Source organism: Oxyura jamaicensis, chromosome 13, assembly GCF_011077185.1.
Source record: "Oxyura jamaicensis isolate SHBP4307 breed ruddy duck chromosome 13, BPBGC_Ojam_1.0, whole genome shotgun sequence".
Taxonomy (NCBI): domain Eukaryota; kingdom Metazoa; phylum Chordata; class Aves; order Anseriformes; family Anatidae; genus Oxyura; species Oxyura jamaicensis.
Window position 1 is genome coordinate 5,941,208 of NC_048905.1, and position 72,089 is coordinate 6,013,296.

The 72,089-nt window shown below is 46.8% G+C and overlaps 1 long non-coding RNA gene across 1 annotated transcript; it reads right to left on the reverse strand.

Annotated features, from left to right (window-relative positions):
- Nucleotides 1-6,102: 6,102 nt before the first annotated feature.
- Nucleotides 6,103-28,876, reverse strand: LOC118173643. The gene is made up of 7 exons (XR_004754325.1): nt 24,573-28,876; nt 22,336-24,097; nt 21,172-21,412; nt 13,646-15,808; nt 10,668-10,870; nt 9,196-9,370; nt 6,103-8,454 (listed from the first exon to the last, which is right to left on the reverse strand). It is a non-coding gene; the product is annotated as an uncharacterized LOC118173643 (long non-coding RNA).
- Between the last annotated feature and the right edge of the window lie 43,213 nt (nt 28,877-72,089).

The following is a 72,089-nucleotide window of genomic DNA, read 5'->3' on the forward strand; positions in this document are numbered from 1 at the left end:
TTACTGTCGCATGCTGGGGATGTACCAGCATCGTGGGGGTGGAGGTCCAGCTGAACTCTATGTGCATTTTACCTGGATTCCTTTGGGATAACATGGGGGTGACGTCTGTGGGGAAAAGCAAGAAGAGAGGGAAAATAGCAAGGTTTCTGTATAATGATAGAATTCATGTAGAGTAGGCTTACTTTAATCTCAAATGAGCACAGTCAGAGCATCAGAACACGTATGTATCTGTAAATACAGAATACATTGGCATAGTTCAGCATTCAGAAATCAGGATGCAGAAGGATTTGCTCCCGGGACAACACTCATCCCTTTCTCTTAGGCTTCAGCCCTCAGGACCTTCTAGCTCCCCCTGGCTCTATCCCCTGCTCTTACTCCAGGGAATGGAGTAAGTCAGCAATATTTTTGCAGAGGTGTTCCCCCATCTCTCAAGTCCCAAATCTTTCATTTTACTTTAAATATTGGTGAGAAATTAACCAATTAACATGCTCGTTACTCATTTCTGGTACAGCGCAATCTAGATACCTTAATCCATGCTTGTTGTGGGAAGTGAGGTACAAACGTACATTAAGAGCCCTGCAACAGTCATTGCAGCATCACACATTGTATTTGAGAGAGGAATGCAGTTCTGTGTCTTCCTGGTAAGCAAAAATTACATCATCACTTCTGCCAGGGAGCTTTGGATAAACCAAGATGCTCGTTTAAGGTTAGAGACCTGCAAACTCTTGCAAGGCTTGCATCGTGGTTTATAGTGCAGTATAATATTTGTGTGTGTCCTTATACTTTTACTGTTCAATCAGTGAGAAAAGAAAGAGGAAATAAGATTTGTTAGCAATAAAGCAGTATACAATAGCTATTAAAATGGGGTAATTACATAATTAGCACGGTAGTGGTAACTCGCCCAGCATGAACAACAGTAAAACAGGCCCCTGTTTCCCTTGGTCTGACTTGAGCCGGGACCCTAACAAAACCTCCAAAATGGTTATTTAGTTGAAACACACACGAAAAACTTAAAAGCCGTCGTAAAACTGAGAAGGGAGGCCCAAAAAACCACAGGGAAGCCAAACACTTTCAAAGAAACAATAGTAAATTAGGTGTTAAAGATATAAAAGCCTGTTCCCTAACAATTTAATTAGGTAGCATGTCTGTTACAGACATTATGCTGCTAGTTCTGGAGCCCACGGCAGGGCCTCACAGCTCTCAATTCACACTAGCCCCCAAGAGAGGAGTTTGTTATGAAGGACTGATGTTTTTGCTCTACAGAAAAGTGTGATGGTAATCAAGTGAAAATGGCAGGTAGCACAAGGAATTACTATTTTTCTTCCCCTTTGCAACTTTCCTTGACATATTTTTACAGTAATTAAAAGCCCAGTTTGAAGAATAGCCCTGTTTTTAATTAGCACCTGCTTCAGTTTCATCTGAGCTCATTCCCTCGAAGAAAGACCAAAACAACAGAACTGGCTGCGAACGGGCTTGAGTCGGACCGGCGGCAGAGAAGCCTGCCTGCAGCTCCTGTCCTGGGCGCAGGAGCACACAGCAGCCGCATGCGGGGCAGCTGCAAGCACTGCTTTTCCGAGCACTGCTTAGTTTTACGCCTCCTGCCACCACGGGGCATCTCTTCTGTGTGGAACTGAGCTTCTTCGTGCCCATCCGACCTCTGGTGGGCTTTGGGTGCCAAGAGGAAAGCCCTGGTGGCTCTGCCTGGGCTGTGAGTCTTTTAAGATCAAACCTGCAATGTGAAATGGGGCAAGGGTGCCTGTGGAGGCACTGTGTGTTAAGAGGCTGTCGTTAATTGAAGGGAGAGTTGAGGGGCCTCTCTGCTTCTCCAGGAGTCACGCCATCGCTAGCTACCAGGTTAATCCTCTCTGGAAAGGATGGCTTTCACTGCCCAAGCTATTTTTTCTCTTTGCAGCAAAGGTGGCTGCGGTCAGTGTCTGTAAGAAAGAAAAAAATATTGTGGGATGACCGCCTGACCTCAGAGGTAGGGCGCAGAGCTGTACTGAGCAGGGGCATTTCCAGGGTTAAGGTTTCCATCGGCGTGTCGCTTGGCAGTTTGTCCTTCCATCACACCCCACTGATATGTATAGCCAGGAGCTGGGAGTCCATCTTGAGCAGAGAGGTCGCTTTCTTGGTGGAATTTTGTTCTGCAAGAATGACGGCTCATCCCTGCTGGAGACAAAGCAAGTGGAGAGGTCCCGATATAATCTCTCTGTCGGTCTGCAGTCTCTGCCTGGTTTTACAGCACCTAATGGTCACTGTGCTGTGCAGAGCCACATTACTCTGCAAGTCACACAACGCTGCCCTGAATCGAAGCTGCCATGCAGGGTTGCCCCCACCTAGCAGATCCCAGCCCAGCGGCAAACACTCACCCTTGAAACAAAATCAAGCCCACTGGGGAACCAGCCCTGCTCCCTCCAGCAGTGTGGATCCTCTGAGACGTTTGTCCAAGCCTTAAGATGCAGGAGCATGCAGGTCCACTCCAGCATCGCCAGCTGGAGCAGGAACCAGAGCTTTTCACTTCCAGCGATGCACAGAGATGTGTCCAAAGTTTCCTCCCCAAGCCACCGAGATTCCACTTCTCCTCCCAAAGTAGCTGGCAGCAGCTCCTCTCCCCAGGGTGTGCAGGCTCCTGCATTTCCATGCTTGTGTGCATTGTTTGCGAAGGGCTTTGGAGTGAAATCTTTCTCACAAGGCATTTTTTTTTTTTTTTTATTAGCGCTTCATTGTTTTTTTCAGGGCTGGAAACATAAGCTCAGCCATCCCGATGCTATTTTGGACCTCACACCTCTACTTGACCTAAGAGAACTAAGGACAGCTGCAAAAATACAAACAAACAAATAACTTCGAGCACTGGATATGCTTTAACCGCTAATGAGCTAAGCCTAACAACCCCCCTAGGAGGCACATGCTAATTTATATGTTTTCATTAAGTCCAGCCTGCAGCCTCCCGAGCTGTCCATGCAGGCAGGATGGGCCCTGGCTGAGCTGGGGGACAGAGGTGGCACCATGGCTTTGGTGAGATTTCGCTGGTGAGCATGGTGCCATCAGGGCTTTTTTCTGGCATTGAACTTTTCCTGCTCCTGTGGGAGAACAAGGGCAGTGAAATGAGACATCCTAGTCACCATGCATGCAGATGCAGGGAGTGAGGCTGCAAAGGGCTGAAATAATTCACGAAATATTGACTAGCAGCAAGAGGAGGGCATGGATCTTCCTCAGTCCGCCCCAGCTTCGCCCCAGGGTTTCCACCACCCATCTCTTTGCAGGACTGCTGGCTAGGGGCTCCTTTTGCCAGACCTGTACCCCCTGCCCGTCCCACTGCACCCCTGTCCATCCCACCGCACCATCTGCGCTCAGATTCCCTACCCCCGGGCACTGAAACAGGAGGAAAAGAATGTGCTCGGGGACTGGACAACGTGATTCCCCGCTCTCGCTTTTCGGTGTTACTCGATGTCAGGCAGTTCTGGCATAAACAGCCCGTTCTCCCCTCGCAGCTCTGTTTTCCAGCTCGTTCCCGTGAAGCTGCAGCTTTTTGTGACTTCACTCCAGATCTGTTGCCCTGGGAGCAGGGAAGTGCCGCCACTCCCTGCCGGGGGCCGGGAGGGAGGGGGCCGGGAGCAACCGGCGCTATCACCTTGTGGTGGAGCCACGGCCCCTGGGGGGAGAGACGGGGCCTGAGGCCTGCCCATGCTGCGGGCAGGGGCTGCAGGAGCTGTAGGAAGCCCTGAGTATTAGCAGCACCACTAACCAGCCACAGAGCAAAGCTCTGGATGAGGCCACCCCTCCTCTGGAAGGACTTGAGGCTGAGGCTGTGCTCTGGGCCTCACGTGAGGAGCAGGGGAGCAGCCAGGCCATGCAGCAGGCTGCCTCCCACCCCGATCTGGCCTCTTGTTGTCACCACAGGGTGCTGGGCCCGTGGGAGCTCCTTCATCCCTGTGCACACACAGGGTGTTTTGGCCTGCTGAGGCCATGCTGATGACCAGAGCTTCCCCAGCTCCTTGCCCTGCCTGCAGCAGGACAGGGGACACCTCTGGGTGTTGGTGCTGGAGCGATGCACAGCAGAGCAGAGCCCACGGGCTTCAAGCGTCTCCTTGGTCAGAGAAGCGAAATGTGTAAAAATAGCAGCTTACTGTTGAGGAAAACTGCTTCCTGTCTGGGCCTTATTTCATCACCCAAGGCCAGAGCCATGCAGCTGTGAAACCACAGCCTGGATGCGGCTCTCTGCTCCCTGCCGCTGCATGGCCAATGTGCTGCTGGCTGCAGCACCTCGGGGTGACCGCGGGGCCTCAAGGCTCTGTTCGAGGGTAGCCGGCCTCAAATACTTAGGGCTCCACAACAGTCACATTTGAAATACATGGTTATTATTTATTTTCTTGCACTGAAATTACCCTAAGAGTCTTCCTCGCTCTGCTAGGAAGTCCCCACCCTGTTTTACTTATGATCTAACCTTGTCGTTCGTAACCTTTTGGCTGGGGGTGGGCATCTGTGGGCTGAGTAACTCAGTACCCCACTCTTGTGATGGGACGTGGTCATTCTGTTTCCATGCTGGATTTGTCTCCAGCTGGATGACAAGTGAGAGAGGACCCTCAGGAAAGTGGACCAAAAAGCAGCTCTCAGACTGGATAAATTCTTAAGTCTGATCCCAAGGCTGTAGCTGAGGTACAGCTGACTGAGTGGGCACAGCAGCAAAGGCTGATGGAAGCGGGACAATTTGGTCCAGATAAGCCGGGAATTACCTGATGTTGTAGGTTCTTTTACCAATGATCAACAAGGTTCTTCAGCTCCTGGGACCACAACACTACCCTTGGTTTGCATTGCAGAGGTGAAATCATTCTATGGGTGAGCTTAGAAACAACTCTATTCTCTAAAACAACTCCAAAGATGTATTTTATTTTATTGTTATTTTTTTCGAAGACAAACACTCCGAGTACTATTGGGCTTCTGAGTCCAACAGAGACTCCTGAGAAGCATGAAACCTGCAAAGAAAGCAAAGAGGAAAATAGTGGGTGATTTGACAACATGGTTTTGGATCAGATCTCATCCTGGCAACCTCTGTCCTTCTGCAGATGACTTTCACTCAGTGTTGTACCAACCTACATAGCCAACTACCCTCATCCTCACTATGTTCTCAGGTGATCACCAAATAAACAGGAGGGAGCTGCATCATGTGAAACCAGTAAACACTAGCAAATGCAGGTGAGTAAGTCCCAGCAGTCCAGAAGGTAGCTTCAGAAAGGAAGGAGCATCCCCATCCCCAGGAGCATGTCTCTGAAGGCACTGCAGACAGAAGAGGAGAGGCTGTCTGGAGCTCACTCAGCAGCACCGCGGTGCATGCAGGGCAGTCTCGCGTTTCACCAGCACTCGTAATGTGACTCACCCCAGGAAGGGATCCCTCTGCTTGTGGTGGGACCTGGCATGGGCTCTAGCTCCTCAACCAAAGCCTGTGGGGTGGGGTGGCCGCGTGTCTGTCATCATGTGGCATTATTACTGCAGTGGCCTGAATTTTGGAGCTTCACATTCTCTTGGTTTTGGTCAAGGTATATTCAGAATTTTTTGTGCCCATCTTAGCAGTAAACTAACTATGTGAATTTGTTCCACTACAATTCCTCTTCCCAGAAGAGCAGTAGATAAATATTTCAAGCTGCATCTGATTTGATTTAAGATCTTATTTCTGTTGCTGAGATACATTTTCCTTGTGAGGAGGGCAGTCTGCATCAAAGCCATGATGATTCACGGAGTTTTGCAAAGGGACAGTTTGCCAGTTGTGTTCTCCCAGACTGTTGCTAGGCATGTGAATCAGATCTACCTTATACATTCCCATAGAGCCAAGGATTTCAGCTGGAGCTGTGGCTGGGTGAGGACTGAGTGGTAATGAGAGCTGGTTAGGAGGTGGAATTTCCACTCCAGGAGAAGCCCTGACACTCCCCATCTCTTTTTGTTATGAATTGAGATGAAAAAGTGAAATTTGGAAATTTCTCATGAAATGTGTATTTAGAAACTACTCGGGGAAAAAAAAAGAAAGTCTTATTTAAATGATGTTGGTTTTGTTTCTACTTTCCTGTTGTATAAGAATGGAAAAACTAAGACACTAGGCAGTACAAAATATAAAATCTGTATAGCATTTGTGTTAATATTCAAATATGTGCATCCATGGAAGCAAAAAGACCATAATGAAATGGAACACGTCAATGCCATTGAAAAGAACCACTGTGGCGGTGATGAAACACCATGTTTTGACATTCTCCTGTTGTAAAATTTCATTGAAATTGACAAACTGCCGAGAAATATTTTGATTTTGAATAGACTGTACTGGATGAGAAATTGCTCTGTTGAAAATTTTTCAGCTGGCTCTATTGCAAACTGAGTAAACAGCTGACGAGCGGGCCATCGTCACTGCTGGAGACAGCGAGACAAACACACGAGGGTCAAATCCTGAGCAGTTTAGCAGTCAGTCATCAAAATGCCATTTGACTTGAGCAGGAAGCTGGACTAAATACGAACGACAGTGTTTGGCACTTTGTGGGTGTCCAGATGGCCTAGCATTAGGCACTGGCTTCTAAGGGTGGATACAACCCAAGTTATTATCAAGGCTTCTTGCAACAGCCAGGGGAGAGATTGACAAGTCAGAATGCCTTCATTAGGAGCCAAATTCAGGTCTGCTAAATCGTCCTCTAAATTTCAAGCAGATGAAAGATGCAGAAGGAGGAGGAAGATGGCAAGAAGAGTTGTTCACTGGAATGCATGTACTGGAACATGCACTCTTGTCTTCTGCTGGAGGGACCTCTGCCAAGGGAGAACATCAGTTCTGGGGAGCTGCTGGTTCAAATTGCCATTTAATCTCTTCAGACTGGCTCTCACATAGACCCATGGCACACGTATCTCAACTGTCTGGTAAGTCTGAAAGTCCACATTGTTCTGTTGTCCGCTTCAGAGAAAGACAAAAAAAAAATTATGAAGTCCACAGTTGCCTCATTTCCAGTAATTCCTTTTAAACTAGTTAAAGTATGTACTTGAAGTGCTAGAAAATAATATCCTTTTAACACTTGAAAGGAACTGTCAGTTAGAAAAATGTGTGCCCTGTTTTTGAAGATGTACTGAAGTGCTGCTTTGTCTATGTGCCGAGCCCAGCGCGGCGCAGCCTGAGGAGCTGCAGTGGCCACATACACTGTAACGCTGACCCAGCCGGCACCAAAACAGTGTGACAGATGCAGGATAATGCCTGACACCATGATTTCCTCAACTGTTGTGCATTAGGGCTGTTACAGGACAGGAGGATTTGTCTTAGGAGTCCAACAGTTGGAAGAAGTGAGTGATAGGTTTATGGGAGTAAATAAGGTTTCTGTATGCACACAGAAGGAAGGATACAACTCTGAAATTATTCAAGCCATATTTGATGTAGAACCCTAATGAGGAGTAATGCTGTGACCCGAGGGAAGGGGTGTATTTGTGCTGAAGCTTTGGGATGCCTCCTTTCATCGATGGAACCCAGCTTGGTTCATTGGGACTGGGAGGTGGACACTGCTGCATGCCAGTGTGCAGCCTGGCTGCTGCCTTCACTGTGCTGGTGGGACAAGGGACAGCTCATGGAGGTCCCTGTGAGGGCTGTATTTGTCTTCTATTATGATTTTGGCATTGACAATGAACAATGGTGTTCTAGTTAAATGCTAGCTGCCTGCAGATAACCTACATCTCAGGGAGGGAAATCCTACAAAGCCTTGCTCTGTTCTCCAGTGAAGTCCTATTGCTTTGCTTCCCCTGATCTACCCTCTGGAAGCTCTCAATAAATAAGTGTTTCGTCACCTGGTTTACTGCTATCTGTTCTTTCTCTTTTCCTTTCTATGACAATGTGCTTGGAGCATGTTGGATGGTTGCCCCTTCATGCAAACTGAAGGCTAGAGGTGGGAGGGCAAACCCCTTTTGGACAAAAGGGGAGACGTTTGATGCACAGCAGTGTGTTGTAGACCTACAAAATAAGGCATCTGTGTATGAACATTAAAAAAAAAAAAAAAAAAAAAAAAAAAAAACATAATTTAACACAGGATATCTTCCCATTTCTGCTGTGACTTCAGCAGCACTCTGTGCCTTCCCCATAAGCTCCTCCAGAGGCAGCAGATCAGTACCGTGAGCTCATGTTCTGCCAGTGGGAGCTGCTGGACAAGGGACCTTGGCAGAAGGGGCAGCGAGGATGTCCCCACCCTGGGTCCCAAAGATCATCTCTGTACCCCTGCAGCCCCAGCCTGTTGCTGCTCTGTGGCCATCCTGACAGTGCGATGTCGGTGAGGCATTTCGCCACGAACTTGTGCAATGCCTTTAGATCTTCCTTGCAGCCTGTGTTGTGAGTTTTGATTTATCGTTTGTTTCAATTGCACCTGCATGTCCCAAAGCAGATGGAAAGCTCAGAAGAAGCAGTACTGGCTCCCTGGTCTTGGAGTGAACTCTCCTGGGCTGCTGGGTTTTCTGGAGAAATTAGAACACATATTGCAAAAGATGGGCTTGCTGGTTTTATTAATGTTGCAAAATAGCTAGCTTCGAGAAGCAGCCAAGAGCGGAGCTAGTCCCTTTTCCAGCCGCAGGTTCTCTCATGTTGAACCCTTCTCTCACTACTTGGCAGTGCAGTGCAAATGTGAGAACTGTGCCTTCTGCCAGGGCTCTCACGTTACGCCTGGTCTCTACCAAGCCGTGCAGCCCAGCTTAGCTGAACGTGGAAGTTGCCTCCCTACTGTAGCCTGCTCTGCTTACCCAGGTGTGCCGGGAGGATGAGGGGCAAGGTGGACACCCAGCACCCTGGTGGCAAACAGGTCCCCACAGCAAACACCGTGTCGGTGTCAGGAGACCCCGCAAGCAGCTCATGCTGGCTGAGTGTCCCAAAGCTGGTTAAAACAACCTGTCCCCTCGCTCCAAAGGGACATAGCTTGGCCTTTCCACAGCTCCAGGTAAAGAACCACTGGCTGCGAGAACTGGGTGAGTAATTTGTAATGAATAATTTATGTCAGTAATGTTGCTTTTTTCTGGTATGTGAGCTGTCTGTAGGAAATGGCTGGATTTTTCCCAGAGAAACTTGTTATTTGGAAACGTTTATTGAATAATCTCTGAAAAAAGAAAATCTCGGTCTGCAGCTTATTAGTGAGTTGTTTGTTGTGAGTGTTTGATAGTCCAAATCCAGACTGCCTTGCATGCATGCACACAGCTCACATGGACCTGATTAAAGTCCGTCTAAAGTCAGAGGGAGCCTTTCCGCTGCCACCACTGGGCCCCGGGGTGGCCCGTGCATCGTGTGTCTGATCTGAAGGCTGTAAGCTATTTTCAGGAACAGGTTTCTCCCACACGTGCACCAGCTGTAGTTATCCATCCTGCTTCAAAATTGGCTCAGAATCTGTCAATTCAGAAAAAAAAATCCATTTATCAGCTCAGCTGCCAGCATCCTCTGGTACCAAGCACAAGCAAGCTTCAGGCAGCATCCTCATCAATTCAGAATTTAGCAAGAGAGTTTTAGATAGGTTTTGTGAAATCAACTTCTTGGGCAGAGGAGACAGGACAGGCAGGAAGGTACAGGACTATAATTAAGCGGAATAAATTTTTGAAAGCATTTTTCCAATTTCAAAGTACAATCCCCGCTGTCTTTCAATTCTCCTACATCAGTTCTGCCCATTCTCAATTTTATTGTACCTGTTGGCTTTCTTGTTGACTCCAAATCCTTGGAAGTGTCGTGCTGTCCCTGGCGCTGTCAGAAGGAACTGAGCACCTGCACATCTGAGAGGACCTGGGGCACAGGTCCCACCCAGGACAGTGAGAGGTACGTGGGACTGGCTGGGAATGCAGCTCCTGGACCATCCAGCCCTGTGTGTGCTATCACTAGCAAGCTGCAGTAGTGTCCTGCAGTCCCATTTGTGGTCACTTTTGAGACCACCACTACTTTTTTTTTCCTGATGGGCATGCTGTTTTGGGCCTTGGCTGGTCAGGCATGTCAGACTGCTTGCTGCCCACAACCTCACTGCAGTAACATTTTGCAGCTCTTGCGAGGAGGCTGTAACTACACATGGGATGCAGCAGACCTCGGCTAACCTGGTCAAGGTTACCCCGAGTCTTATGCACCACATGCTCACATATGTGGTGAGAACCATGGAGGGGAGATGGTCCCCTTGAGCTCATGGGCATCATTGTTCACTTTCCAGATAGTAAATCATCCTCAGACAAATGAGAGTGGTCATTTCTGAGAGCAGGAATACAGAGATGCTGAGAACCAGCCTTGAGATTGTTTACATCCAGCCTGACTCCACCAGGACCCTCATGTACTGTTTTTGCTGCAATAGAGTTAATTTTCTTCATAGTAACTTGTACGGTGGTCTGTTTTGGATTTGTGACCCAAACAGTGTTGATAACAGACCAGTGTTTTAGCTATTGCTGAGCAGTGCTTGCACAGAGAGGAGGCTGGGGTGCACAAGGAGCTGGGAGGGGACACAGCTGGGCAGGAGGAAGGGAGGATGTTCAGAGTGATGGCATTTGTCTTCCCAATCACCATGATGTGTGACAGAACCCAGCTTTCCTGGTAAGGTCTGCTGATGGGAAGAGAGGAATTAATTCCTTATTTATTTATTTTTGCTTGCATGCACAGCTTTTGCATTACCTATTAAACTGTCTTTATCTTAACTCACGATGTTTTGGAATTTTACCTTTCTGATTCTCTCCCACATCCCAGTGTGGAATATTCAGCCCATGTCTATAATGTGGGTCTGAGCATGGAGAACATGTTCCAGCCTTGTCTCCCAGTGGACTGAGGTCCTGCAGCATGCCTTGGAGCTTAAACCCCAACCATCTATGCCGTCTCATTGTCAAGCTGTTCCAAATCCAGGCTTTTGTCTCCTTCCAGGCTTGTCTGCAAGTAGAGAGTGATGTCCTTAAAAAAAGAAAGAGCTGAGAACTTTTTGGTGGAGTTAATGGATGCACATCCAAGGAGGGACTGAAAAACAGAGAGGGAACGAGCCCTGCCTGCATAGCTGCGCGGATAGCCATGGCTCAGCCAGTGTGCTCCAGCCACGGAGCACGAGCACTAAGCCATGACAGGAGGTTGGCGCGGGATCATCGCAGATTATTAGTGCCTCTTGCTTTATAAGCAAAGTTCTGGGGGAGGAAATATGTAGTGAAGTGAAACTGGTGATTGTACAGGCACGCCGGCGATTAAGGTTGAAGTGGGTGGGCAGTCTGTGGGGGCTGGTGTGTTAACTCCAGCCAAGGAGAGGCACAGGCTTTCCAATCTCTGCTATCTCAGTTTCAGCGCTGCAGACAACCCATCAGGGTGTCATTAACAAGCAGTTACTTCGCTCTCGTTGCTGTGCTTTAAGGAAATATGTCAAAGGCATTTCTGGTGAGCGAGGGCTCGGTGCGATCAGATTGCTCGAGCCTTCTCACAGCATTCCATTCAGATTATAATACACAATAGTTCAGACCCTGCTGTGTCCCATTACTCAATTATGAAATTGCTTTAGAAGTTGGGAGCTTACTGATTGGCTCCGAATGATTTCATACCCATCATATTTCTGTGTGTTTGTGCTCTTGGACTGATTGCTCCATCTAGTTGGTTCAAGCCGTTTCACCCTTCAGTTTCATGCACGAGAATGTATTTTATACTTCCCCCTATCACTAAAAAAATACCACTCGGAATGCTTCGCCCCTTCGCGTCAGGTGGCGGAGGCACACATGACCTTTGAGGTCGGCTGCTGCGGGTTCAGATCCTTACTGTAATTGCGCAGGAGCTGGGAGCATCGGGAAGGTGTGGTGAGCCAAACTGCAGGCACACAGAGCTCCTCTGCCTTACCCACCGGGCTGGCTGGGACCCTGCTGCACCCTGTGCGTGCGTGGAGCTGCAGCTGGGTCTCTTTGTGCAGCCCCTGCCCTCAGACTGATTCCTGAAGCTTTTATCCACCAAGCATCAGGACCGTTTGATCCACTAACCATAATCAGCCTATAGAAAATTTAACTTTGTTCAGAAATTGTATGAAAGAGGCAAGGAAAAAAGGTATCGATTGCTTGGGCAGATATGACTTGCTTTTGTGTATCAGATCTTTATGCACTCGTCTGCCTTCCTGCCTCTTTTGTTGTGGGGTAAACACCTCCTGGTGATGGCAGACTTCACAGAGAGATGCATGACTGCTTCATGCTTCATGAGGATTTTACACCTGTTTAAACTAAGCCCCATGAAACCTGACTGTATGTGGTTCAATTCTTCTGAATAACCCAGTTTGTCAGTATCCTCTGCAAAAGGGGGAGGGGGTGTGAACACTAATGAAGTCTGTGGGACTCAGCTCATGTATCTTCAGGACGTTCAGTCCCATTCGTATCCACCCGTGGAGAACTGAAACAAGGTCCTGTTCTAAATTAAAATAACGTTACATGTTCTAGTTTGGAGAGCCAAGATAAACTCTGTCTTTGAACTTCTCTAAGACTTACTGCAGGTGATCACTTTGGGCACCCATTGCTAACAGCAGTGTCAATTTTCAGGAACATTTTGTACCACCCAAAATAAAAAAGCTGAGGCTGATGAACTGAGGGCACACAGCAATGCCAGAGCCTATTAGAATGAAACCATTGATGTCTTCTAAGGCGATGCTGAGCTTATCAACAGTTTCTGTGTAAAAATGCCCTTGGTATGCAATTAAAAGTTCTCTCCCTTATTCATCAATAAAGGAATGTGAGTCAGAATAAACTGCTCAGGGGGTTGGATGTGTTTAGGAGCCCGTGGATATGGCCAAGCAACTGGATGCCGTTGACCTTGTGCTCAAGCCCTCCATCCGCTGTTCAAAGGGGAGAGATTTCTTAATAAAAGCCTGTACTGTGGCAGTCCCTGAAGAGTTTCTCTTGGGCCAAATCTTGAAATCCTCTCTAGGTTAATTCCTCACTGGAGATATTCAGATACTTGCAGAAATCAAAATGAAATGAAGACACTGGCCTGTTTTTAGGTAGTAATCTCTTTCCCAGAATCAGCATTCAGTATCTTTTTTTTTTTTTTTTTTTTTTTTTTTCAGCTCAGATCAGACCACCAGCAGGTTTGTTTCACCCTCTAGGTGTTGTCAGGGAATTACTGGAAAGCAGCATGACTTTCTGTACCTTTGATGCTGTTAAAATAATAGCCCCCTTTGCCTACACAGGGATGTAGCTAGAAGGTCTGTGAAAGGTTTTAGCTCATGTTTCCAAGAAGAACCACTGATTTTCTGATGAGTTAAGGCTTTGGCAACGACAGCAGGATTCTCTCACCTGCCAGCAGATAAGAATCATTGTAAATGTTCACCATTCTGGGCTATGCTATTTAGCCAGTTGAATACTCAAAAGAAAAGCCAGTATTGTGCCATCTGAATTTTCCCCTTTCAGAGTTTCCACTGGATGTGGTTGTTCTGACAATCTGCCATGCCACTAGCACAGAGAGGTGCTTATCTTGCAAAGTTATTTCATGTATTTATTAACTCATTGTGTTTACTTATTTAAATACTCTCTGCAGATGAGACATATGGCAAACGCTGGCCAGCTTAGTCTCAGCTGCTTCTCAGATCCAGATGCTAATATCATTTCATAACTTGGCTCGTGCAGTTCAGATCTGTACCAAAAGATTCTGTTTTGAATTACTATTATATTTGATATTAATACTAAGCATACTCACAGCTGTCCTACATTGCTATTTCCACCCTCCCTGGGATTCGGCTCTCAGACAGAGGACATAACACTCTTGTCTGCCTGCCTCTCAGGCTTTTAGATCTATCCTGGGCTCGCAGCGTATTGTCTACAGCAGAGAAGATGTGCTAATTGCCATTGCATCATTCCCAACTTATGAGCCTGATGGCTTTTTCACGGTCAAGCCTTTGCTGGCTTTTCCAGCATCATCACAGTGGCCTTTAACCGGGCAGCCCAGGGAAGAGTTATATGCTGATTGTCCAAAGTGTCTGGGGGCATTTGGGACTGGATTTTGGGAGTCCTTAGTCACCTGAAGGTAAGGAATGGTATCCAACAGGTTATTCCAAACCACGTCGGGTCCAGATCCTCAGTGGTATTAAATGTCTTTGTCTCAGTGAAGTCGATGGGAGTTAAGTAGCTGAGTGTGCTGTGGGTGTAGATCTCCATGCCCCATTCTTTTGGACATCATCTGCATCTGTGGGACCATCAACACCTTCACGAGCCTGGTGACATCCAGGATGCCCAGCACAAGACTTCCTCAGGCTCGTAGGGAATGGGCTCAAGTCCGGACCTCAGTCTTGCAGATGTACAGAGGCAAAATGCCTCCAGCTTGTGCGAGGTTGGCTGCTTTGTAGGGAGCCCACAGCACTCACTGAGGGTGTGGAGGGTGCAAAGTAACGCCTGCAGCCTGCTAAGGGCCGTGCTCTACCAGCTGAGCCTTGGTAAACATCCCCGTCACCAGGAATGACACTGCAGTCACTTCTATGACTCAAGTATTTTCTTTTTCCCACAGAGCCAGTGTTGTTAGGGAGAGGAAAAACATCAAACAACTTGATTTCTTGTGCCCTCTGAATCCTGGCTGAGCAATGAGTGGAGCCACCTTTTTGTCCATGGCCAGAAATGTGCCCTGGGCACTGTTTCTTTAGCACAAGAGCAAGATGCAGTCCTCTGCTTGTTGGCAGGTCAGCAGTAACTCTTTCTAGAGAGGAGGTCTTGTGCCTGTACTCACTAAATCAAAGTATTTCTGCTGGTGACAACCTAACCTATCACCTTTTATAGAAGAAAGCAGGAGAAAAGCTGTAAATCCAATGCATCCTCTCCAAGCCCCTCGGGATTTTGCCCAGAACTCTAGGACAAGCGCTCAGGAGTATCCAGGGTGACGTTCAGGTTTTGAGCAGGTCGGTGTCCTTGGCACAAACCCATTCAAATCCACGGTAGTGCAGTGGGCACAGGTCTGGCCCCAGCAGTGACGCGTCCTGGCCAGGCGTGGGTTTGAGGAGCACCTCGCCTGGGTGTTTTCCAAGGTACACCAAGACGCATGCTGTGCAGCGGAGAGTCAGCGCCTCTCCCTCCATCTTCTGCTTTCTCCTCGGAGAGGATTTGAGTTTATTTAATCTCAGATTTCTTGCTGAAAAACGCTCAGTGAGCATGAAATGCCTTTGAACTCTGGGAGCATTGCTACTGCCTGTAATAAGGCTGGGTAGCAGGAGACAGCCGCTTCCGTAGCTATTCCAAACACATCTGTGCGACGCGACTCAGGAAGCATCGAAATGCCTCGGCCCCGTTTGTAGGTGCGGGATGGAGGAAGGGCACAGTGTGCCACCCGCACACCCTGCTCACAGCACGCAACGGGGGCAAATGGCTGAGCCGAATATAAAAGCATTTCCAGCCCAGACAACAATCAGCTGCAAGGAACTTGGAATACATCAGAAAGCGGATAGCCAGGAAACCCTTTCCATGAAGTGCAGGGAGGATTTAGTTGCTGAGAGCTGCAAAGATGCATACATTTTCCTAAAAAAACATTTGTGGTGCCAACATGAAGATCCAGTGCATTGTCTAAACAAGCCAAGATTCTTATTAAAACCAATTGCCTCGGTTTGTTAGGCTACTTTACTATGGTGCCTCTAAGCCAACATATGTATTTGGGTTTAGAAGAGCTGTTGCAGCCAAACCTTAGGTGGCTAGAAATGAATGTGAGCTGAGCAGATGCAGGGTATCATTTGCCCACTGCTGTCCTTCTGAGGCTGTTTGATGGCACGTGGTATGTCAGACGTTGGCTTTCTCCTCTCTGAGAGCAGATGGCTTCACGATGAAGCTGCGCAACACAACTTTGTATGAGGTAGAGGCAAGGCTGCGGGAACTCTGGGTGCACCTTGTTTGCACAAACAGTGACGTAACAGAAGAAAATAAGACAAAACACACAGAATATTTCTTGTAATGCAGATTTCGCTTGGTGGAGTGTTGTGAATAAGAAAGAGGTGATATCTTTCATTAGGCTGTTATGATCCCCAAACAATCTAAAAACCCCAAACAAACAGAAGAAGCTCTTGTGTGCCCGAAAGTTAGTCTTTTTTTTCTTTTTTTTTTTTTTTTTCCTGGCTAGTAAAAGATACCATCTCTCTATAACCTCGTTTCCTTTGCACATCATGTCTACAGCAATCCTGTTGCTGCTGGAGTAAGAAGTCAATGGTGCGTGCTCCTGCATCATGGGTGCTGCTCTTCATGGCCTCATCGTGGAGGGAGAGTCCTTCCACCCGTGCCAATGACAACAGGTGGGGTACATGAAACTGGCACCGGGCCCGATGCGTCTCTGGTGGATGTGCTAATACAAGTATTCAACTACTATCTAAGCAAACTTAAAAAAAAAAAAAAAAAAAAAAAAAGGAAAATCTTCTGAATGTGTATTTGAAGCCAGAATTACTCATCTCTACTTTATTCTGAATAGGGCACCAGAAGCTTGATTCTGTTTTAGCAGCATGAGGCAAAACAAAAAAAAGGTGAAGTCTTCAAGAGGTGTGCTAGAGAAGGTAATTCCATGCATCACAATGTATCCAAAATCTGGAAGCTGAGAAATAGGGAATTCTCTTTTCCTATTTCTTTATTGAGCCTTTTAGCTCCTCTCAGCTCCCATGCTAACATGTTTCTGCGGACACTGTTTCGGTGGCCCTGCTATTTCCACTGCTGCCTTCCGTAGGCACAGAAGAAACCTGGAAGGCCCTGTCTGGGGAAGAGCTGCTGAAAGTGCTTTGATTTTTCAACAGGGTGAAAGTCAGACGTTGCAGTTAAAAAATACACAGCCTCATCCTTCACAGACCTCCGCCCCTGCAGCCTCCTGACTTATCTATGAATGCACTTTGCGACCCTCAGCACATCACTGATTTCCGAAATGCATTTAATAAAAATGGACAATGATCTTGCAATGTGTTGCTAACAACACAGCACTGGATACCAGCAAGAGCTGCTGCTGCCGCCCCATGGCACCTTGTTTTTGGGTGCTCTGAAGAGGATCTGGCAGCCTCAATGGGGAAATGGGCTTCATGCTGGGAAGCGCTGGGGTGCTGGCACCTGTGGGCCCCAGGGGCTGCCCACCATCTACAGGAAAAGACGAGGTCCCCATGCTCAGAGCAAAACCACATTCCGCCTGCCTTCAGCGAGCTGTTCTCGCACATCTGAGCCTCGAGGCAAGCTCCCAGCCCAGCTATCAGACTCTTGGCAGCAATTTCCACACGGGTTTGTTGTATTTGGACTCGAGATTCCCCCTTGACCCCAAAAGTCACACTAAAAGGCTAAAAGTATTTTCTTTACTTGCTAAAGAAAACACAGAGGACTTTATTTAGTTATTCAGAACTCCTCAGCCATTCTTCGGTCACTTCATGATTTCCTGAGATTGTATCTGTGCCATTGTCTGCCGGCTCGGGTCACTCTGTGCAGCTTGGAGGGGAAGAAAAGCTGTTACATTTCATTGTCCTCAAAAGAGGGGAGAAAAATCCGACACACGCTCCCAATCCAAACAACGCCGCTGCCTCGTGCATTCTTGACAGCTAGCAAGGCTTCATTGAAAACCATTTGTAGCCTTTAGCTCCCTTCTAACAAGTTGGCCATTGCCATAGAGGAGATTTTTTCTCCACTGATTTATGAGCTTTAATTTATATGCGAGCCTGGAATACTTGCTTTGGGAAGAGCTCTGCCACAGGCCAAGCTCGCATGGAGATACACAGCAGTTTGCATGGTATGCTCTGCATTTTCATCATCCAGCCGCAGCAGGATGAAAAACTCCAGGTGAGGAGGACGCGTGGTTGTAGGTGGTGCTGAGCACTCTCACTTCCCAGCGGGTCTGCCAGCCTGGGCCAAAGCGGCACACTTACCAGGTGAATTTAACAGGTTTGGAAAGCCTCCACATGACCCAGCAGACACGCTTTGGAAGTGTGAAAGTGCTGCTGAAGCCTGGGCTCCCGTGCAGACTATGCGCGATCACGTGGAGCGGCTGGGAAATTGTTTAACGGTGTCTCAATGGGTGGTAATGGGATTTTCCAACCCCGAGCCGCCTCGGCGGAGTCCGGGTGTAGGTAGGATTGTGCTGACTCCGCTGTTTCCTTTGGAAGGGAGGGAGAGCATTTGGCACTTCTTTGCATCGGGCCAGGAGCTCCTGACTGCGGGCTCCTTGGCCGAGGCGTGCGAGTGGTGATGCGCACCCTGAGCGGGCTGCGCCCCACTGTGCACCTGACAGCAGCATGCAGGCTGCTGCTGCTGCACCTTGGCTGAAGGCAGGCCTCCTCTAGCCCAAGGGCAGCAGATGTCATCTCTGCTTTATTAATTTCCTTGCTTACAATGTGGGAGGAACAAGCGTCTCGCCCCTCCCCTTTCTCTGCTGTTTGTTATGACCTCTTGTTGCATGCAGATGACCAAACCGCCCCGTGTGCTGAAAGTCCAAGGAGCTCTGTTAAAATCATTGGAGGTTGGTGGAGCAGGGAGCACGCTCATAATACCCAGCCCTTCCTAATATAGGTTGCAATGCCCAGGAAAAGCACCCCACAGGCAGTGCTGTTGCTTCCCCGAGGGATTTCATGCTGGGTCTGTAGGAGCAGGGGCTTGGATGCTGCTGGTGTGGCTGAGACCCATGGGCAGCCCTTGTCACCGAGCCGATGGGTTTGGTTTTGCCAAGCAAAACAGAATTTTGCAATTTTTGCTGCAACATCTCTGGGGAGCACCAGATGCGCTGGGTGAGGCAAGGCGTGGTTGCAAGCCCCTGCGTTGCTTCAAAGTGGCTGAAGAAGTGACATCCCCAGGACACCTGTAAGGTCCCTTCTGGTGCCATAGGGGCCAGGAGTGTCACCCTGGGGTGGAGGCATGTGGCAGCAGACACCAGCTGGAAGCACGGCCCCCTGAGGTGTCAGCTCATCCCCTGGGGAGGCAATTTGCAACAGGGAGCATGGATTTGCCTTGGAGAGTACCCTGTTAGTTGCCACAGCAGGATGAGAGCTGAGCCTCAGGGCTGGATCCCACAGCACAGCCAGAAGCGTTGCAGAAAAGCCCCCCACCCCCATCCCCTCGGTAAGTCCCTCCACGCAGGAAAACACCAACACGCTGACAGTGAAGCACATGTTCAAATGTTTTTCTAAACTCCGTGGCCTCAGGCCAGGATCTTCAAGGATATTGAGCTCCCTGATTCCCACTGATTGCACTGAACAGCTTCAAAGGCTCAGATCTCAGCGTGGATGGTAATGAGGCCGGGTGGGTTGGATTCCCTGACTTAGCACTGGATCGTGATGCTGACACATCCTGGAGCTAGTGAGACCTGCTGGCCCGGGGGGTCACCTACGCAGAGCTGTGAGCTAGCAGCAGCAGCCTGTTTACACGGCTGCGGTTGTCTAATCTCAACTGTTATCGTTCATCTACATAACTTCTTCGCAAGCCTCAAGATGCTTTATCTTGCACTGTGAGCTTGAGGTCTAGTTCCTGACTGCTGATGTGCCTCCGCTGTTGTGCAGGAATAACGAGACAGTGCTCGAACATGCTCGGCTCTCAGCAGAGCCTAGAAGGGTCTGGGTAGATGTGGACAGCTCTTGCCTTCACAGGGAGGAGTTCAAGCAACGTCAACTTCAGTGCGTGGCTCTTCACAGCACCTTTGTTTTGCTCAGTGCCTGGCGAATGACTGGGTCACCTCCACCCCTTGCTGATATTTAATCATTAATTGCATCTGAGTTTGGAAAGAACCTGCTGCATTTGTGAACTTCCCTTCATCTGATAGATGGCTTTTCTGACTGGAGTTCACTGGAGCCCACTGGGTTACCCCTGGCTGTAGGAGGGCAACTAGAAGGTGTCCTATGGAAAATGGTGGGGGGTTATGGAGCAGCCTAGTGGGGACACATTCAGGTCCTGAGGATGCATGCAGATCTGAAGAGGATAGCGTGATGGGCATCCCAGGAGGCTGGGAGTGTGAATTTGGATCCAAGCACAAGGGCTTACTCACACCCATGCGATAAGAAGGCTGAGGGGAGAGGCACAGGGTTATTTATCCATTTGTTTGGCAGTAGACAAGGCAATAAAAGGTGCTCTTTTAAAAAGCTCAAAATAAGGAAACCTGAGACAGAGACAGCCTCAGCCTCCCGAGCTGTGCTGCGCCGAACAGAGTAACTCCTCGCTCTCTGACTTCTTTACGAATTGCACTCTTGGACTTGTCCTCCCCCCCACGGGACGCACTCCACCCACCAGTACCTCTCTGACCTCATCTCCCCTTGCCCGTCCCCACCCGCGGACTCGCTCCTGCACTTCTAGCTTCCAGCAGGCAGCTCCTCGCAGCTCCTCCGTGTCCTCCTGCACCGCTTTGCTCTTGCTTGGTTTTCCATCCAGTCCCCTCCCCGGGCGGGCTCTCACCTCCCGCCTGCCTCCCAGCTCTCTGGCTCGGCAGCTTCCTGATTCTGCCTCTAAAAATAGTCTCCGTGGCTGGGGAGTTTCCAAACAAACAAATAAGCAAGCAAAACACAAGGAGGCTGTGGTTTCCGCTGCTTGTCTTTCACTTACCTGGAGCTAGAACACACCTTTGGTGCAGAAACATCACAATACACCACACTGAACCGAAGTGGTGAAGCGTGCTTGGTGTGGCCAGGCAGCCACCAGGCTAACATCCCCTGAGATGGTCCCAGCAGGGGCAGGAACACCGTCCTCAGCACCAGCCCTGCTGGAGGCCCTTTGGAGCTGTAGCGATACCTGGCTGCTGCGTTACTGGCAAGGAAAACAAAGCATGGAGGTGGGTGCTGGAGCAGCTTGTTCAGCACATGAGGAACATTGATCTCCCTGGCTTAAGTGACGTGTGATGAATGCACATGCTGCCGGGAAGCTGATAAAATGTTCATTGTGATGCCCAGGAATTAAAATTTTCTGTAGGTGGGACACCTACACTGTTAGACCAGCAGCTGGGTAACTGGACAAAAAGGTCTCAGAAGCCACAGAAATAGAAATTAATCTAAACATCTAAGTATGTGTATAAGTGCACATGCATTATATCTCAGGAATATAACTTATTTGATAGCAAAACCCCATAGTTAGGGCCTGGCAGGGTCTCTCCCAGCAGCTCTCCAGAGGTGGGTGACTGTTGGAGTCGCAGGGACTCCACTGGGTGCATGCAGGGCATCCCTTCACAGACCAAATGCTGCTCACTTTATCCATGCTAGCAACGAGTGAAAAAAAAAAAAGGCCAAATACACTGTTTTGAAGTTACTGTCTGATCATGATTACCTGCCATGATGTTCTTCACAAGTTCTACAGCACTTCAGTTTCTTTTAGTCTTCTGCTTTGGGCTGGTGTCTGGCAGGGATGGATCCAGCTGTGTACTGGCTGTGCCTGTATTTCCTTGGTCAGGCCATTCAGCTGGTGCTCTTGTGCCATTTCCCAATGCCGAGTGGTTTTTGTGTAATGGAAAGGGGTAAGAAAAAGCCCTGTGCTAAAGCACGAGTAGTTGTGTTCCCACTCCAATGGGCTGCGGGAGTAAAAGAGACAAAGTTTTCAGAAAAAAAGTATTATCTTATGTATTTGTTCTGCAGGCCTAAGGGATTGGTGGGCATTTCTCATCTGCATCAGCTTGTCTGATAAACCCCACTACCTTTCTCCCCACAAAACATCCTCTCCAGACTGAAATATGGCACGATTCCCATAGCTCCTATGGATCATGAGATTAATGGAGTAATCCCCAACCTTTGATGTGCGGGAAACCAGCAAGGAATTGCAACATCTTCTGCTGCGTTCTTTGCGTCCCAGGGATGAACATTGCTGTACAACCTATGCATCCTTCTCCACGCACGTACTCCTCCTTTGCACCTCCTGAGGTCAAAGAGCTGTATGTGCTGGATTGGCAGCATTTGGTGGCACGAAGAAAAAAACAAATAAACACCAGACAGACCCATTGAGAATCCCTTCCCATCACCTTTCCATCAGGTGGCTGTTCCCTCATGCTCCCACTGGCCTGCGTTTTGCCTGCAGCTGAAGCATTTCTGTGCACCACTGGTTAATAGAGTACTTACAGTGCACTTCACAGTGGAAGGCGAAAAGAAAGGAATTAGGGAAAGAGAGGAGCCAGGTCAGGACTTTTTATTTTATTATTTTATTTTATATTTTATATTTTATTTTATTTTTGTTCCACAAGCCTGTGGTTAGCTAGCATTTTATTTTTTTTAGAGTCTTTCATTGAGATGGGGAAAATACAAGCCAGGCTTGTCCCTGGGCTAAATTTTGACTCCTAGAACTTAAATAACAGAAATAACCTCAGATGAGTCTACCAACATTCAAAACCTTATCAAATTCTAAGCCACATTGGGCTTATTTCCTACCAATGAAGATGAAATATATTCATAAGCTAGATGAAAAGGTGAAAATCAGCGACTTTTTCACCAAACAGGAACATACCTGAGCATCCACACCATGCTGATAGCTGTTTCGTATTGGAATGTCCTGAATGTTTTGTGGCTTTGAGGAGGTCGTTTGCACACCTGTTTAAAGCAATTTTGGTTTATTTCCTGTGATACATTATTAATGTTTTTAGCCAGTTAGATGTGATGCTCTGTTTCAGATCAGGCTGCAGTGATGGCTGTGTGGCTATAACTATGTAAGTACAATAGACTGAAAAACATAAAAAGAAACCTTTTGTGCTTCAGACAGTTGAAACATGAAAACGTGAAGAGAATTGGGGAGAAAAGGGTTAACCATTTAAAGGCTGAGTTAAACAAAACGTATCTGTGCAAGGGCCTCCCCAAGGAAGTGGCTGAGACCACATCGCTTGGATCATTTAAAATTAGACTGTACAAAGCAATAGAGAAAATTCTGCAGGGAACAATCCTTCACTGGCAGGTGGGATGGACTCAATGACCTAATAAGTCTTTTCCATCTCTAAGTCTATGAGATGAGCCTATAACTAGTGCAATATGGCTTTGCCCAGCGTTCCCATGTGCTGGCTACGAGCGGAGCCAAGTTGCACCAAACTGTGTCTTGTTTAAGTTAACTGTTTATGTCATTCCCTTGCCCCACACTGGTTCCTTTTTTTTTCATCAGATTCCCTCTCCATACAGATGATTCCTTTATGCTCACTTCATTTTTGGTATGTAAAGCATGTTAAATCACGTAACGTACCATATATTTTCCTTAAAATAGAAGAGGAGTGCAGGAAACACCCCCTTTCTCCTCCGTTTCTGCTCATGGCCATCTGACTGTTGTCTTGGGAAGGATTTGGACTGCACAGCTCCTTGCCCCAGTTGTCCATCAGGCTGGTCCCAGCTTCTCATCAACCATATGGCAGAGGAAAGGTCCCTTCTCCTACAGGTGTGGCATTGCACCAGCCAGAGCCCTGCAGGTCCCTTGTGGCATGTGCTCTCCTGCCTGGGTACTGACGTGTTGGGGTCTCAGAGCTCAAAGTACATTTGCTTTTACTCCCAAGTGGCTGAGTCCAGATGGGCTCAGAGTCCACACTGTTCTCCATATTGAAACTCAAATTCGCAAAGGAAATAGCACCGGGGATGCACAAATGGCAAATCTGCGGCTTGCCAACAGGCGTGCAGGCAGGGGACTCAGCCGTGCCTGGAGGCAGGGGAGCTGTGGGGGCTCCCTGCCTCCCCAGGATCTTCCGAGGACGCCCCCAGCCCCAGCCAGGCCTGCTGGCTGAGGGCCTGCTCCTAATCCCACCAGAGAGCAAGTGCTCCAGACTTTGCGTTTTGCTCCAGACAGGTTTTTTTTCTCCTCCACCTCAGGAGCGCATTGGCAGAAGTCAGGCAGTGCATCTGGATGGGCTGCTGCATGACGGGACTGACAGGAACGAGCATGGGGGTGCTGGGCAGGACTTGGGGCTGTCGAGCTTCCCACCTCCCCATGTGCCGACCCAGGCTGGAGGCCGTTTGGGCACAGGTGACCAACCCTCGTGTTCTTCCCTACCATGAAGGTGTCCCACCAGAGGCCTCTAGAAACTGGTGGTAGGCAGAGAAAGCAAGCTAAGCTGTGACAGAACGGGGCAGCTTACCTGGTGCCCACTGGAAGGGGAGGTACGTGAGAGGTAGACTAGGCTGAGGTAGGTGTGGAGATCACTGAGCTACGCATGCACTCCTTTCTCCTGAAAATCTCCGTTTCTTGAAGCCTCACCCCATCCCAGGAGATAAAACTCCTGCTGAGCTAGGTGGCAGTCCTGTGGAACAAAGAGGAAGTTCCGCCTAAGCCGCTGTGCGTGTGGCTGGTGAAGGTTTCTCTGACAGGTGAGAGCCAGCCAAAAGGAAATACTGAAGTGAAATGTTAAGTGGCTCACAGTGCCTAAACATGTTGGAGACGTCAGCTCCAACCACTGGGTGCGCGGACATCCCGGGACTCCCTGGTGAAGCAGGGAACAGACATCCATTCCTGCGGCCTGCGTTAGGACCAACCAAGCTGTCCCCAGAGGCTGCGGCCCAGAGCCCCAAGAAGGAGGACAGAAACACAGAGCCCCAGGAGATCTCCTGGAGATGGTGCTCCAGCCTGAGCCCGGAGCCCTCCTTCCTCCTCCTTGCCCCGAGGCGAGAGTAGCTGGGTTAGACCAACAGCAAAGTGTGACGTGCTTAGACGCGGCACGAAATGGAAGCGGGAGATAACCCAAAACCTCCTCAAATTCCCCACTCCTACTCACCCACCTGACTTGAAGAAGTAAATCAGGACATAACATGCAGTTGCTTCTTGTCGAGACCAAGCGTCCAGATAGCTTGCACGGGGGGCGAGTGCGTGTGTGGTAATTCGGTGCTTGTGCAGGCATGAACCCAAGTCCCCTCCTTGTCTGCCGGGTTCAGTGAGGTCGCAGGAGGAGGAGGAATTTGCCCCGGCATGAAATGCTGTGCAGGAGCCCACTCGCTCCTTTCCAGAGACCTGGATTTTCCTGGTCCCACGGCAGGACCCCGCAGCTCACTGCCCTGAAGGAGAGACGCTTCCCATGGAGGCGGTGGTGCATGGCCTTTTGGTCACCTGCTGTGTCTCCCCCTCTGCTCTGCAGGGATCATGGAAGATCTTCCACTGCTGCTTTGCTCAAAGCTGCATCCTCACTGCCTGCACTGGCGCCCCAACCCACTGCAGACCTGGGTCTCTACTGGGACAGGAGTTCCTGGAGGACTTCCACAGCAGGAGGATGGGTGGGAGGATGCAGGGGGCAAGCAATGAATGGGGCTCACTGATGGCCCCCGCACAGCGACACCTGGGTGTGTTTAGGGTGTGATTAGCTGAAGGTGCCCTGTGGCTCCTCAGAGAAGGTGCCCATGAATGCAGGAACCAAGCCAGGCCTGGCCTTGACACCCACACAGTACCTCCAAACCGGTCGTTGGCCCTATGCAAAGGAGAATGATGCATGGAAAGGCGATGGTGTGGCCTCAGTGGGACCTGAGAGCCAGCTCACATGAAGGGGTAGAGCCCAATGACACAGCTGGGCTTGGGCTGCTGGGATTCAGGGCATCAAAACCTCCCACACCACTTACACAGTGCTGTGGGTGCCCCAGGCTCATGGCCAGTGCTGCAGCCTGCTGCTTGCTGTTGCTGTTTTTCAGGTTTCATCTTACTGGAGAAAAAAAATCCTCCTGTTTGGAGGCAGATGTTAGGGAGCACAGGGTGCAAAGCACACAGAGCCACCTAGCACTGGGCTAGTGGCTGGGAAGAGCACAGCAACAGGGCAAGGAAATTATCCTTTGTACCCAAACCTCTACCTCCTCCATGGTCACAAAACCCCAAAGTTGTGTGAAGTTTCCTCAAACTGAGTCACTGATGGCAGAGCGCTGCTGAGCACGGCGCACATGAGGTACAGGAAAGCAAATTTCCCTTTGTGGCTTCTTAGACCTTTTAAATATTTGTTGTGATTGCGCTACTAATTAAATTCAGCTGTTGCAGGTAATATAACTCCTAACGGCTATTTTTTTTTTTTTTAATATATTTTTGTCTCCCTTTTAGGGGGCAAGTGAGCAGCACTTAAAGGTACATGCTCCATCTGTCGGGGTGGCTGCTGGTGGCAATGCAGAGCTTGGGCTGAGCTCTGAAGTCACCATGTTCCCCGTGCCAGTTTGCCTTAGGAAAGGAGGCACATTGCTGCAGTGGCAAGGCTCAGACCATCACCCCATAGCCCTCTGAATCTTGCTGGAGCTAATGGTAGGTGCATCCATCACCAGAGCTCTTCCCTTGCTTGTCTTGTGCCTGCCTGACCCTCAGCACCATCACTTCTCCTCTCACCTCCACTCCTTTATAAGGCTTATCCACATCTAACTCTTTCAGCAACATGATTCAGATTTGAGGGCAAATGGGGTGGAAGAGAAGTCGGTATGAGAAAATTGCATTTTTGTGCTCCAGCGTTGTGCTGCACTGTGCGTGTGGCTCAGGGCTTGCTGGTGCTCACCTTTGGGGCTGTCAAGGAGAATTTCTCTGTGTCAAAAATGATGCGGAACGCCCTCCCCATGTGTCCTCCAATGTTTTGAATTTTAAAGTGTAGCCCCAGGGCAGTATATTTAAAACATGATCTCAGGGAAGCTGGTTCATTGCATTTGTAAGCTGAAAGAGAGAGCTCGGAATGACGACGATAAATAGACACGAGGGCTTGTGGAGTCACACCAAGGTCAGGCTTCCCCCCCACCCCCCACCTCCGAGCATCTCCCCCCTGTATTCAGGCCAGCATTGCAGTGCCTAATTCAAATCCAAGCCCCTTTCTCTGTGCTCATCCCATCAGCTTCTCTACCATGGGTGCTGTGGCCTCCTGACATGGGCACTCCTCATGCAGGGGTGAGTGGTGATGCTTTGAAACCCGGGCACCCCGAATTAGGGCACAGAGCTATATTTAGACATCCACAAAAAGTGCCTTGATCTTCAGAGGGCTGGAGCACCTGCAAGCCCCAGCGCTGCCAGTGGGACCTGCAAGCACGCTGAGCCTTTGAAAAAACCCAACCACGGAGTTAAGAGAATAGAGATGGGGCTGATAGCGGGTGATTGAGTTATTGCAGCTTAATGAGTTGCCACGCATCTGCCAAGCCACAGCAACTGTGTGTGTGTGCGCGTGCATGCACGCCCCTATTCATCTAAGCTGTAGGATTTAACCTAAAATAGTTCCTGTGGATTTGCACTGGTTTGGCAGCAGTCCTGAGGCCAGCTACCAGGCTCTGCTGATAAGCCGTACTGAGGGGAGCCGAGAGCACACGGGCTGCAGCAGCCCCGCGCAGAGCTCAGCAGGAGATGGTGCCCCTGGGGCAGCCCCCATGATGCGACCTGGCCCCTGGCCTCTTCTGGCTGTTGGAAGAAAGCAAGAGGCTAGGAGAGAGTCAGAGCTTGGCTGGAAATGCGAGCTTGCATTTAGGACCGTGCCAAGCTGTCCCAGCGAGCATCGCTGCGTGCTGAGCCTGAGCTGAGGCTGGGGCTGCTTTCAGGTGCTCCCAGCACTTAGGTCTGGACTCGGGACTTTAGTGTCGCTAATGAAGAGCGAGAGGCCCTTTGTAAGAACTGGTCCTGGCGCCTTATTACGATTTTCCTTCAGTATGGTTCTGAGCTTTTGGTTGAAGTCCGTCCACTAGTGAAACAGGCAGGAAAAAAGCCTTCTGCTCTTCCTTTCAGGTCCCTGCAGTGCTTGGCTTTCCCACCCCAGTTAACCATCACACGGAGTAGGGGAAAGCAGGACCTGTCTGGATAAGAAGCCATCATTTTGTCCCATGCTTAAAAGAAGCCTTCTGTGCTTTGAACAGGCCAAACAGCATTCTCCCCCATAATTTTTTAACTTTGGGCACCTTTGCAAATTACTCTTCTGGCTGGGATGGAGACCAGGAGTGCCAGAACACCATGGGAAGAGGCTGCTCTGTGATACTGCCAACCTGCGAAGGAGGAGGAAATGCTGGAAATCCCCTAAGCACGCCTGTTTTCTTGAGATTCCCAACTCGATTTTGCAAACTCAGAAGATTTTATATAATTTGGTTTAGTCGGTTCAGAGGTTTAAGGCACTTGGCTATGCATCTGGATTGCATCTTTGGGGTGAGTTATCCAAAAAAGAACTTAGAGAGAACAGTTTGAAATTCATCCTTTGCTAGCAAAGCTAAAGGAAAACAAGAGCATGGGAAGGGAGTTTCAGCTCTGCTACTCGGTGTGCTGGGCGCTGGGTTTAATCCCATGGTCTGTGCCTCTACCTGCCTGGGCCATCAGGTGGGCAGCCAGCTTGACGTGCCACCAGCCACCATCCCTAACCTGACACCCAGCTCCCTGCCAGCGAAGGAAACCTCGGCTCTCCCTCTAACCACCGGCCTCCATCACCTGAAGGTCTCTACAGTAAGAAAAAAAGAAAAGAGAATTTCTAAACATGCAAATAAATCTCGTCCGATGTGCAAGTTCAGCAAGCACAGCTCTCTGACATGACGGCTGCTGCACACAAGCCAAAGGGTTTTATTCAGGCTTCCCAGTCTGAAAATGTTGGCCTTAGAAAGCTCTTAAATGAAACATTTTGAGTTGAAAAGTCCAAGTCAATTCAAAATAGTAACAAAGAAAGTTAATTTTCAGAGCCCTTTAAGTTTTTGACCGTAAAAGCCAAGAAAGTTGTGTACTGATGGGACGGAGCCCCAAGACACCCGCAAGGCAGCCAGCACCCCGCTGCTGGTGTTGACTGCCCCGAGGCCGCCGTCTTCGAGCGCCGATAGCGATCAGCACCTCGTGGGGCTGAGCCTTTCACCATTTGCCATGTTTTGCCTCACAGGCAGCTGTGTTTCAGCAGTGGGTGAAACGATTCCTGTTTGTCTTGAAGGGCAAATTCTTCCCTTTAGATGTTTGTGCTCACCTCCCATTAACTTTGGTATGAGCTGAGCTCATGCTTCCAAGAGCAAAATTTGGCTTATAATTTCTGCATGCTTCAGGATCCTTTGGGTACCATATAAATGTAAGATACTGTGATTCAGTGCTAAAGAGCAGAGAAAATGCAAACCCCCAGGAGACAAAGTAAGAGAAAATCATATAGAGCCTTTGTTTAAAAATAAAAATATATATAAAAAAAAGCAAAAGAGAAAGATTAAGAAAAACACTTCAGCCTCATTCCAAAGCTGATTTCATTGCATGCAAGGACAGAGTGCACATCTCTTACCTAGCGATAGCTTCTCTGACACCAGTGAGTTACGGGCCATTGGACCAGGCCCCAGTTTCGAAGGCATTATTGGAAATGTCTTACCTTCCATATTTCCTGTTTTTTAATCAAACTCACCGCGCTGCCAGAGGTGTTTCATTTACCGTGCAAGGGGGCGGTGAGGCAACCTCGAGCCACAGGAAATGGGAATCGCAGAGCAGCTCCTCCACGCTGGGCGCTCCCGGGGGCATGCAGCGTGCAGACACCGCTGCCCCCTGCCCCGCAGCACCGCTGCCTGGCCCCGGCATCCTGCAGCCACTGCCGGGTTCAGGGCTTTCAGTGTCTCCTCGTTTCACTCAGTGCCCCCACTCCAGCAAAAGCTAATGGTGCATACATTTTATAAGTTTATTTTCTATCAGCTGCCATTTTATAGTTTCTTGGCTTGTTGTGACTGTCATAAAATTACTTTATTGTATTTTCCCATCTGTTACATTTTTGCTTCTTTACAGGGGGACACTGCACGATGCAAATAGTCTAATTTAGCTTTGAAATCATTGTCTGAATGTTGTGCAAGGAAGATGAACATTGTGTTTACAGTGTGGCCTCTCTGTAGCACTGAGGCGAATGAATGATGCCCGCAAACCCCAGTGTCAGCAGGTGGACGTGGCTGCCCCCTCCTTCCCTACCCTGCTCCTTTGCTTTGAGTTTTGCACTTGGCTACACCTGTTAGAGCTATAATTGCTCCTCAATTTCATTATCCACAATGGGGCTTTAACAAGGCCTTCTGATTTTTTTTTGCCTTTTTTTTTTTCAATTTGTACTACCACTGAATATTAAATACTTTGTCTTGTTAAACTACTGAGATTATTAGACAAAATCCAATATTTAATCTGGTGGTTTGGCAACACCAAAGAATTTCTGAATATAAAAAATCCAGTTTTAAGAATAAAAACAGTGGTTTGACAGTCCTATTTAAGTACCCCTCCTTCATCTCTCCTTCCTGCCCCCTGTGTACTACAGTGTACTTTTCAAACATCATTTTATCACCAAGAAAGGAAGCCTTAACTATTCTTATCAGTGGGCCAGATCCTGTTCCTACCAGAAAACCTACATAATACACAGGACACGAGGCAAAGGAATCCCATGCACCTGCAACTGGCAGTGACTTCAACAGAAACAGAAACAGTAAAAGCATGTAGGGAAGGAACTGAGCCGAAGGACTTCCAGCAATGATGTGTGTGCTGACTTTATTATGATTTGTCAGTAACAAGGAATATTTTGTGTGTGATTTCAAAATATAATTGTAAAATTTATGGACGTAGGTAATTAGTTGGTTTTTGATTGCTGAAGTCTACCTGGAAAGTCTGGGTGAATTTTCAGTTTTTACAATTCTCCAGCTATTTAACAAAAACAGTTTTAGAAAAGGGTCTCCAGTTTTGCTATATAAAAGGTTTGTTCCTATCTGCTGATTGTAGTAAAAATGGTGAAAGAGGAATCCAAGGTGGGATGTCAAACTTACGTGTGAGTAGAGCAGTGTGAGATCACTTCTGTGCCACTTCTCTCTTGGTTTCCACCTCTTTGGCAGTATGAACTCCTCCAGTGGGTGCTGTCCTTCAGGATTAAGAAGGAATAAACAGAATCACACACAAAATGATGGCTTGTACTGGAATTTAGCTGGATGAAGACCTCAGAATGAACTGGCGAGTAAGTTGTGTCTGAACTCTGCAGCCCTGCGTTCAGTTCTTTATTAACTTTTTCAGTATGTTCTGTTACGGTCAGGCAACAATATGGGAGCTATCTTGCAGCTAATTTAACACCTGTAAATTCCCATGGCTGGTAATGAAACCTTGTAGAGGCTAGCAGATGAAGCATTTGCTTCATATATCAAAGGTCATTAGTTCAGTATTTGTTAATGCTGTAGCTTTTATTATTTTTTTTTTTTTCAGCTTTTTTTTTGCATCAGTCACTTATAGCCTGATTAAGACTTCTCCTTCCCAAAGCTAAAAATAAAACATGAGCATCTGACCCAGAACACTGGGGTGAAATTCTCTGTTGAAATCTTGAATTAACCTGGTTAAAATGATACCTCCAAAACTCTACCCGGCCCTCCTGGTTGCATGCAGGCTTGGAGGCCGTGTGGCACCAGGGGACATGGTGTCACGGCTCTGTGGCACCTGGGGACACGGTGTTACAGCTGTGTGGCACCAGGGGACAAGGTGTCACAGCCATGGCATAGGGAATGGTTCTGCCCAGCTGAGCACTTGTATCAACTCTGGGCCATCACTGCCGCACTGCCGGCGCTGAGAGGAGGTGACACAGCGAGCTCCCAGCCCTGCTACTGGTTTTTCTGGATGTTTCGTAGCTAAACTGACCCCTTCTCAATCCTGTCATGGGCTGGGTCCACGACAGTAGCCAACTTTTCCAAACACATCCAGCACAAGGCAACATTATAATGAAACTAAGCAGCTCCTGAAGATGAAATCACATGAGCCGTGCATCCAAATGTGATGCTGCAGCTTCTGGGAAATGCTGAGTGTGCGCTTCTTCACCTTGAAAGGTCTTGGCATGTATGCTGTTTATCAAAATAACAAGTCATTGAAATACAGCTGAAAGGATTGCCAGGAAGGTTGAATGAAGCACTGTTGTTTCCAGTGTACCATGGTCTCCACTGTTTTTTTCCAGAGGAGGGAAATGAGTGGGCTCCAAGAACGAACCCCGTGCACAGAGCCCATCTATTTCTGGCCAGGCTGCTCTTTGACCTTTGGCAAGTGCAGCACAGCAGGTCTTGAGCAGAGCTTGGCTGTGTGGAGCTCGCTGCCAGCAGGACCTTCACCTTCATATAGTCCAGTACCGATCCTAGACATTATTTTTATTTGTAAGGTGCCACTCATCAGGAATCTACCCTGGGATATAATTCTGGTTGCCTGCAGAGAAAAGAAGTTCTGGATGTATTCCTGAGACTATTAATTTAATCTCTAAATAAGCTATGCTCTGTATTAGCATCTTTATGCTGTAGAATTTTGTAGGATATTTGGTTCTTTGTAAGACACGTGCTGTTTTGTATTCATATCTGCGCCTGTCTTATAGCTGGCTTCGTGATGCAACTCATTAATTCAAGACTGCAATGTCTTTCTCACTCTATGATATTTAGATGAGAGATATTTTCTACAAAGGTTATTAATACTCAGATTTGTACTTCATCATTCACTGTACTACCAGGCAGTCCCATCGATGCGCTCCTGTGACTTGCCTGGTCCACTGGAGAAATCTGACTGAGTTTTCAGGGTAAGACACACATACCCCGAGGCACCCATCTTTCTTGGACAAAGGAAAAAACAATCATTAGTACCACAGGTGTTCCAACGGCTTCTGTCCGAATTCTGAATTTGCAATAGCATATACATGTGAGTAACACCAAACAATTCACTTGTTCTCAAACAACAAGCACCCTTCCAGAAATACATGGCTTTCACGCCCAGCAGCAGCAAAGCCTGTCTGTGTTACAGGCCCATTTTTTTTTTGTGATGGGGGCAACCAAACCTATGGCCAGTGGAAGAACCGGCAGCACCGTGCTCATGGTGCCTCTCACCAGGGCCAGCTGTGTCCCCACTGCTGTGGTGGCAGCGGGCAAGCAGGGACCTGGCTGCTCCTCCTCCTCCTCCCAGCACATGGTGCAGCACAGCCACGTGCTTGGAGAACCAGGACGAAGGCGAATGCCGGCCAGCCAGGAGTGATTCTCACGGCATTTGGTGTCAGCCTCCATTTTCCCACTGCTGGGGCAGGGAGACGCTGCTGGGGCCAGCTCCGGTTAGCACAACGTTGTTAGCTGCCCGGTACAAATGACCTTTGTACAAAAAATTAACAGTGACAATCAGCGAGGGGCAGCTCAGCTCCTCCACGGGTCCCTGTGGGTCTGGGTTCCCACTCCCTGAGGCCACCACAACATCCCAGTGCCAGAACCTCAGCCACCACAAAGGCAGAGACAGCAAATGAGGTTCCCCTTACTGAGCTAACGCTGGTTCTGTCGCAGCCGCCCCCTCCCGATGTGGTGTAACAGTCCCAGAACATCACAGGCCAGCGCTGCCACCCCCGAGGGGCGAGGCCTGTGGGGACGGGTGCTGCTTCTGCACAAAAACTCCTATTAGACGACGTCGACGCATGTTTGACTGAACTTCTCAAATCTCCCTGTTTCTCCTCAGACACACAGAGACCATGAGCTAAAAGCCAAGCTTTTTCCACAGCTTATGTTCTTGTAAAAACAACTCCATGTACACACATTCTGCTCCTCGCTCCAGTCGGGGCTCTGCATGCCAAGCCCAGTATTTATTTTCATTACTTTTGAGACCACCAAAATTAATGTATCTTTCAGACAGGAAGAATTTTATTTATTATGGTGGATTTGAATCCAAGAGATGAAAGAAGAGCGGCGTGCATCTTGAAAGCAAGTGAGGCTGGGAGCAGCGAAGGACGGCCTGGTCCACAGGCCACCGGCCCTGACCCCACAGCGTGGCCACTGGGCCCGGCCTTGGCATGGCGGCCCCTGGCCACCACCACCCTCCGAGCTCGTGGCCACTGTGGCCACAAGGGCAAGCTCCACTCCTTCAGTGACCTCCCTCTCTTCCCAAGCCACCAGTATATTCATGGTGTGATGGGAGGCTGGTGTTTGTTCCTGGGCAACGGCATCCAGAACACAAAACTAATCATTTTTTTCACATTTTGTGTGCTGATCGCTGAGCTTCACCTCATCAGCTTTCCCCCTAGTTATGTCTCCCAGCCAAACTCCACTCCCCCTCAGGGACCTCAGGGATTGCCATGACCCCTGCAGCCCACCCCGTCTTCCCCTTGCTGTCACCTGCAGACAGCACCAAGAGCATGAATTGGGATCGAGGAACACGCGGGGCCCCGAGGCTGTTCCCAGCCTGACCTGTTCACCAGGCCCAGGACTGGAGCCGGGCCCCAGGGTGGCTGCGGCCGGGGGGCAGTGTGTGCTGCTGCCGGGCCTCTGCTGTGTTTGTTTGAGCTTGCAGGAGGAACACAGCGCTTTATCCCCTTCGTACCATTCTGTTTTATAAACATGTAAATAAATTCTACAAACCGCAGACTTTGGGCTCTCTCAGGCATTTCAGCCCAGGGTTTGGAGGCAAACCGCGACGTGTCCCTGCCACCTCCCGCTGCCCGGCTGGCACTGCCATGCCAGGTAAGCCCAGGCACCTGCCATGCCCTCAAGGTTTTGGTGCACTTTGGTGACGCGATCGCAGTGCTCACCCAGCCAGGAAATGGGACCAAGAGCTCTTGTTCACTTAAAGACTTCACCACCGGGTAATGTGGGAAGTGCTGTGCCTGCAGCTGGTGCCCCCGCTGCACCAGCTGTTCAGTGCACTCACTGTGCAGCAGCCGTGCACCTGGAAAGCAGCGTTTGGGGCTCCATTTGGTGCAATCACACTCAGCTTAGTGGGGTTCGAGGACTGCTGTGCGCTCCTGTGGAGGTATGCTGGAAATTGGACTCAGCAAAGTCAGGTTTGCTGGAAAAGGGATCAGCTGTGTCACCTGATGCTCAAGGGCAACCAACGCCTCATGCTTTGCATAGCTGTAAATGAACAAATCAAATTGCAGTGCCCCATTGTTTTCTAGAAGAAAGCTTCCTCGCCCCCTGTTACTCGCTGAAGGGTTGTTAGCTGCATTATGTAGGTGCCACCCAGTGCTCCATGCTGTTTGGGGCAGCTCTACCTCTCGTGCTCCCCTGGCACCCACCCGTCCCAAGAGCCCAGCAGTGGTGGCAGGGCCAGGGCTCAGCTGCCTGCAGGTGGATGAGGACGCCTGCAGGTGGATAGACAACTGGACGTAGTTAATGAGCAGCTCTAACAAAGCTTCTAATTGCACCTGCAGTGACATCACTCACTGAGGCATGCTGGGGCCCTACAGAGGCCACGAGACAGGTCCTATCAAATGAAATGTATGATTAATTAAATACACCACTAAATTAGGGGCACGGCTGGCTTTTGCAGCAGTCTCCACACTTACCTTTCTTTTGTGAGGAGCTCAATTCAGGCACCTCAAGCCACCACGTGAGACGGTGAGAAAGACCAGCTGTGTCCTTGGAAATCCAGACCTGGCAGTGGTTAAGATTTTCCCTACTTTTCTTAATTCTCTTGCTATGGATCTCATCACAGTCTTCTTTTGAAAGTGCAGAAATGAAATTCTAGTTCACCGAAGAAAAAAACACTGTTGCTGTTGCTTTCAAACATGCCCAGAGTTCCACCAAAATATTGCCAAAGTCATCCTGCCCATTGGGAAGAAGAGAAAATGGATTGCATTTCTGTAACAACATTTTAGAAAAAATAATTTCATGTCTAGACCGGAACCAGTGCAAAGATGGACAAGGTTCGTTATTGGCATGGTCATTCTTTGGTAAAAATATCCCACCGAGAAACCTCCTTGATGAACCTCCTTGAGGTTCACCCACAGAGGAAGGCAGCAGGGTTGTGTGATAGACAGGAAAGTGGGAAGACACCAAAAGAAAGACAACATCCATGAGAAACCAGGCCTGAAAGCTCAACACCTGACACAACAACTTGTTCCTGCTTCCACGCAGCTCAAGGAAGCTTCGGACAGGGCCAAGCAGTGCTAACAAGGCACCTGCCCCCCGTGTGCTTGCCTGCAATAATGTCAGTTGGGATGTTCTGGACATGCGAGATCTCAAGAACTTCCAGTATAGTTGTGGATCCTTTCCAGGCTGTATTTGGTATTGTTTCTCATTGCAAAACAGGAAGTGGAACTGTAATTTTTAGTTGCTTTCATCACCTCTGATAATGCCTCAAGCCTGGGTCCCAGTTCCTAAGGAGCTCACAGAAAAAAGCTGTGTTGGACACCCCATAAAAGCCAATTTGTGCTATCCACAGTTAGCTTGGATTCAACCTAATTGCTTATTACTCTGAGGTCTCTGAAGGATAAAGAATATGGAATAAAATATTTCTACCACCTCAGCCTTTGTAAAAATATTCACAACCTGTTAAACGCTAGGGTCAGTAACTTTGAAATGATCTCACAATTTGATTTCATTAGATTTTAATTGCAAATGATACATTCCAGGGATGACGGAGGGTGAGAGGCTGCGACCAAGGGAAAATTAAACCTCTGCTTGCTCTAATTCTCCCACCACCTGTATTCAGGCAGGTGCAACACAAACTCCCCAACACCCTGCTAACATAACGCAACCCTGACCTAGAGGGACCGATGTGAACGGGCTTTTCAGCCTGCATGCTTATTCAATTCGCTCTGCGGAAAGGCTGCCAACCGGGAGACGCGGTGCCAGAAGCGTGGTGGTTTTTTTAATGCAAAGTTGCAAAACCACAAAACTCATTTTTACTAGTGACCTTTTACCACTAATTGTCGGGGTACTTAAAAAAAAAAAAAAAAAAAGTGACTTTGGTCAGGGCTGAAACGACATCCCAGAAATGCTCATCCACAGCTACTCCCTAAGCCCACTCTGTATCCAAACTGACTGGGTCCTGCTTGGATGAGTCAGGCAGTTTTTTGGGTCTTTTTTTTTTTTTTTTTTTTTTTCAAAGCAGCTTTTGATTGTGAAATAAGTCACTGTAAAATAGCTGGGCTGTTGGAAAGAGGGAGAAAGAAGTACACAAGATGTACAGTGGTGGGGGTACCATAAAGGAGAGGCTCCAGGGCTGTGCCTGCCCTGAATGCTGCATGAAGGTGGTTGTTTTTTTCCCCTTGCTTTCACTGTTTTTTCCCTCTAAGAACACATAGGTCTATTTTACTTCATTTCTACAGCTTTTTTCAGACACCAACTAGGCAGCAGCTACAGCTGGACTCTCTCTCCCTATGAGAGTTCAACCAAGTTTTGATCTCCTTTGCCCAGGTTCTAACACTGATTCATTCCCTAATTTCATTAGAATTGGCGGCATGTAAGTGGTGCGTTTGTGAGCAGAGCCTGACCTACTTTTTCCACCTCCTCTGCCGAATGCTTCCCAAGGATACCTCTCTGGGGCTTGGCTGGGGGCAGCAGCAGCCCCGGCCCCGCGACCTCCAGGCCCCTCCACATGCCTCCTCTGAGAATCTCGGTCCCGAGTGGAATGAGGCCAAGAGCCTATCCCAATGCCAATGAACCTCGATACATTAGGACAGCTCAATGTTTGTGGGCTACTTTGCTTTTGCCATGTTGCAAAAAAAAGACAGTTGGCTTAACGTTTTTCTATGCACCGAAATACCTCCATACACCAGACTCAGGAAATGCCTGGAAATGTGGGTAGTATTTACAAGTAAATGGCTAGAGAAAGCTGAGCAGCAGCAGCCCGTACTAGCAGGTGTCTCACGAGGAGAGCAAACTTCTTCAACAAGCCCCAACCCCAAACTGAGAAACAAATGTACTCAGCACCCAGCCTCCCACCACACTCCGTGGCCCTAAAATGCCAGAAGTCAAACTGTGTGTGCAAGCTCGAGCCTGTTTGGCATTTATGGTGACACTCCCACCACCGTCAGCGGGCCCTGATTGTCACCACTGGTTTCTGCTGCTTTTATGGAGAGCAAATTGAAAAATGTCCAGCCTCAATTAGGAAGAACCACAATTTGTAACAAAGCATCTGATGACTAGCAGCTTAGGGACTGCGCTCAGTCCCATCCGTAGCTCCCCATGTTGGAGGAAATGTTCCTTTTGCGGAGGAATTTTGTCATTTGCTGGGCTTGTTTGTTATTTTCAGCCTTTGTCTCCAAAAATTTTAATGCAGTCCAAAAGTCCTAAGGTGATTTCCTCTCCCATTCCAAAGCTGTGTCTTTGCTAAGCCCAGTAACCACTGCGAGACTCCTTGTTTGTAAACAGGGGGTGAAAACGCTTTGTTCTGGTTTTGCTTTCTGTCAGCACATCCCAATTTTCTCATTTTCTCTCTCTCTTTTTTTTTTTTTTTCCTCGCTTTCCAGTATTTATAATTATCTCCGGAAAACATTCTTGGCCTCTAGCTTGTCTGGGCTGCTTTACAGCAGCGTTTAACATTCAAAACCAGCCCTGGTGATTGGCTGGTGGCTGGGTCACATGGAAGAAACCGGTGCCAGGAGTGGCCAGGCCCGGCATGGGCTTCGGTGATGGCTGAGCAAGTGGGCTGGTGCTGAGCCACCTCTGATCCGGGACTGGGTAATGGGCGTGGGATGGGCGCGATGCCTGTGCACCAAGGGGTTCCCACCACGGCCAGAGCCAAGCCTCCCAATGTGGGGCTCGTTTGCGTCTCCCCCAGATCATGTCGTGTCTTCCATGCTCCTTTTTGAAAGCTTTTGGAAACATGCTGTTAGCAGTAAACAATTTGCTGGGTTATTTACAGCTCAATTTCCAAGCATCCTACCAGAACAATGAAGAAATGCTGCAGCGTACGGTGCCTACTGAGTGCAGCCGGCAGGACAGAAACCTTCCGGTTGTGTTAGTGCGTCGTGAACCCTTCCCTTCCTCCACTCCACAGCCATCTAACCAGCTACAACACAAGTCTTACATACAGGAAAACTGAATGAAGAAAATGACAGGAACCCAGAAATGCAAAGAGAAGACAAAAATGGACAACCAATAATTAACATTTTTTTTCTCATTTTTGTTATCCCAAAGGATCTATGCTTGAGCTCTGTCAGAAGCCTGGGTAGATGTAGAATGTGTAAGGAGAAAAAAGCAACGTGTCACCACTGCCGTGTTCAGAGGGAGATGCTAACAGGACGGGCTCCTCAGCCCACAACAACATCTGCCTTTGCTTGGGCCGGCTTTTGAATTTCACTTGTATTATCTTTGAGCCTGGGATTTTTCCAAGAAGTCCTTCCAGATCCTTCAAATTTTGCTCCCATTTGAAGTCAGGGAAAGTTTTACCCTCAATTTAAGTGAGTACAGAAACGAGAGGGCCCAAGGCGGTTTGGAAGCTTGGAGCTGAGAAGGTCTCCTGCAGTCTCCATCACAGGACGGGGCTGCTCAGCATTTCCCTGACAACTCTGTAGCTCTGAGGCTTAACTTGTTAGCTTGTAGTGCACGGAGCTCCTTAACTGAAAGCATCTAGAAAAACGCAAGTGGGCTCTGCCGTAACAAAATACCAATTAAATAAGATACAAAGGGATGTGGAGGTTGCTTCTTGAGAAGCAGCTTTAAAAACGAGTTCTCCGAAGCTGCAGCAGTACCATGGCACCACGTGGGGCCGCGGGCTCCTCTAGGGGCACACACAGCAGTGACAGTATATGCGCTCCTGGAAGAGGGACTATCTCCCCATGAAGAGGCACAGCACTGCCTGTCCAAATCACTGCTGAGATTTCTCAGACCTGATTTCCTGAGTTCATCTCTTCTTCTTCTCCCAGCAGAGGATCTGGCTTCTGCTCAGCTGTGGCTTGAGCACAATGTGGGGCAGGGGATTTGCAACCTGTTGTCCCCTCCTGCAGTCTGCATGGTGAGCCCAGATGCCAGGGCATGACCCTCCGAGCACCCTGGTGCTGGGACTTCAGATCTGATGGTGTGACGGGCACCCCAGACCACATGCCAGGGAGAATGCTGGTGAATTTGCAAAGGATGGTCATTTGGGCAGGACCAAAACCCAGTGATGGCTGCAGACATGTTAGGGCCATCCCATCTCTGTGCTCCACACACCTGCACAGCTCGAGGCGAGCAAGAGGCTGCAGCCCAGAGATAGCAGGCTGTGGGCGCTGTCAGAGAAGTGGAGGAGCAGGAACCACCGCCAAATGGATGAGGTCTTCAAGCACGCTGCAGCTGCAGCCGTCCAGGCTTTGCCGGCTTTCCCTGCCCTGGGAGGGGACATGGTTGCATTCAGCTTCTCTGTCTGCTGCACATCGCTCAGATCAGCTCAGGCGACTCGTGAACTCCGGTTCCCTCTAAAACCCATGTCGTGATGGTCCCATGGTGCTCTCAGAGACGAGCACTTGCTCATCATGAGCACTCACACTCTCCCGGGTGAGCACATCGGCATGACAGAGCCACGCAGAAACACCAGCCCCTCCTTGGCTGGGTGAGGGCCGTGCATCGCTGACATGAACAAGGTTGCATCAGATTTTGCCAGCTGTGGATCCCTCCCACAGCTGGTGTGTGTGACCTCTCCTCCCCACGCCATCTGAATGTGCTGGGCTCGGAGAAAGCATGTGCTGGTATAAACAAAACCAGAAACGGGAGGAGAGGAACCTGCTGAAGATCTGAGATGACAATCCTGCCCTCACTTACACTTTCTTGAACAAGAGCAGGCTTGGTTAGTAACAAGATACAGACCTAATTCTGATTATTTTTACACCAGCAAAGCCAATGAGTCTTGGATAGTGAGAAGTGCTTTACACTGGCACCAGTGCAACACCAACCACCATCACTGCTCAGTGCCCTGGACATTTTCTCTGCAATATGGTTTCCAATGCTTGTGAGAGCTGAAAACAAAGAAATGAAATACCAATGTCGTGCAGACTTTAGAAATGAAAAATAAAATGTCCAGGAAATCCCTGCAAGGTTTTGGACTGAACAGGAAGATACATTACAGAACTTTTTCAACTTTTTTTTTCAACTTCCAAACAGCAAAATGCCAAAATGCTAACAGGCGGGGCAAATTGAGCAAAAATAAAATATTCTGTGGACTGAGTTAGAAATTAAGTCAATGTTTATTTTTTTATGCTTTACACTTTGGCCAGCATTTATCCCGAATGAAGGCAGCAAATGTTATTAGATTTCATGGAATGTAAATAAACAGTTATTGGTAAATACATTTTGGTGGTCTGCTTGTTACACTGCATGTCAGGAAAACTATAGGGAACTGGCAGGAGTTCAGACGTCTTTAAGGAACACAGAAAACAGACATATTTTACTAATTATAGCTAACAAAAACACTCTGAGATTACAGTTAAATTACATTAAAACATAACTTGTTGGCAAAGGCTGTGAGCATAATGCTTTGCCTGTATCTTTCTGTATAATGTTTCATCAGAACAGAGCGGTAACATCGGGAAACTCTGGCACAGCCCAAGGCAATGTGGCCCATCGCGGCTCGTCCAGCCACTGGGCTTCCTGCAGTGGTTTCTGCAGTCTCATGTCCTCGCTGGGAGGGCAGAGACCTGTGTTTGCACGCAGCAGGTTTTGCACAGGGGAGACCTGATGTTGTTTGAGAGCACGCAAATGAGAAGGGAAAGGGAATGGAGGCACCTGCTAACCCCTGGGAGGGCCCTGTGCAGAAGCCCTGCTCCAGCTTCTAACAGGAGCTTCAGAAAATAAATAGCTTTTGTACCCACAGCACATCACCTGGATGGACTTGGATGGACTGATGCACCATCGGCTGAATCCGGGCTGGGCGGCGTGCTGGGCACCGCGGCTGCACCACCTCTGTGCGTCCACTGCACTTCTCAGTTCTGTCTTCCACGTCTTCTCCACAGCACAGCTATGGGATGGAGAGAAAGAGGTGACAGCCCTAGGCTGGAAAGAGCCTTCATTCTCTGAAAGAGCAGATCCTTCTTAGCAAGAGGAGGAACATGAGGACTTCTGGAAGAAATCATCCTGACTGTGTCCTGAGCTTTCATGACAAACGAGCTGCAGAGAGGGCTGTCCTCAAGCCCTGCCCACCCACACCTGCACCTGCACTGTGCTGCACACTAAGTAACTGTAGGGTATGCATGAAAACGAGATGCAGAAGTGCTGACGTTGCACTAAGATTACAGACCATTACTTTTTTTAAAAAATCACAGTTCATTCAAAGCAAATTTATAAATTCAATGCTCAAATGTGTTGTATGTGAGAAAACTTGGGCTACACAAAAAGCAGGCGCAAGGTGATTCTGTTCTTGTGTGCCTGCAAGACAGGACAACAGCACCATTACTTTAGAGAAAGTCTCAGCTGTAAGTTAGGACAGTTTCTTGTGCTGGTGGGATGTTACCACCGAGCACTGCACGCTCATGCTGGTGGTGCAGCAGCTCCACGGGCTGTGCTGGCCACCAGCTCCAAGACCAGGCAAATCAGCATGGTTTAATCTGACCTTTAAATCCAAACACAGTTTGAACTACAAGAAAGGCACACACTATTCCATTTGCCAAGTAAATGCAAGGGGGTATACAGTCAGATCTCCCCAGAATGTCAGTAACAGCCATGCCTGGCTCCTGCCCTGTGGCAGTGCACCATTCCTGGGGCTGTGAATGCTCGTGTCCGTGCCTGTATGTAAAAAAAAACACTAATAAAACTGTGCTTCACGACTACCCATGTAATCTCTTCACTTGGACTGTCTTTGTGTCACATTTATTGCCCATTCTTTTCTGGGAAGATTTTTACACAGGATCTGAAGTTTAAAAGAAGACAGATGACAAGCTGTGATCACGAGGAGGAGAGGCTCACCATATGGAAATAGAAAGCCCTGGCTCCCTCCTTTATTCCTCCTCCCCCCTCCCCTGCAGAGTTTCTCTACTTCACATGGTGCTATTGGGATTTGAAGATCAGAATACAAATTAAATTATTAAACAAGGAACAAAAAAACTCAGGCCTTTCCTCTCCATCCTCCCATGTGATCAGTAATTATAAATCAAAGTAGGGAAAATAACCCCGCTGGAAGCTGGCACTTGGGCTGCAGCCCAGTTGCCTACAGAAGGTTACAATGCTCAAGTGACACGTATGTGTCTTTGCATGCTACGGAGGGTTCACACGTGAATCAGGTCTGCAGCTAAGAAATCATTTTGATGCCAGAAACTAACCGGTGGGCCTCCTTGTATTTGTTATGTTGTTTGTTGCTTACCTGTGGGCATGTCTGGGAAGAGCAGAAGCACCACTCCTTGATCCACTGTTCTCCTCCAACATCAGACTCCTGGTTAGCAAAGCACACAGTAAAACATGCCCCATGCAGTGTCCTGCAAAACAGCACAGCCAAACCCTGTCTGATGCCATTTAGCACTAAGCTCTGTGACCTTCACGTGTGGTAGCCACTGCTCCAAGCCTTCGCAATCAAAGGGAAAAGAACGAGTCCATTTCAGCAGGGCAGAGCTTGAGATGTGCTAGTCTGGGTTTGCTTTGGTGCAGCTGGTTTCAGACACTGGGGACCTGGCCAGTTTCTGGCCCTTGAGGCGAGGGTGACCACCCCAGATGACCGCAGCCAGGGCAGTGGGCACCGTGCAGGCAGTGCGCCATGAGGAAGGGAAGGTGCTGCCAGCCCCTTGCACCCACACCACCAGGCTGTGTCACCTGGAAGCTGCAGGGTATTTTGCACTTTTGAAAGACTCAGAGACTCCTTCAGGTGGAGAAACACACACTGCAGGTCCCTGCCTTTGAAAAAAAATTGGGCCCGTTTTTGATATTGGCTTTGCAAGGCTTGGGATGAGCCGCTGACCTCAGTAGCCAGACTTACAAAACAAGCACTTAGACCCTGTAATGCAGATTTGGACAAGGGGCATCCCATTAAGGCACCCATGGTTGAAAACCAACTCCTTGTAGCCAAGATAAATAGCTGAATCAATGCTACACAGAGCTTAATTTAAACACGTAATGGAGTCTAACCCAGATATACACTGCACTCCATCCACAGGTCCTGGAGATGGCAAACTGAAGCCTGCTTTTATAGTGTGCCAGCTCAGGGACCTGTTCCCAATTTGCAGATTTGGCCTGTTACATTCTAAAAGATGTTTAATATACTTGATGCCTGTTTGTGTTAATGTTTACCATTGAAGTTTTTCATTATTTGATGTTATATTTGGCTATAGCGTTGAAATTCCATTGGACCGACCAGAATCTAGTGTCAAATCAAAGCCAAAGAAGCGTCTTTGCGACAGACCTTCAGTTCCCATCCAGCCACCTTAAAAAAAAAAAAAACTATTGTAGGTGTTTCCTTTGCAGCTGTTCTCCTCTTTGTCAAAGAAATAGCAAGCACTTTATCTATTAACTGCTTTTATATTTGCAGCTCTGGAAGATCGTATTTGCTCCCTGGAGCACTGGGCAAAGCCACAGTGGGCTACCAGGGAGGTTCAAGGTGGGCACAGGTCCCTCTGGCCAGAGGCAAGCAGGGGATGGCTGAGACCTCCCAGGCCCTTCTCCAGGTTTTGTCATCTGGACACAGGTAATTACCTACAGACCTTTGTACTGCACCTCTGGGGACAGCAGATGGACTTCTGCTGCTTGCAAATTGCTTCTTGTTATTAGGATCGTGCTCAGCCTTTGAAGCCTGAACAAGAAACATTTTCCCACTGTGTTCGACCCTGGCAGGCTCTCCCGGAGTGGGGAGAGTAGTCCTTGTCCTGAGAAACCCAAAGCCTTGATTCACAAAACTACCTAAGCACGTGCCTGAAACAAGCCAGCTGCAAAAGGACTTGCTTAAAACAAAGCACTTGGATTAGCTCAGCCCCTAAGAGGGGAGCTTGCCCATACCGTGGGTCTGGCTCTGTTCCCCCCTTTCCAAATGCTTGCATCGATTCCCAGTCCTAGGGTGGAAATTTTTCGTGGAAACCCAGTGCTGCAGGATGAGGCGCAGATCCCCCAGCGCTGCGGGGAGTCACGGATCCCGGGGGTTGCGGAAGGCGCTCGGCACTTGCAGCCTCAGACCCTGCAAATCATGCACACGCTCACAGAAAGTGCTGGCATGGCTCAGCAAGTGCAGAATGAAAATAAATGAAGGAGGCTTGCCTAAGTCCAGATGTGTCTGAATTCAAAGGGACCTGGAAAATATGATGGCCTGGATGAAAAACTGGGAAAGAGCATTGAAACATAAAGCCGTGAGGGCAGGTTTGAAAAACAGTCAACAGATATTCTCCCAGCTAGCTAAACAGGGGAGCTGGGAGTAACCCATTTTTCAGTTCAACAAAGAAATTGTTTCAAATTGTTTCCCCTCCCCAGCATATTTTCTCCAATTTTCTCATCAAAGTTAATACTGGGTATTTTTTTATTTTAGTGAACTATATATTTTTTTTCAGGATGGTGTTTTTCACTCTTAAAGATTATAAATTAAATTATCTAAATGTCATCTCGGTACATAAAAGCATTTACTTGACAGTATTAAAGTGAAATGTTTTGATTAATGAAGAGTTCCCACTTAGATCCAAACTGGATTCCTTTCTGAAATGGGAAAAAAAAATCTCTGCATGCAAAACTTGGTTCAGCTTTAGCTAAATGCTGAGACACTACAAAAAAAGATCTACAGAGTTACTCTGAAGCAGAGGTTTCATACTTAATGTACAACAGCAGTTCTGAAAAGCACGCCTAACCCTGGTCTTAAAGCGGTCTCTTTAAAGGGTATGGGAGAAGTCTGATATTTTGGGGAGCATTCTTAAGAAGTCCCCATGGACACAGGCCTCTCTGATGGCCCTGGTTAGGGTCAGATTGAGATTTTAGCATTTAGCCCTTTAGCAGGGCTTACTGGACTGGATGTTTCTCTATATGCAAATGCTAATCCTGAATACTGGCATTTCCATACATCACTCCTGAAGGAATTGTTTTTTTAAAAGCTAATGTTATTGCTTGAGATGTTGAGATCACTGGTGCAAAAGTGAAGTAAAACAACTCTCCCAGCATTGGTAGCACTTGAATGTAGTCATCAGCTTAGAATGGTTCACCAGAGCATTCCAAATCTGCCTCCAGTCCTTTACTCTTTCTGCTAAAAATATCCCGTCCAAATGGGTCAACAGGTAAGGTTTGTTTTGTGATTTGTTGCTGCTGGATGGCCATGCACAGCAAAATGTATCTGCTAATATCTTAAAATATGATAATTTGTACCCCATTGAAAAAAAATCTTTGAGAATGTGCTTGATGAAGTGTGCAAAGCTGCTGAGCTGTTGCTGGACATGGCACCAGGTCTCCCTTCTCACACCAGGGCTGCCTGCTCCTCTTGCCAGGTCGAGGCATGGGGCCGGAGCCCAGTCCTGCTCCTGGCATCACCTCCTGGGTCTGGCATGGGCCAACTCAAAACCACACAGGCTGAGCATTGCTTTCCCTTCCCAATTCCTTGTTTATCCAGCACTGGTTTCATGAAAGGACAACTTGCCTACACAGGACATGCACTGTCCCCACTTTGCTCATTTAAAACCACTTCGTAAAGCCAGACGAATCATGGTAGGTAGGCCGGGGCTCACCAGACTTCTTTGGTGCAAGAAAGACAAACCAGCAAACAGCCTGGCCACCACGGCCCCGTTCACCCCGTGCTCTGGCACCTCTCGAGCTGAGGAGCTTGTTCTACTCAGGGCTGGCCTCCGAGAGGCTGCTCCTGGCTTGATGGGCAAGAAGAGCAAGGCAAGCACTTCTCTACAGGTGGCAGGCACCACACACCCCTCCTGTGCCAGCAACCTCACTGCTGCCCTTAGGGCTTGAAGCAGCTCCTCGCTTAAGTCAACAGAAAGACTTACGGACTCGGTTCTGGTCATTACACAGCAAAAGCCTAATTTCTGGGCCAGGCTTTTACGTGTAACTTGGATTGCTCTGTTGGCTCCACTGACTTCAGCAGGGCACACCCACTTGTTTATCAGCAGAGAACCCAGTCCACGTTGTCTTAGAACTCGCCGTGGCAATCCTGATTATGATGGGCTATGAATTTGGCCTCCAGGCACAGTTGTCACATCTGCCACTTCCAAATAAAACGGGCTCGTAGTATCAATGAAATGGCATCAGAGAAAGCTTATAGCAAATGTAAGATGTTAAACATTAACCACAATGCTCACAGTCCTAGAAAGGTCTGATAAGCCACGATTAAACTTAATTATGGATTATTTTATATTACCTACCTCCAAGCACTGAGGAAAATTGCTTCCTTTTAAGTGCCTTGGCTGGCTTGCTCTGACCACACACATACTGGGGGATATTTTCCCATGATTGATGTATTTGTTTACTGAGCTCCTTGCTCAGATACAGGCCGATTCTCCCTTTAATCAGAGGTGTGAATACCTTAATAGTTGTCAGAGCCCATGTTAACCTCCTGATTAAAAGCCATCCTCATGCTTACCATTAAAGAAATCCATGCAACAAAGTAAACTCATATTCTTACAATAAAACTCACAATGGGCCAAATGTATCTCTTATTTTATGTTATTGTACTTGGCTCACTGGCATTTCATCAAGATGTTTCATAAAACGGACATGTTTTTTCTGTTTTGTTTTTCCTTCTTTTTTCCTTTTCCCTTCCTTGAGGGCAAAAACTTCCACTAACATCAGTTTTCACTAGACTTCTTTTGACCACTTACCTACACTGGCTATTATGCTCCTTCACTATAGCAGTATCACCAATAAAATAAACATGTCAAAAATCAGAAGCACAAACAAGTTCATCCGTGACACTAATTTTGCCTGGCAAATAATTCTTCTTGTTTCTGCAAGGGCTTCAATTTCTTGTGGATTCAGAGCAAATTCATCTTTAATTTGATGCCTCAGTCTTATTTTTCTTTCCCAATCTCATTAGAGTAAAAATAGCAAGGATATCCATATGATTAAAGACTTCATGTGCAAGAAAGCAATCTGGTCATAGTGCTCCTTAGCTTTATGTACTTCTTTCTATTTGACAACATTAATTTGCCATCTGTCAGCTCAGTTACATAGTTTACTCGCTGCTTGCTTGGCGTTCACCTCCCCCTTTTTTGTTGTCAGCTGTTTTTAATAGTTGGGCCTCCTTGAGTGGGCCATTTATGCAGATTTGAAACAGGAGAAATCCTAAAAACTGACCATATGGGAAGCCACTTTGTACTCCCCAGGTTGACATAGCCATGCACAGTCCTCCAACCCACCCCACACGCCCCAGCACTTTAAAAGAAATCACATTTTTTCATACCTCTGTAGCACCTTTCATCTGGGGGACTCCACAGCATCACACAACAAATACAAACAGCCCAAATTTGCTTTCCCAGGCAGCTCTGCTGAAGTCAGCTGAATTGTACAAGACTTGCTGGCAGCTAAATCTACCCCCAGAACTGTAACAAAACAAATGGAAGAGATTGTAAAAATAACACAAGAACGGCCGAGCAACTGCTAGCACCGTCCTCTGACACCAAGGGTATCCTATAGGGCCACATGCGCTACGTGCATGCATACTGATGGTATTTATCTCACACAGACGTCTGCAGTTATGAGCTGAAAATATTCTGTAATTGACTTCATCGGTCTTTTGTGAAAACTGTCTGATTTCCTCAACATGTCTGTTTTTCATCTATAAGCCTTAATTCCAGGAAAAATAACTGGGAGACTGTCAGGAGAACTGGGAGATGTTGTACTACCAAAACATTTTGTGTCCTGGAGATAAATGGGCCCATCCAGTTCCCAACTTCCATTTCCCATCAGGCACCCAGTGCAGTGGTGGAATAAAAGCAGGCTCTCATCAGGAAAGCCCAATTTTTTAAAAAAAATCTCCCCAAAACTCTGAAAATTTCAGAATAATCTGTCCTCCAAAATCCACTGCAGAGTGTAGTCCAGAAGTCAGTGACTTGGTCTTTGAAAAAAATCCCATTTTCTAGCTGATGAAGCTGAGAAGGTAGAAACTGAACATGTTTCCTTTTCTTGGAAACACGTTCCATTTATTTTTATTTTTATTTTTTTAAGCACAGGATGCATTTACAGCAGCATCGCTAAGGTGTCTGGGATGGGGATTGAGCCTAGCTCTCAGATTGACCAGAGTCCATCAATAGGGGCATTTTATCCAGATCTCAAACACTTAACCATCCAAAGTCATCTCTGATGTTAAGTGTTACACTTATAAAAGGAGATACATTAGCTTAAATAACTTAACATTATAGTAATATATCTGAACATAGAGAAAAGACAATTCTACCCATTTTTTCCACATCATTTCTCTGCCAATTGAAGAATCTGGGGACATTGGGAGGCATGAAAAGACAGGGTGAACTTGGCTCCTGAGCAGAAAGCCAGTGTAAAGGCTCATTATTGCTTAATTCATAGGGGAAACTGAGATGTGCACTGCCAGTGCTCTGGCCAGGGGTTTCATTGCTCACCAGTGAAGGTGAGCACCCAGGCTGCTGTCATTTGCTCTTCCTTCCCCACCTGAACTGTGCATGGGGAAGCATACTTAAAAGGGTTTTCATCCTCAGGAGTAGCCAAATTACCTGCAGAGTGAATTAAGTGCTTTACAGCAATGCAAAAATGTATCAGTTAATTTGAATATAAAGGGCTTGCTCTCTTCTCACAACTGCACAGGGAGGGCAGGAGGCTGCAGAAGGCTGCTGTTCTGGGTGATCTGCCCTCCTTCCAGCCTCTTTGCTAAGCATGGCCCAGCATGAAGGTTCTACAACATCAGCAGAAGGTGTCTGAACTCAGACTGCACATAACTTGGATAGGAACTGAATACGATTTTCCTGGGTTTGATCCTCACGCTAGGAGGAAAAGAAGCCACTGTTGCGGCAGCTCCTTTTTTAAGGAATTCAGAACAGAGCTGCTGGTGATGGGGACACAAGGGTGATCCCTCTTGGGAGAAGCTGGTCAGTGGGCTCAGCGCAGGCAAGAAGCCAAGCATGCAAGCTAAGAACACTTTTTATCATGATTGTGATGTCCAGAAAAGACAGAAATGACTTCCCAGCTCTCATAGCTCAAGAACCCTAACCCTGGTATAACCAGACCCGAGAAGATCACCCCAATGAAGGGAAGTCCGACTGCGAGACAGAGCCAGACAAATACCTCCAGCACTGCTCCCCCGATGGGAGCGTGGCCAGATGTGTGCCTGCCTCTGGGGCTAGAGCCATCTTGTAATTTGTAACAGTCTCTGGGCTGCTCTAATTTATGCTGGGGGCCGATGCACAGCTCGCTTCAGACAGAGTTCAAAGACTGCCTGGACACCAGCAGCCCCAAGCTGCTCTGCACGTGGTCTGTCCGCAGCCCGCACCCTGCTCAGCAGCTGCTGTGGTCCTGTGGTGAGATTCACCCTCATATCCAGAGCTGAGCTACCTCATACCAACAGGGCTGGTGTCGAGCTGGCTACTCTACGAGGCTACCAAGTGGTCCCTCTGAACTTTTCCGGGTCCCCAGAGAAGTGCTGTTTTGCTTTACTTGCCTGTAATGTACAGCCCACTTGTGCAAAACTGTAATCCCACAGAGATATCCGAACATGCTTTTTGCTTGACAGAGCTCTTTCCATCTGTGTGCAGCAAAGAAACTTAACTTAAGCTTGGTAGCTAAGGCAGCATTTCATAATTTCAAAACATACTCACCACTCCACACATTTCCAGCGTGGGTTGGATCCGGATATCCAAATATTTTGTATTATCTTTTGGGGCTGTAAGTTTGGCTCCGCTGCCTTGTGTAGGAAACATGCTGGTATAGATGACAGAAGCTATAAAGGCAAAATAAATCCATCAACGCTTTGACCAAAACAATAGTGGAAAAAAAAAGAACAACAACATGATGCTGCTGGCAAAACTTGGCAAAAAAACAAAACAAAACAAAAACAAAAACAAAGAGTTTGAGACAACTGAGCCATTTATATTTACAATAAGGGCTGATGGCTTTTGGGACACACAGTCTTCAAAGAGACTGGATTTGTTTTAGAAGCTCATTCATTTGCACCGGGCTCAGTGAACCAGCCAGTCCTCCTCCTCTCTGGGAAGACTCATTAGCTACAGGGAAACTCAGTGTGAATGGGAGGTGTGTGTGGGGTAGGGGTAATTACATAGGCACCTTAGAAATAAATCATGATCCTACTGTTGATATGATTGGAAACCTGGAACTGATCCTCATTTTAGCCTGGGAGAAGTTCTTCAGCAACACTCTATAAACTACAAAGAAAAGAAAAGGAAATTGACTTTAAAAACAACATTTTAATAATGCTAAGGTGTTGACAAAAATCTCAGCAAGCAAAGGAGCTCCGCACCGGGACGGGACCGCTGCAGGGAACGGCTACGGCATCTGCCCGCAGCATTGCTTGAGCCAGCGTTCTGTGAGCTCAGCGACTACAGATGTTATCACGTGCCTGGAGAGGATGCTGTGGTGGAAAACGGACTGCAGGAATATATAAGCTGGTATTGGCGATCACATTGACTATCCTCAAATGCTATCCTCAAATGCAAGCAGGAGTGATGGTAGGGAACAGGGAAGCCTCAGAGCCATGATGCAGCATCACAAGCCACGAAATGGAAATTCAGAGCTGCTGTATTTCTGAACAGGGAATCCCAGATGGATGAGGGGTATGCGCTCACGGAGCATGTGTGCCGTTAGCCCCACGTGCCTGAGATAAAAACTGGAGTGCAAACTGCAAATCTGTCTAGCACATCGACCTTGAGTCTGTAACATTCCAGCTGCGCTAGCCTTGCAGTGCATGCACCGCACAGCTAAACGCATGCATGCTGCAATTATTTACCATGGAAATGTATAAGCCAGACTCCTGGTCACACTGTGCATCTCAAAATACACTCCAAGTCCCCCTTCTGGGTTTCAGACATCCAGACATCCTACGAAGATGTGATGCAGTGTCAGTGCTAACTGGGACACAGTGATGCTGGTGGAAAGGCTGGAGATGTGAAACTCCTCCAGGTTACACCAGCAAAATTCAGAGCTGGGGGGGGGAGGGTTGAGATGCTCTTCGGAGAGCCTGCTTACACTAATTCAATGCACTATACTCAAATTCAAGTAATTTTGACTACGTTTACGGCAAAGACTGTCTCCTACAGTGAAGACATACAATGTCCCCGACAGCAGATCTGTAACCTTTACTGAAGCCAAGCTGACAGCAATGTAACAGAAGTCATACTGATCCTGCGTAGGACTACGGTACAGAGTGCTCGCATTGATGATGTGCTCTCTGCAGCAATGCATGCTGCTAGATACAAAACCACGAGGGAGAAGCATTACAATCCTTAAGTGAAAAACTGTGTAATACAATAAAATAAGCCACAGAAAAAAACACAAGAACACAGTGGCCCAGATTCTCCAATGATGCACCCGGCTACCTCTTGACTGGTTTTGATAAAATTATGCTGTTTCCAGTCAGCTGAGAGTCTCGCTCTGGTCTGTGGATTAAGCAAGGGTTTTAGAGAAGCACAGTAACCAAAGAGGTGCTGCGGAGCTGAACATGCTGAGCTGGGAGGCCGGGCAGTGACAGCTCCAGGTCGCCTCTTCACCATTCGTCATGTCAGTCATGCCTAAGTGGCTTAAAGGAATTACTTTTCCATTTAATTTGGGAATTTTTCCCAGAAAGTCTTGAATCCTGAATACAAATAAGAGTTGCTTAGAATATACTTGACTGCACTTGGCTACCTTTCAGTTAGCCGAGTAACTCCTGCACAGATCAGCCTGGTTTACTACTGCCATGAGCACTCATCTGGATTTAGGCTCCACTTGTTGAGGAGCCAAACTGACTAGAGGTCTTTTGCAGGTATTTGCTAATTAGTATCACATTTCCAAAACCCAATCAATTTTCTTGGTGTTGGACTCTTTGAATGTTGGATAACAGGTACTTACAAGAAGGTGTTGGTATTATTCAAAGAAATCACTGCAGAAGCAACTCTCACAACCCCTTGCCTCTCGCCCAGGCAGGCTCCTGCCAGGGTGCCCTGCTGCACGCTGCAGCCCCCTCACAGTTCAACGCACGCAGGCAGTTCAGACCTTCTCACCAGCTGAAATGATCCTTCAGGTCTTAAGTGTAACAGCACAGATCACCCTAGCAGGTAGGTGATATTTAAACCTAATTCCCATAGTCACTGGACATGCAGCCCATGACCACAGAGCAATTTATTAACTGCAAATGCACCAGGCGGCTCAATGGATATATGCTATTGATAATGAATTATCTCATGTGGGTGACGAGCACGTAGGTGCTGTTGCAGCCTTTGTGGTTCATAGCTATACTGGTTTATGGCAAATAAATGCAGCGATCCCTTCAGGCTATTAAACATAGTCCATCTCACTGTCAGCGTTCCACATTTCCATGTGCGTATAGCCCAGGTAATCCCAAAGGTGCCCCTGCCCACCCCTCTCCATCTGCAGCATAGCCAGCAGGTAGAGCAAAGGTGGGCATCACCCTCCACCTCCTCACACCCCTCTTACACCCACAGCACCAGGACCTGTGCTGTTTTCACCAGAGGGCCAGTTACAGAGGGCCAGTTGTACAGTTGCACCTACATGTATTTTGGTCATGCCCTGCTATTTCAACCTGCCACAAGGGAACTAAAAATCTGAAATTAAGAATCCTAAGGACCTACCTGTCCTTAATGCATGCTGCTTTGCTGGGTCCCCTGCCCAGTGGGGTGCTGGCTGGGAGGCAGGCAGCAAACCCCGGCACTGCTCCCGTGCTCTGCTCCTTGCTGTCTGACTTCCCTCCACGCTTCTTCCTCTCGGCTTTCCTTTCCTTAAACACTTTGAAGTTTCTTTTGCATTGTGGTTGGTTTTCAGATGCACCATAAAAATCCGCGTGCTGGGAATACTGTGGTTAAGACATGGGAATGCAAACATTGTGGAAATAACTTGGGTTTTGTTTTTCTTTTCCTTCCCCTTTTTTCCCTTCTATAAACTAACTTTTCCACTTCTTCAGTATGTTGGCACTTAGAACTTGTTTAGCCTGTTAATAGAAACAAGGACTGAAGGGGTCACATAAATGGTCTGTTTTGAAAAAGGAGTGGAAGTCTGCTGCAAACTCTCAGTCAGGATTTGAGCAGGTAGCTGCTGGTGCAAGGCCTGTGCCCGTCAGCAGCCAGCTGCTGGAAATTCGGCGACTGCGACTCGTGACCCTGCACCCCAGCCCCTGTCTCCCACCCTCTGCCCCAGCATCCTGCCCTCACTTGTCCCTCACCTCTCCATGGCTTTTTGCTGTCCCAGGGTCCTCTCCAGGGCCATCCCACGCCATCTCCATGGTCCAGCTTGAAGAAGACGACCTTTAGCTCCTGCTGCTGGCTTCAGTCTTACTCTCCAGGGCCCTCCCTGCTCTCTCCCTGCATGGCTGGTGCATGCATGCTTGTGCCTCCTAGATGTGCAGCACGTTTTAAAGACCACATCACTACATGGGTCAAGGAATCACACAGTTACCACAGTGAGCCACAAACCTCCCTCTTAAACTGAAGACTTCTGGTAGATTGAGCAAGCTCACTGCACTGGGTCTGTGGTAGTAGGCATTTAAGAGTTGGAGCAGCTCTTGAAATATTTTAATGGCAGTAGGGTTTGGGTATCTTTCAGTGATTCTTACAGGTCTGTCCTAGACCACATCACAGACCAATTTGCTCTTTAAAGAGCCTGTTGTTGGGATTAAAGAATAAACAGACAGAAAGTATTTTCTTAGAACTGCAGTTTTTCTCTCACTGACTTCCATTAGCACATCTTTATCCCACCACACCCTGCCTTTATTTTCATACACCTTGAGTAATAAGGTGCTAATAGACCCCATCCTACCACCCGGAGAACTAAGACACAGGGAGGCTGAAGAGGATCAGAAAGGGCCTGTAGGCGAGATGTGCTGCTACGCCAGCTCTTGGCCTGCCTGGCTTCTCCCAGAGACTCAGCCTGCTGCCTAGGAAATAGCCTGTTTGGAAAGTGGTACTTTGTTTTGTAGCTTTTTCAAACAGAACACATTTACATAGTTTTTCAGAAAGGACTCAAGATGTGTTACCGTTAGAAAAGACAAATTAAAAAAAAAATCTCACAGGTTTTACAGTCTTGACCTGTATCTCCGGAATGTTTTGGTCTTGGTGTACAGTGTTGCTCTTCATTTTTTCACTCTTCATCAGCCTTTCGGAGATGTCTGCATACAGCATGCTTCTAATGGGCTTTGGACACTGATGTCTGTTCCAAAACACTTCTAGAAAATACAGTAACACAAGGGTGATTTGAGCTCCTAGTCTCTGGCCTATCTGCAAAGTGCCTGCTGAAGTGCTGTTGTAGGCAGATCATAATTAATAATTATCATTATTTATAATGGGGCCTGCAGAACAGAATTGAAAGTGTCATCAGATTTTACATCCAAAATATTGTCTAAGTTAGTGCTTTCTAATTCCCAGGCATTGCTGTGGGAAGATACAATTGCACATGTAAATACTTTCCCATGCCTCCTCACCATGTGCTTATTTCGCATGTGTAAAGCATATGGGAATGTACGTAGGGCCTCATTGGAAATGTAGTGTGTGTGTAAATTGTTGCTTGTCTACATCTGTGTATCTAATTGCATGTGAAAATCACTACTTTAGTTGCATCAATGAAATACAACTTTTTGAAAATATAGCCTGCATGTGTTTCTCATTCATTTTAGTGAGGCACAAGATGATCCAGTTGAAAAACAGTAGCTAGGACCAGATGTTCTTCTGTTCCTCCAGCGTGAGAGAAGCAGCTCAGCCTTAAGAAACTCAAAGCTACTCAGCTCACGATGCTTGCTCTATCATGGGACAGAAAGCTCATCTGCTTCAGTGGCCTCCCTTTCCAAGGACTTGGACCTACTCCCAAACAATTTAATGAGCAGAAATTCACCTTTGTTTCCAGTAATTTAGAATCAAGCACCAAGTTGTTCTCAAATGCTGATGAGCAATGGGTAGAAATGCTGTTGTGTGGTCATTTGGTGGGTTTTGAGCCAACCATGGGACACTCCTGGGTGTTGGCCATCTAAGACTGGCCATACAGCAGAGATTTAATGTAATATATGGTGGGAAGGGTAAGTCACCCAGCTTTGCCAAAACGTCATTTTTAAACTATGTGCCTAATTTCTAAACAATTGCGTTTTAAAGATTTTAATAACTCCTTGAATTTTTCCAGAGCTCTGCTGCTGCCGTGGTCATATTTCCAAATTCAATGTACCTCTTACTCCTCCACTTAAAACATTCACTTCTCATTTAAACCTGCAGGAAAAACAAAATCTGGATTACTTTCAAATTATTGGCCAAACTCAAAGAGACATCCCAGCCCTTTATGGGGTGCAGATAAAAGAGCTTACAGTCCCTGCTCTGCCAGGAAAAACGTTCACTTTCTGTGAAAAACATTAAGAAATCAAATGAAGAGCTTATTAAAATTTTAGATGCAAGAATTTGCAAATTGGACAGCGATGCATGCATATGTCAGACCCTTGAGATGAGATGGTGCCCGTCATAAACTGTTGCTGGATGTGTAAATAAGACTCACTGTTCTCTCCCACAACCGTCGTGTATTGAAGTAGGAGCTCAGGCTGAAAGCACTCTTTGTGAGGATCAGCTCCAAAGATTTATGTGGAAGAACCTTTTCTTTATTTACCAGCTTGCTGAATCTGACAAAGTATTTGATAGCTTGGAGCCTCCAGCCTGAGCACCTGGTTTGTAAGAGCTTTTGTCAGTGATTGTACCTGCTTTGCTATTTATTTTTCAGTACCCCAACCTGCAATTGCCCTCCTGTTGCCTTGACAAAGGACCTAAAATGAAAGCAACCCACTCCACGCTCTCTTCCCTTCCATCTCTTCCAACAGCCTCAAAACTGCTGAAGATGGCTTTGATCCTTCGGGTGCTTTAATCTAGGACACATGAACCTAATCCTCAATTTTTCAAAGAAGTATTAGTTATTCTAATCGTTATTCTAAAGTATTAGTTATTCTTCTGAAGAGAGGTATTTTAGTTGGCAGAGGTGTTTGCTAGACATTGCAGGTGTTGGAAGTGTAGTTGTACCCGAGGGAGTGATGACTATTAAAAACAGCTCCTTCTTACCCATCAGCTCAGTAGGGCTACTTGCATGACTAACTGTAGGCTGTATGGGGAAGACAAGAAGTCTCTATGCTTATCAACCTGATGGACCTTTATTGCTACTATTAATAAATGCATACAAAGCTTTGACTTGCAGAACCCACTTGAAGCTTGCAGAGTTAGCAGCTACAAAAAGCTTTTCACTTTTTACTAGTAAACTGCATTTGATCTGTAAATTCAGACACATCAACATCTTAATTTATAAATGCAAATATGTGAACAGGGCTGCTGCAAATAAGGGTGTGCATTACCCCAGGTTTGCATCCAAAGATGCTGCAGACATCTGCCAAGTTACACTTGGAGTTGGGTGAGAAAAGTAGTTTGCATTTTCTCCTTGGTCACATAAAAACAGTAAGTGAACAGCTAGAGGATATTAAAAATAAATAAATATATTTGTAAGCCCTCCTAAATGCCCACATTAAATAGAGATCTGGGCTACAGTTTTGCACGGTAGCTCATATTATTCATTGTCAAATGTAGGTGCATGGGTAAGAGTTTGTTTGACAGACAGAGAGACCACCTATCTTGCAATATGCTCTGCATGATGCTGCATGTTTTATTTTTCCTTTCTCCTAACGAGATCATATCCAGTTTACTAATAAATTCTGTTTCAAATACAACTTCCATAAAGCATTTGAAACATCTGGAAACCTTATCTGCATTTCTGTGCATGTATTTTTGCTCCTACATAGAATCTTATGTAGCACACAGACAGTGAGACTATGAGCAGGTAAGATATTAAAATGTCTGAGTCAGACCAAAAGGGTTCTCAACTACTCCGTGACCATATGATAGAAAGCCTAATACATCACAGATCATCTGTTTCACTCACACCTACCTCATGAATTTGTAGGTATAGGCTCTCTTCAGCCTGCTTGACCCTGTAGCATAACTGACTGCTCTTGGAGCTCCCGCAGAAAACCTTGGAGCAAGCTGCTGGTGTCCTCATCTTGAACACCCTGACCTCATCAAGGCAGGGTTCCCATCTTGCACAGTCCTACTTGACAAGATGACCAAGGACAAGAGGCTCTGCTATCCTTCTGACACATTCCTCATGGCTGTCCCACATCCTGAAGCCTGCAACCTGCACCCTCCATGCTGGGTTAGGAAGCAGAGTCCCAGCGAAGAGCCAGCTTGCACCACAGCTATGCCCAGAGCAGTCCTGGAAAGATGTCTCCTTTAATAACACAGACCTGTTCAGGGACCTTGACGTATCCTCTGGTAACACAAAAAAAGATCTCAAAGCACCTTTTAAACTCCAGGCAGCAGTATTTTAGAGAGATGCCTGGTTAGGCTCTCTCATCCCTCTTAACAAAGGAGTGGCACCTTGACCAAAAAGGAGTCTGGATGAAGGACAGCATCTGTAAGAGCATTTGCTGTCAAGTTTCCATGTTTCCACATCTTATCTGAGTGGAAAAGAGGCTTGTTTTGCCATGTCTGTCTTTTCCCAGATACACATGGCAGTTTCCATTACCTAAAATCATCTTTAAATGTCCTGGGAGATATTTCATCTACAGTGTCTGACTCAGCTCTATGACAACATATATGATGAGAAAAAAAAATCTTAAAATGAGGTTTCTTTGGACATCCACCTGGCTGACTTTCCCTCCCTAGTGTTCATAGTGATGGACTGCAAACCCGACGATGCCATGTGCTTCAAAACAGTTCATTAATTTATCTCAGAGTGATTTCCTAAGACTCAGCAGCCTTCAACCAAGCATCAGGTAAGCTCAGGCAGAATGGTGGTCGGAGTCTCCTTGCGCTCATTCAGAACATGTTATTGCTGGTGTGGGAAGCAAATACAGCCGACCAGTAATGTCTGCTTCCAAAGAAAACACTCACTTTACTGTATCTGGTGTTTTGAAATGTACAAAAATAAATTATTTATTATCATGACTTTTGGGCTGAACCTATTTATATGGGCTTGCATCTGTCTGATCTGAAGACTGAGTCACTGACTGACAGACACCCTGTTGGCTGGTCCAGTTACTTACATTATGTCCATACTGTTCCAAAAGTTTAAATAAAAATAGCAAGCTTGAAACTTCTCCTCTGTTGGCATTTCTTCATAGGGACGGGGTGTTGCTTGAAGAAACATCAAATCACTCTTAAAAGAGGTCAGATCTGCAGGGTGAAATGGTAAAATTACTGGTGAGACTCACTGCCTCCACGTTTCCAGCACAGCTTCAGACCCCTAAGCAGCTGTGCTAAATGCCAAAAGAATGGTCAAAGAGGTCTGGAGGACATGTGAACTGCTTCAGTGTGTCCCTCGAACTATCAGTCAATGAGAATTAAAAGTCTGTTGAAGCCCAAAGCTCGAAGCCCTTCTGCCACTGCCAGCCACTTCCAGCCAGGGCCAAATACACGAGCAGCTTTTCCTCAGAAACCAAATTTATTCCAAATTTTTCCTCCTGTTTCATCTAATCGTTACATCAGTAATGTTACTTGAAATAATCTGACACCCACACAGATCCTCAGGTGTGACATAAAGAAAGGCTCCCCAGGGCCTGGATGGGAGGGGGGGAGGCTCACATCCTGGGGGAACAGGTGAAATGCTGGCCTTTCTCCTCACTTGCTGAATTAGGTAGGAGCAGGAGAGGACTGACAGTGTATTTTTTGTCCCCTAAACAAGCAAAAAGTAATGTCACAGCCTGCAGAGAACATTCCCACTGGGCCTGTGCCCCAAAATGGCATTTCTGGGGTATGCTGTAGCCATAAATGCAGCCAAATCCTACTAGTGCCGCAGCTAGGAGCACATAAACAGGAAGAGCCTGATATTTTGAAGGTCAGAGGCAATACATTCTGCACTGCAGGTATTACAGAGGTGTTTTCCAGCTTTCCATCTCACAGCCTCTTCCTGGAGACTTTAGTACAGATACTAATGATACTATGATAAGAAAGGGATGCCCTAGGGCTCTAGGCAGCCTTCTACCTCTCTCATTGCTGTGAATGCTACAATTCCTTACCTGGCACATCCTACTGATACCTACTTTCCAATATCTTGAGACCACGAAGAATTAACCACACTTATTAATTCTGTCATGCAAATCTGAGCGTCTATCAGCCAAGAACAGATGAAAGAAAAAAATCACAGCCATGCCTCACTGATGTTAATTTGAATTGTACATTATTTTCATGCCAAACACTCTGATCAGGCCACAGTTTTGGGCAGAGAGAGAGTCGCAGATCCTCCCCTGTAAGGTGTAGAGGCACTGATGTACTCACAGTTTCATCAAGCATAACTGGATGGCTCACAGCAAACACCACAACTCGCCTTTTGTCCAGGAGGAGCCCTTAATTCAGTGAGTACACCCACCTGTGGGTTAGGTCTGTGTGCGATCTCACAGCTTTTTTCCCACCTGAAAGTGAAAATCATTTTTATGTAACAAAATTTAATGCAACAGGTGTCTAATCACAGTTTCTCCCTTTATTCCACAGATTACTTTGTTTCGTAAAAGATGGAGCAATTCAGTACAGCCTGGACTGGTGTGGCCGAGGAGAACCGACAGTGACAAGGAGGATCTCCTGCTTAACACACACACACCTTGGGGCAATGGCCAATACCTAAGTGAAGGATAATATTCTCTACTTGCTGTGTGCTCGCAAGCATGGAAGACTATGAGTAGGATGTGTGTTTGTGGTCGAGGAGGTATGCAAGCTATGCTCTGTGTGGACGGAATCTGCCTGGTGCTGAAAGCTGCGGGATGGAAGAATGAATGCAGTTGTATTGGGAGAAGGAGGAATGCTTACAGTATTTTGTGTCCTCAAATGTGGATTAGCTTGGACAGGGATGTAAGGTGGGAAAGACATATCCTGAACACCTGTTTCTACATCTGTATTTTTTTTCCCCATTTTGGAGGCAGCATGCCTTGCTTCACGCACCCTGTCCTCATTCTGCACTCGGGTCCTTTCCACTTCATGCAAAAATAGCTTCTCCTCCCATGAAAGTCAGTTGTGTTTCTAAGCGGGGCGCGGTGCCTGCGTGCACGTGGTATGGCAGGAGGACGCGGCACACATCTGCCTGCCCATGTCCTGGGGAAGCCAGGAGGCAAAGAAGGTTTTCTGCTGCGACCGAGCCTCCTGTGCAGCAGGGAGTGCACCCTGTGCCTGCAAACTTTCCTCCTGCGTGGTGTTCCCCACTGCTTTCCTTCCACGGCTCAAGCTGCCGCTCAGTGAAGAGGGAATTTGGTCAAGCCAAGGTACTCAGACAGACTCTGAGGAATGGGATTAAGGTGGCCACATTCTCAAAGTCCCGTGCAAAATGTGCGTGCCATGAGTTGGTGAACAGTGCTATTCTCGCTTTTGTCAGCAAAATGAAGTTTAATTGATTTATCAAGAAGCTAAGGCTAAAAAATCTCTCCAGAGGCAATGGAGATACATGCACTTTCACTGACCTCTGAAAATACATGATTTATGGGAATACCCACTTATTTACCTAAATTCCCACGAACTGACCTGAAAAAATTAGCCCTTGATCTCTGATGGCAAGGGACTCCACAGAGGTAAACTCTGAAGGATTGAAAAGCAAAACAGAATCTAAAGAAAACGTATTCTTTAAAACTAGAAATACATTAAAGGGATAGAAAATAATTTGTACTAAGCAGTGTAACAGAATATCGCTTGGCAATGTTGTCAGGCTGTGGATGGACAGAGAGTTAGGGCTTCGAACTAGTTTGGTTTGGCTGTTGGTAATTAGGCACTTGAAAGGAAATTTGAAAACATAGTAATAAGAATTTCAACTCGGAAATGCTAAGATTCCACAGTCCTATAGCCATATCCCTGACCTGCCTTCACGGGGAACCTCCGCACGCACCCTTCTGCAGAGCTGCTTGGCTTGATGAAGTCACACTGCTTCAGCAACTACATTGTTACAGGATGCCTACCACCCTCCTGCACTACGCTGGGTGTCTGGTTGCCAGTGCTTTGGATCCCAGAAACATTAGGACTGCAGACTCAAAGATAAAGCCCTTTGTGAAGGGCTACGATCTCTTAGAGCATTTCTGCAAAGAAGGCAGGATCTTGGCTCCCAGGATGTCCCACAAAATAATTTAATGTAATAATTTAATGCCCAGCATGTAGTGCTTCTGGCTTGGGAAGATGGCTTTTGTTTGTTCTGTTAGGTTTGAACCTGATATTCAGAGGGTGCAAATAAGATGCACGGGCCTGCTTATCAGCCCCCACAGCGAACGCTAGTTTTTAAGCTTTCTTTAAAAAAATGCTTGATGAAATTTAACCTTTTCCCTTGTATTCCCAGCACAGCCAGTTCCCCTGAAATCAGTCAACAAATATGAAGAGAAACAGCTACTTGGGATGTCAGATACAAAATGCATGCTGCTCAATGTGTAAAGAAACCTTTGTGAAATTAGGGTGGGCCACCATCAGTTCTGATGTGCAATGCTTGAATTGATCTAGGATCTTGTATGGAGCTGGGAACTGAGGAAGTGGAAAGTAAAACCCCAGAAGTCATCAAAAATAGATCAAATCAGAACAAAACCTGTAAATTTGTTTGTCTAGAGGATAAGAAGTTGAGAAGTTGGTTAGGTCATATTCCATGGTGGCTCTGAACCAGGACTGGATGTGCTGTCATGCCTCAGAGGTCTAATGTGAAGTTACTTTTTGATCTCCTCACGGTGTTTTATGTAAAGAAGCCATAGAGTCCATCCGGATCAGACCTTGAGAGCCTCAAGCCAGGTTTGGATCTGGACTCTGTGGGTTTGGCTCATTTCTAGGCATCAGTGCAAATGCGTTTGGTGGTCTGATTCAAGTCTCCAGCAAACAGGTGAGTTGGCTTTGTTCAAAACCACTGCATAATTCTGCGTGATTGGCACCTTTCACTTAAAAGAAGCCTGAGCTATGTTAGCCAGCAATGACTTAAATTGGCAAAGGCTTGGGGAGGTTTGTATAGCAGTTGGCTCTGTTTAAGGCTTATATTCTCTGATTTTTGTGAACCCGAACCCACACTGCAATAGGGAGCAAGAGAATAAACTACCTACCAAGCATCCGATACTAAGAACAATGCCATTCTTCTTAAACAAACAAAAATCCATCTTGATGTGATAATCTTACAATAACCAATTATTTCAATGAACAAATGACACCAAGACAAGAAGTATCCTGGAGTCAGAGGCATGAACTTTTAGCTGTTAGGTCAACGGTAACATATCTTGTTTGAACAAGCCTGACAAAGATCTGCTGAGCAATATCCATTGGGGCCAACAGTGCTTGGCTGTCTGCACTGTGGTGGAGAGATAGACTTGGATAACAGTGTCACTCACTCCTCTGCTGACACTGGCCAAGCATAATGAAGCGTGGCCAAAGCCTTCTTCAGCCTGATGGCAAGAGTGAAAAAGCTGAAAAGACCTAAAAATGGCTGATATGGATGAATTAGAATGAAATGGTTGCCGTAACGATGATCTGAGACAGCATGTCCAGTGCTGAAGCCAACATGACCCCGTTCCAACCCCCTCCTTCCTCTCCAATGGCCTACATGCTGCATTTTCCTGTATGCTGCAAAAACTCAGGGAAGTACATCCAGCCCACAGCGGTGTCAAGGGATGTCTGCACCGCAGACTACAGCATAACACAGAGGTATCCGGATTAGCTGCAAAAGAGCTAATTTGAGTGCCTCTGGCCATGTAACTGCAGCCTCAGGATTTGCTTTGCATAACTGGTTCCTATTGTTGTTATTTATTACTGGTAACAGCAGTAGCATTGTAACAGAGTAGACACTAAGGCCAGGGACCTGCTGACATAAACACATATACACTTGCCCCCAAAACTTCTGCAGTAAGATCAGACGCAGCAGGTGGAGATGGGGAGACAAAGAGGCTGGGCACAAAGAAACCAATGGAAGAGTTAACTAAGTTAGTTCTCTTAGGAAATCCATGTTGCTAGTAAATGCAAATATTAGCCAAAAATGAAGATAAAAGGCAATAAAGAAAATTATTATTTTTTTTTAATTTTATTTTATTTTTTATTTTTTCCTGTTTTGAGGGCAAGTTTTTCCTGGCTCTGGTCTGAAAATGGAGAATGAAGGTTTCACTGGATGCATGAACTTAAACTATGAAGAGGTGTTTTCCTGTGCTTAAATCCCAGCCTGAGCTTTTCAGGAGCCATTGCTATTTCAGTTGTCTCACAAACCTGGCCCAGAGTGTATGACTTCTTGGCAGTTAAAGAGAGACCCAGGATATCACTTAGAACATCCAATCTATTTTCAGAGAAGGATCAGATCACCCGGTCAGCATCGAATCTCTGGGAGTGGACTCTCTTCTGGGCTATGTTCTTCCTGCAAACCCACTAACGACAAATCTGTGCAAGGCAACAAATCATATTGTCCCCAGGAAGCTCTGTGTTGAACTGGGAAGCACAGATTCAGCCCAGGGAACATCTGGTTCACCCACAGACCAGCAGGTATCTTTTAAACCAATTACGAACATCACCTTCTCCATCATTAGAAATAAAAAAAAAGCAACACAGATTATTTTTTTTTTGAGCTAATTGAGAAAATGTCAGGCTATTACCGCCAGGGCCCAGCACAAGGGGGATGCAATGGCTAAGGATGACTTCTAGGTTTAACTAAAGAAAAGAAGAAAAGGGATGCTGTGTGGCACAGCTCAGTGATGGTTACATCCTAGTGCAGATTAACACACTTCGCAGTTCCTAGGTATTGGTTTGGCACCATGAATGACCCAAGAAAGAAATCTTAGTGTGTTGTGCATGTGGAATGTGTTCAGAAGCTGAAAGGAGCCACAAAAAATAGTCTGATACATCTCTATTTGTAACATTAGCTGATGGCAGTTTCCAGTCCTTCTCTTTCTCCAAAGCATCTTAGAAAATAGCTTTTAAATTCATCAGATCTTGGACATGCAGCATGGGTAACGTTCCAGCAAGTAGCCGTTTATTTTATAAGGGGATTTAAATATTGTAAAACTGAATAAAATGCAGGTGTTTGCATTACAGACAAGCGAGCCTTGCCTGAACTCTGCAAATACGTGACTTCCAGATTAAAAGGGCTTTGCACACTTTGTGCTGCCTCGGTGGGGGGGTGGATTTTTGGATCAGGTAGTGCAGCACCTTCCTTGGGATGATGAGCTCCCTGATTCCAATCTATGCTCTGTGCGCACGTCGGGGAAACGCATACAGCAGGACAGATGGCGGCCATATTTACATCTGCACAGTTCTGTAAACTTTGAAATTTGGCTGAGGGAGTGCAGCAGCCAGATTCCCCAAACCTGAACAATTGCCATCTAGTGTCTGCAGCTGCCATATATTCCGGTAAGGATGGACTCCAATGCTGGAAACCCAATATTAATGCTACTATTCAGAAGGCCCAGCTCAGGCTGCTGTCAAGGGATTAACCAACACAGGAGCTCAAAAACACATGAAAAATAGATCCACTGGTTTTCACAATGGATTTTGGTAGCAAGGAAGGAATTACAGCTGCCTCTTGGAAAGCTCCTCCAATGACCAAACCCAAACCTTCTGGCCCATACACAGTCAACCTCCTCAAGAAGAGCGAGTATGTGGAAAACTTTTCAACAAGGTTTAATGATGGTGAAACTCTACTGCTATCAGTGCTTTACTCCTGATTTATACCGGTAAAAGTGAACAGATAGCCAAGGTAATACTAGTTAATTATTAAATATATAATCAGTGTAACCATGCCCTCTAGAGGACTAAGCTTACCTTCATAGAGTCAAAACCAGCCCTTGGGTCTCTACGCTCTTAAAATGTGGGGGAAATGCACTTTGGAGGTTCTCATTTTCCTTCCCCACCTGAATCTAGACATGAATCACCACTTCCTCCCTGGCACCACAACCTACAGTGGGTTGAACCAACCCCCCAAGTGGCACCGATGGCTGGGTTTTAAGGTTTGTACCCACGGTGCCACTGCCAAACAGCTCATTGAGTTAATCCCGACCCAGACACTGAAGGACTGATCCGAGGTCCTACTCCATACAAAAGGGGAGGTCACTTCCATAGACTTTTGACAGTTTTGCAAAGCTTGACCTGAATGAAAATGTTAGGTATTAAAAAACAGCATTTGTTTTCTTACCTCGTGCTTTCCACATCTTCCTTCCTTTCCTTTTTTCTGCGTTTGCTGGCAACTTCCCCAACTTTGCTTGGTCAGTGCGGTTTACATTCCCCGTTGGCCTGAGCTGCAAAAATGAGAGTGAAATCAATCTATGTGCAGTTTGTTGGCCGTGGCTGGGATCGCCTGAGTCTGCTGGGATGCTGGCAGCTGCGGCAGCTGCTAGCTGCACTCCTGGGTACTTGGTGCAGGCGGTGAAACCATCCCTAAGGAGCAGATAAACGGTTGTGGAGCTGGGCTGTGTTGAGCCTGTACACCTACGCTGAGAAACAAAATCCAGTAATGAACAGAGAAGGGGTCAAAGCCCTGAGCTAAAAGGTGGAAACAAATGGAAATTCCCCCCTTACCTGCTTCAGTAGGTTTTTGCTGGTCCAGCTGGTCCACAGAGAACTCCAGATACTCCTTTGAAAGTCCTGGGCACCAGCCTGGGGACACAGATCTGGGGTGGTGGCCTCCTTCCAGGCTCCTGAGGGACAAGTCTACAAAAGGTAGGACACCCCATTGCTCTCAGTACTTTGACATCTTCTTCCCAGCATCTTAGCTTGTGTCTCCAAATGAGACTGTTTTCCCAATAAGAGAAGCATACACAAAGCACAGTGATATTCTAGTAGCTCTGGTGAGTAAACCCAAAATAGCTAGGATGTGGGATTTTCAGAGCCTGTATCATGAGCTTTGCTTTTTCATTGAAGCTGCTGGGATGTTACACACTGAATGCAATGCAGCTGTCAGATGTTGGTTTTGAAATACACACCGTGGATGTTTTCATTTGATTTTTTTGTTGTTTGTTTTGTTTTGATTTTTTTTACTCACACTTTTCTCTGTTTTCTTTTCCCCTTTTCTCCGAGTACAAGAACACGTGTTTTTTCCCTTGGTTACTTCCACTCTGCTGACCTGGTTTCTTGCCTCCCTTTGGAAGCGTCTGGTTGTCTCTGGAAGGGAGAGGATGAATCAGTGAACACGCAGCAGATCTGGGAATATCCCGACAGCCTGTGGGGAGCAGAGGATTGCAGAGCCTTCGGAAACTGCTCAGCAGTCAGGGGTGCTAACGTTTTCCTTTTCTCCTTAAATTCTCATTAGCAGACAGTATGGCTGCTCTGAGCTGATGCTGCCCTTGCTCTTAGATCAGAAAGACTTTCCTTTGTGGTGAGTTTAGAAGACAAAACTCTATATATTTTAGCAGCAAAGAAAAATACATAACTTAGTGCAAATTCTCCAGCAGAAGGAAGGTTCTGGCCTATCAGAAATGGAAGGATTATTTGTTGGGAAGGCTGCACTAGCACTAACAGATTGCTAAGAACAGAGGCTCTCAGGTTGTATTTCACTCGCAGAAACACCAAGTACCTCCCCATAGGATTGTGTCTCCGTGGCTCAGGGCTTGTTCCCAGTCTACCAGAGATGTTCCATCTGCTTCACCAGCGATAACCACACCTGGGAAACAGGCAGAGATTTGTCAAGAGTTCAGTAACAGAACAACAGGGCACCTCTGTCGTGTAAATTACTTAATATGACATTGACAATTTGACACAGAAGTATTGGATAAACGTAGAACAATGCAACGTGACGATCTAACCACTGAATTTTTAAATTAAAATTCGGACGTGACCTTTAGGCATTCTCTCTACCAAAAGTCTGGAGCAGTATTCTGTTGGGCTTGTTATTCTTCCTTTTAAAACATCATCTAGAAAAAAGAGTGAACGAACTGCAATTTAGCAAAAACCGTTCCCCCGGCATTAAGCGTCCTGCATCTTGGCCCTGGGGCAGGGATGCACATCATTTTAAGCATTTTGAGTCATCCCATTGATTTCAGCCAGATTACTCATATGATCAGTGTAAGCACAGCCCGAAGTACTATGTGGGATCAGCCTTTCTTATTTCCGAGAAAAAAAGAAGAGATGGTTCCTGCTCAGATTTACCAAAGCTCCCTCCATTAAAACAATGGCACGTGCCTGTACCTCAAGCATTTGAAAAATGGCTCATGAAAATGCATGTAGGCTTATTGCAAACAAGTCATTTTTTTCACCTAGAATCAGCTGAATCTGAATCAAATGAATGGGTGTGTTGAAATGAAGATGGAAAAACAAGAGTGAGTTGCGTAAACTGATAATACTACCATTAGGATTGAGTAACATGTCAGACCTTTTTACAAAAGTGGCAAATATTTTTCGAATTCTGGATGTTTGATACAGTTACAAGGAAAGACATTCTGGTTTACAGCACGACTAAATCACATCATAAATGAAATTTAAAGGTAGTTAACAAAATAATCTTTATGTCAAATGGGTGAAATGTGGGTTTGCCTTTTGAAAATGTCATTCTTTGGTTTTGTAGTGTCCCTTAAAGGCTAATCTAAAAGAAAATTAAATTAATCTCATGCTCACCACCTTTAAATTGCAGAAGTGAAAACCTTTCAGGACTTGCCAATTACTAAGGAAACTTCATAGCTGGATTATTCCCAAATTGCACACCCTTTATTTTAACCACTAAAGGCAAACACATGGTTTTGATGGGTCGTAAAAGAACAGGTTGCTTTTTCAGTACTGAAAGAAGCTGTAATTACTTCCCTTGTTCAGTGACTTCCTGATTTACTTAGGTTGTTATGAGTGATACTATTCTGCTAAGGTAATTGGAGCTGCCTGAGTGAAGCTGATGACCTGAGGGAATGACCAGCGGCTTTTGAGTCTAGGTGACTTGCACCTAATAAGTAGAGTCCTGCTTCCCAGGAAAAGAGGACACTAAAACTTCCTGAAGTGCTCAGCATGTGTACTTTAAAGGCTTAAGTTTCACAGCCCAAGCAAATTATATCTCTGTATGATATTCCGAAAGCCACCTAAGTCAGTTTCAGATACAGATAAAATAGAGGCATTTTCTTCAGGCAAATGTAGGAAATGTATCATCCAAGGAAGGTGAGCTTCAGATAGTTCTCTGAACAGTCAAATGCCAAAATACTAACACAAGGAGGTAAGCAAGAGTTCCTGAAATCAGTTCTTGTCTATAATATATAATAAAATATGGTAGCAACACTTTGCAGTGGGTTATGTTCTTCTATGAATTAGCTATTTAAGAGTTAACTATTAAATCAAAAAACAATTAAAAACTAATTCTATGAATTAACTATTTAAGTTAGAGACCACAAATGAGACCACAGAATTTTTCAAGGGCTAGCACTGCTTAAGGAGGGCACCAATTCTGAACCAGCCTTGGAGGAGACAGAGAAAGCTGCATCAAGTCAGGCACTTGAGGTGACTAGCCACCCCCCTAAACAAACGAGACAGGCAAACATCCAATTTCTTAGCAGCGTTCCCCAGAAAAGGCATTTTTCTCAGCTTGCAAAGGGAGTGTCTAGGCTTAGCTGTAACTCCTTTGATTTTTTGCACATTTTCTCAGACGTGTGTTATATTACCTTTCTATTCAGAAGTGCAAACTTTGACTTGCTGCATGTTGTCTGAAGGTGAGATACATGATTTAAATCTGTGGTTCTTGATTCAAAGCATCCAAGATCTCAGGTATGTTTTGAAACTAGTGCTGGCTTGGCTCATTGTGCAATAGGCTAGTTGGAGAGTGGCTCCAAGTAAACTGATGGGAGGAGGTTAAATCAGAAAACTCTGAGCACAGAAGTCCTGTATCATGAATCATACAAAGCTTTTTTCTTCATGTCCCCTGTACAGTCTGGTGGATCCATCCAACATATGCAATCTTGCAAGGGGTGTGGACATATAGAGGAGTTTCAGTGAGATAAACACAATTTATACCATTGTGTAAATGGAATTTACAGATCTTTATAGCTGTCTGTTACTCCAAGAACAAAAGCTGATGTACTTTTACTCCAGGGTAAAAGCATGCATGGGCAAATATTGAGGAGTAGCTGAGATGCTGACGGTTAACACCAGAGTTAATCTCACGGTGACTAAGCCATGTCCACAGATTCACAGTCTCTGCTAGAAGATAACGGATAAAGATGTGCAAAGACAGCCCAAACCTAGGTCTCTAGCACACTCACCAGCGATGGACTGATGTCAAAACTCTGACCAGTAAAGAGTTTGGCTATGTCACTTCTTTCAAGGGGCAAGAATACGCTAACACTTAGAACTCTCCAGATCATACAGCATCTTAATTTGAAAAGTTATTTCAAGAGACATCTTGCCCCTTAATGCAAGAGTCTGCAGACAAGCACATTTACAGCTAAGATTCTTCAGCACCTGCAGGCACCAACAGAAAGTCTAACATACGGTATCCAGATGTCCTGCACGGCTGGAAAAGGCATAGAAAGCTCAGCATCCTACAGCAGTCGCCATGGAGGGCGCTCCTTAGAGAGGCAGGTGGCCAGTTAATCTCTGCGAAGGCTCACTCCCCCATCTTCTCTTTCCTAAAGTTCAACCAAAAACCTATTTGAAGTATTAGAAAACCTGGCCACTTACGTAATGTTTCTTAACAGTATAAGCCTTCCTTGTGAAAGAGAACCAAATTACATTTCCAGTGGCTGGTATACAAATTGCACGCCAGAGTAGCATTACGCAGCCTTTTACCTGAACCCCAGATCAAAATTAACGATTGAGGAGAGGTCTCATAATACAGGGAGTTGTAGGAGTCTTTGTTAACCTCATCAACTGAATAACATCATCATCAAGGACTTAAAAATGACCTGAAGAACAAATTATTTAAATACAGAATAGATTCTGAAACAGACGAAACAGAGCTACTACTGATGGTATTGAAATAACATTTATGAGGGTAGGAGTTAGAGCCAGAAACCTGAGCCTAAGCTTGGGACAGCACACGTGCCTCCGAACACACGCAGTTGAATGGAAGGGGAATCTAGAAAAGTGATAATGCAGAGACAGGTAATAAATTATAGCTTGCAATGCTGTATGTCAGGAAAAAGAATCCTATCTATCAGTTGGAACAGACACTATTTCCTTCTGGCACCAAGTAAAAAAGCACGTCCAACACACCGTGCTGTGTTGCTCCGGACAGCCAGCATGGCCAGGAGCAGGACAACACCCAAACCCCAGTGTGCACCAATAAGTGGGAGGTCAGTCCGTAGAGACAAGATGCCACCTGTGCTCTTGAGTGTTTTAAAGCCAGGGATCTTCAGCACCTCACGCAAGTCAGGCTCCCAGAGCGTATTCTCATCAAGGCTCCCAGCCTGGCCGAGTTTCCCCTTCTCCCATGTCAATAGCTTCCTGAAACAGCAATTTCAGAACAGAACCTGCTGAGGACGGAAACATCAGCCACATGTGAGTATTCTGAGATACCCACACTTTGTCACTGTGCCCTCTTTCCTTTTACAAACCTCCCCAAAAGAAAAGGCAATGACCTGCAGTATCCCTTGGGAGTTCACAAGTGAGGGAATGGATGCTCTCTGCTTCCCTGCCCATCTCCCCTCCAAAATGATCGGACATGCCCAGAAAGATGGGAGATGGTGACTAAAGGCTTTGTTTACTCTTTTACAATATGTCATAACAGGCAAGGAGATAACATTTGTTGAAAAGCAGATCTGTCGTAAAAATAAGCAACTAAAAGTACAACTAAAACAGAACAGTCTTTACATCTTAACTTTCCAGATGTAGGTTTCTGAGTTCCCAGTTGGGTTGTTGTTATTATTATTACTACTATTACTGTAATAATAGGATTCCCAGTCATGGAGCAGAACCAGCACACATATAGAGAAGTAAGAATGGAGACAAGAGGCGAGCAGAGCCAGCCAGGGGAGCAGACTTTGCTTGGCCTGCTTTCTTCTATGTGCTGAGCACTCATAACCACCGCGTCCACCGGGGAGGCTCAGCAGGGCAGGAACACTGCTGAGAGACCTCGCCTAACAAACAGGGCTCCAAATCCTCTTCTATTCCAAGATTATGAAAGAATCAGCCATGGTTAGAAAGGAGAAGGAGGAGGCTCAGGAGAAGTCTCAAACTTCTTTAAGTTAAGCCTATCCCTCGACTGCTGGACCTTCAAAGATGGGTTGAAACTGCACAGACTGGAACCAGGCTCAGCTCCAACTTTGCCCCAAATCCTGAGTCAGTTTGGATTTAGGGATGTGGCCTTTGTTGGTGAAGGAGAGGAGGGTGAGCTGCAAACTTTAAATCCAAATTCAACTTTTTCTGAACTTATGTGAGAATGCTCAGACCCATCTCTATTTGTCTTGGGTAGGGGAGTTGCTGTGATGCTATCTGCAGTGGAACTTTCCATTAGCAACAACATGAGAGACAAAGAGCTCATGCTTTGACCTTTATAAAACTATTCCTTAACAAAATTTACTCAAGTAAAGAATCCACAATCCTCTTTGGTTTTACTCATTTAATTGATACGGACATAAAATATTTTGCGTTGTTTTAATAATAGTTTGGTTTTCTGCTATTAAAAAAAAAAAGTTCATTTCTCCGAACATATTTTTAGCAAAAATATTTTGCTTGAACTTTTTTCCTCTGCCTTCAA